Source organism: Mercurialis annua, linkage group LG3 (genome assembly GCF_937616625.2).
Source record: "Mercurialis annua linkage group LG3, ddMerAnnu1.2, whole genome shotgun sequence".
Taxonomy (NCBI): domain Eukaryota; kingdom Viridiplantae; phylum Streptophyta; class Magnoliopsida; order Malpighiales; family Euphorbiaceae; genus Mercurialis; species Mercurialis annua.
In genome coordinates this window covers 18380025-18451267 of record NC_065572.1, presented here as the reverse complement: position 1 = coordinate 18451267, position 71243 = coordinate 18380025, and the positions used below count along the sequence as shown (strand labels likewise).

At 39.3% G+C, this 71243-nt stretch overlaps 6 protein-coding genes across 6 annotated transcripts; 1 reads left to right on the top strand and 5 right to left on the bottom strand.

Annotated features, from left to right (window-relative positions):
* Positions 1 to 22379: 22379 nt before the first annotated feature.
* LOC130015253 (uncharacterized) lies at positions 22380 to 24191 on the bottom strand. The gene is made up of 4 exons (XM_056105024.1): positions 24153 to 24191; positions 23837 to 23953; positions 23669 to 23749; positions 22380 to 23015 (listed from the first exon to the last, which is right to left on the bottom strand). Exons 1-4 carry the CDS (start codon positions 24189 to 24191, stop codon positions 22380 to 22382), a joined length of 873 nt encoding a protein of 290 aa, XP_055960999.1.
* Positions 24192 to 26002: 1811 nt separating this feature from the next.
* On the bottom strand, positions 26003 to 27465 carry LOC126672412 (putative E3 ubiquitin-protein ligase SINA-like 9). The gene is made up of 5 exons (XM_056105023.1): positions 27408 to 27465; positions 27268 to 27329; positions 27015 to 27164; positions 26754 to 26912; positions 26003 to 26659 (listed from the first exon to the last, which is right to left on the bottom strand). Exons 1-5 carry the CDS (start codon positions 27463 to 27465, stop codon positions 26003 to 26005), a joined length of 1086 nt encoding a protein of 361 aa, XP_055960998.1.
* A 38-nt stretch (positions 27466 to 27503) lies between these two features.
* LOC126672411 (uncharacterized) lies at positions 27504 to 28000 on the bottom strand. Its single transcript, XM_050366360.1, has 2 exons — positions 27887 to 28000; positions 27504 to 27779 (listed from the first exon to the last, which is right to left on the bottom strand). Exons 1-2 carry the CDS (start codon positions 27998 to 28000, stop codon positions 27504 to 27506), a joined length of 390 nt encoding a protein of 129 aa, XP_050222317.1.
* A 525-nt stretch (positions 28001 to 28525) lies between these two features.
* On the bottom strand, positions 28526 to 29874 carry LOC126672409 (uncharacterized). Its single transcript, XM_050366359.1, has 2 exons — positions 28901 to 29874; positions 28526 to 28813 (listed from the first exon to the last, which is right to left on the bottom strand). Exons 1-2 carry the CDS (start codon positions 29861 to 29863, stop codon positions 28526 to 28528), a joined length of 1251 nt encoding a protein of 416 aa, XP_050222316.1. The 5' UTR covers positions 29864 to 29874.
* An 82-nt stretch (positions 29875 to 29956) lies between these two features.
* On the bottom strand, positions 29957 to 31196 carry LOC126672408 (uncharacterized). The gene is made up of 4 exons (XM_050366358.1): positions 31110 to 31196; positions 30176 to 31048; positions 30084 to 30092; positions 29957 to 30013 (listed from the first exon to the last, which is right to left on the bottom strand). Exons 1-4 carry the CDS (start codon positions 31194 to 31196, stop codon positions 29957 to 29959), a joined length of 1026 nt encoding a protein of 341 aa, XP_050222315.1.
* A 10598-nt stretch (positions 31197 to 41794) lies between these two features.
* On the top strand, positions 41795 to 44669 carry LOC126672407 (uncharacterized). The gene is made up of 4 exons (XM_050366357.1): positions 41795 to 42185; positions 42516 to 43685; positions 43770 to 43990; positions 44100 to 44669. The coding sequence occupies exons 1-4, from the start codon at positions 41795 to 41797 to the stop codon at positions 44667 to 44669; spliced, it is 2352 nt and encodes a 783-aa protein (XP_050222314.1).
* The last annotated feature ends 26574 nt before the right edge of the window (positions 44670 to 71243 follow it).

Sequence of the window (71243 nt, the reverse complement as noted above, 5' to 3'; positions counted from 1 at the left end):
GCATGGCTATTTATGTACTTCCCAGATATCGTTACACTTCCAGAACGATCTTCAGACATATGTTTTGGATACACCATCTTTCAAGGGGTCGCCACCTTACCTCATCTCAAAGATGTCATCGCCTACTTTTTGGACACACGCGAATCGCCTAACACTTGGTGCCCGATACTTAGCTGGCGATTCCCACCCAAATGGCTTACCTATGGTTGGGAAATAACTGACGACAATGACATTGATGAAGACATCTACTCCCAATGGTGGGGAAACTGGTGCAACGCCCTAACAAGCCGCAACCTGATGATCGGCAATAACTTCAAACACAGCGGGTCTGAAGCTTACTGTCCGAACTACCTGTCAAGGCAATTCGGCTATACCCAAGCGATTCCATGCCCGTTCTTAATAGACAGAAACGAACAAGGGCTTACTCGCTCGGCCTTACCAACTCCTAGATATGTTGGGTACCTCGGCCAACTGCATGAAGCCTACTTACCTTCTCCAGACGAATTACCAATTCCTGACGGGAACCCTTCTTCAACAAATGAGTTCGAGGAGTGGTTGGAGATAGTAATCGGGATCAACTTTGGATTATCGGCAGACGAAATACTTAAACTGAATATTTTTCAACTTCCTGAAACGAAGCGAAAACGTACTCACGCCGATGTTTTTCTTTTACAGGTGCCGCAGCAGAAGAAGAGGAAAGGTAATTACGATCATCACCTTGAAATCGTTAAATTTGAGCGCTTTTACAAATTCAAGTATGACCCCACAAATCGCCCTCTTTTAAGCTTAAAAATGGAAAACCATAGAAGAGAAGCATGGCGAAAATATGTCCTTAAATGGCGGAAAGTGTGGGAGAAAAAATATCCGCATCGCCCTTACCCAATTTTCCAAAAACATATTCGCCCATCTTTTCTTTATAAAGCACCCTTAGTACCAAATTCTGAAATTATGTTAGCGAATAAGTGGCCGAAGTCTCGTCCTAACAAGGTGACATTTACTGGTTATTTTGTGCCAGGTGATTGCAAAGACATCGCCGCCCTTGTTAAGGAATTGAAAGTGCCTGCTGGTAAATAACGAATCCTCTTATCTTTTTATAACTCTGCCAAATTCGTCTAACTTCTTTTCTTTTCAAAGGTAGAAGCCGAGATTGAAGGAGCGATTCCTTCTGAAGATGAGGAAGACGAACAACCTCTGAAGAGGAAAAGAACTGGGAAATCGCCAGCAGTACTGCAGACTGGTAGGAAACCGAAGCCACAACCAAAAAAGGCGAAATCGGTTGTTGTTCCGCCGATTATCATACCGGAGGCGATTCCCTTGAAACCACAAGGAAAAGAGCCCTCAAAGAAAAGCAGCAGCACAAGGATATCCATAAAGATGAGCGGGGGCTCGGTGGATCGCCCAACTGTGGTTGAATCGCCTGCTTCGGTGACTGCTGCTGCGACAGTTTCGGTTCCTGGCCCTTCGAGTCTGAAGCCAAACATCTCGCGCACCGAAGCTTTAAAGGTACATCCCTCATAATCTTCATTTATCGGTCATGACCCCAAAATCTAACTCGTACCTTTCTTGCAGACTAAACTCCTCGCCTTTGACTCCGATACGGAGAGTGACGAAGAGGGCTCCACCGAAAGTTCTTCCAACTCCGAGCCAGAAGCTGGTGACTCGGCAAATGACGTGGATCTCCATCTGAATACCATGGCAGCTATGAAAACCAAAGGGATCCAGGTGCTGGGCGATCCTGACGAAGCTGAATCCATGAAAACATCGCTGGAGGCCCTTCTTGCTGTGAAAGATGTGAACAAGGTCCCTGAATCAGCCAGGACGACAATCGCCAGGGTGGTGAAGGAGCTGCCGAACCTGACAAAGCTTTACAAAGAAGCCGCCCCTGCCAGAGCTTCATACGAGAAATCGCTGGAGACCAAGCGCAAGCTTGACGATGAGTTTGGCTCTCTGAGGTCGAATGCTAAGAAAACATCTGACAAACTCGCCCCTCACACCACAAAAATGGATGAACTAAGATCCAAAATTGAGGAACTGCAGGCGGAGCTTAAAGCCGAGGAAGAGATCGCCGCGCCCTTGGAGCAACAGCTGGATGAATTTATTTCCCAAGGGACGGATCTGAAGGATCGCCGGAACCAACTGAAGAAAACACTCGCCAGTGCTGAGAAGCGTTATTCTGAGGCGGTGAAGAATTTAGCCGACATCCGAAGCGTGATGGGCGATCTCTTTAGTCATTTTGGCTGATTTCTTTTTAGCGTCCTAACGTTTAAACATTTTGGATTTGTAATTTTTGTACAATGTTATTGATATTACATTTTGCTTGCACTTTTAAACATTTTGATTCTTTTTATTAAAATAAACATCACGTTAATCGGCTAATGTTCCGATTTAAACCCACAAAGGTGCCAGTGCTAATTGACAAAATAAAATCGGCTGGTGTTCCGAAGTTCATATATGTCTAATGCAAGTACAAATTACAAGGTAAGCCTAAATAATGTGAATCGGCTTTGCTTCCGATTATCAATTCCGTACCGTCAACCCATCGGTCAAGAGACCGATTTCGTGAAAATTACCTTTCTTACTTCTCGAAGATGCGTCTGTCAATTCCTTCCCAGCAGCTCGGGACGTACTTCTTCAAATACTGTGCGTTAATGGATCGGTCATGGACTCGACCATCTATGTCAGCGAGTATATATGCACCGTTACCCAATATTCGGACAACTTTGTATGGTCCTTCCCAGTTCGGAGACCATTTTCCTAGTCCTTCCTTTTTTGCTCCAATGGGCAAAATGACTTTCCAAACGAGCTGGTCTATTTGGAAACTCTTTCTTTTGACACGTTTGTTGTGAACTCGTTCTACTCTTCTCTTCTGAGCTTCTAAGTGGTCGAGTGCCAATAATCGCTCCTCATCTAAGTCCAAAGCTTCAAGAACCATTTTATCATGATAGTCGGCCTTCGTCAAGACGTGCTGCATCTTTCGCCTCGTAGACGCTACCGTCAACTCCATAGGTAGCATCGCATCGTGCCCATACACAAGTTTGAAAGGTGTAGTGCCCGTTGCCGATTTTTGGCTTGTGCGGTTTGCCCAAACAGCTTCAGTTAATAACTGATGCCATTGTTTTGGGTTGTCTTCTATCATCTTCTGAATGATGCCCTTAATCGCCTTGTTAGTCGCCTCGGCTTGGCCATTTGCTTGTGCGTAGTACGGGGTAGAACGTATCAACTTGAAGCCCATCTCCTTTGCATAATCGGTTATCTCACTTCCAGTGAACATAGTTCCCTGGTCCGTAGTAATAGTTTCTGGTAACCCATGCCTCAGGATAATGTATTCTCTGAAAAACTTTATGACCGATTCTTGACTTGGTGATTTCAAAGGTATGGCTTCAACCCATTTAGAGTAGTAATCGGTCGCGACAATCACAAACGTGTGTCCTTTTGACGATGACGGGTATATTTTGCCAATTAAATCAACAGCCCATCCTCGAAATGGCCAAGGCTTAACTATCGAGTGTAGCATCTCGGCAGGAACGTGCTGAACAGGACCGCACTTTTGGCATGCCTCACATCCTTGGGAGTATCGGATACAATCTTGCTCCATTTTAGGCCAATAAAACCCGTATTTATGGATCAGCCATCGCATTCTCGGACCAGCCTGATGTGCACCGGCGATTCCCTCGTGTACTTTGGCCATGACCAACATTGCCTCTTTCGGGCCGATGCATCTAAATAGCAAACCGTCGCTCCCTTTTTTGTACAATTCATCGGCTAGAACTATATAGTTGAAAGCCAGAGTTCGTAACCTTCTGTTGGACATATCTGGCGATTCAAACCATTTAGTTATCTCTTTCCTCCAATCTGTCGAAAAATTCAACTGGTACACGGAATGGATTGCCTTGTACACCGCATCGTCTCCTGTTACCAAGTTTGGCGTATCTCGCCGGATCGCCTCATACTCGTAACAAGGTTTGTAACCACTACCGTGTTGGGCGAGATCATTTGCCTCCATATTGTCGCTTCTCTCCGTGTATTCTAACCATGTATCCGAGAAACCGCCAATAAGATGCTTAGCCTTGTTGCAATATCGGATCAAAAGTTCCGACTCGCACTTGTATTCTCCGGAGACTTGTTTTATCACTAGCAGCGAATCACCCCAGACTTGGATCGATTTTGCCCACAGCTCCATCAAGATTTCTAAGCCTAAAATGAGAGCTTCATACTCGGCTTGGTTGTTGGTACACTTGAATGCCAAAGAACAAGACATTGTAAACCGTGCCCCCGAGGGCGAGATAATGACGATTCCTGCTCCGGCACCCTTTTCTGTTCTTGATCCGTCAAACCATAATTTCCAAGGATGTAGTTCCATGCAGCCGATTCCCTCTTTTATGTTGACTCCTGAGTGATCCGACAGAAAATCGGCAAGGACTTGTCCCTTAACTGCTTTCTGAGGCACATACACGAGCGTGAATTCTGACATTGCCACCGCCCACTTTCCCATCCGATTCCTAAGATACGGTCGGGATAGAATGTATTTTATGACGTCGGTTTGTGATAGGACATAAACCACCACTGGCAACATGTAATATCTCAACTTGCAGCAAGTGAAATATAAGCAAAGGCACAGTTTCTCGATGTCCGAGTATCGTGTTTCAGTATCGGTCAAGGCTCTACTGAGATAGTAGACCGATCTTTCCACGCCTTGGTCTTCCTGTGCAAGCATACATCCCAAAGATTGGGGAGCTGCCGATATATACAGTAACAAAGGCTGATTTGGCTTTGGCGGCATCATAATCGGCGGTTTTACTAAGTATGCTTTCAGCTCGTCAAACACTTGTTGTTGTTCAGGGGTCCATACAAACTTCTCATTATCATTCCCCTTCAACAATACGCTCCAACTGCGTAATCGGCCTGCTGTGTTTGAAATGAAGCGCCTTAGGAAGTTTATCTGTCCGATCAACCGCTGTAGCTGTTTCTTGGTTTTTGGTGGTTCAGCATTGATTATCGCTTTTGCTTTATTTTTGTCTACCTCTACCCCCCGCTGGTGAACCAAGAAACCCAAGAAATTCCCTGCTGATACACCAAAAGCGCATTTTAATGGATTCATCTTCAAACCGTTGCTTCGGATCCGCTCAAAGCCCTGTTTCAGATCGGCCAGGTGAGCCGCGTCGCTCGGCGATTTTACGACAACGTCATCGATATACACCTCCAGACATGCTAAACCTTCGAACATTTTGTTCATGGTCCGTTGGTAAGTTGCTCCGGCGTTCTTCAAACCAAAGGGCATCACAATCCATTCATAAGCACCAATCGGCCCTGGGCATCGAAAAGCGGTTTTTGAGATATCAGCTTCGTGAATCGGCACTTGATTATATCCAGAATGAGCGTCTAGAAAACTAAGGATGTTGTGTCCGGCAGCACCGTCAATCAGCATATCAGCTACCGGCATCGGATATTCGTCTTTGGGTGTCGCTAGGTTCAAATTCCGGAAGTCGACGCATACTCACAGCTTGCCGTTCTTTTTCATGACGGGCACTATGTTGGATAACCATTCTGTGTATTTAGCCTCCCGTATGAAGTGCGCCTCTTTAAGCCGATTGATCTCTTCTCTGATCAACTCCTCGACCTCTTTTGACATTCGTCTAGGAGGCTGCCTGAATGGTCGGAAGCCATCTTTCAGAGGCAACTTATGTTCGGCGATTGATTTGTCGAGACCCGGCATGTCTGCATACGACCAAGCGAAACAATCCTTATATTCCCGAAGGAGCGCAATCAGCTCGTCTCTAAACGTGGCGCCGAGGTTTGCGCTGATGAATATCGGTTTTGGTGACGATTCCGAGCCTAAATTAACTTCCAAGAGCGTATCTTGAACCTGGGCTGGATCGTCCCCCAATTTTCCGGTGGCTATTTTGAGATCTTCTATTCTCAAGGTACCAGTTGGGTCTTGATCTTGATCCTCGTATATGCATTCCGCGGATAACACTCCGAAACTGAGTGCTAAGTCAAGAACCTTTCTTCGCAACTCTGTATGTCGTCTATCCATCAGAATGTTGCAAGATCGTAGATCGGCCGTTGCCCCCGAGGGTAACATCTGCAGGCCGATCCGCGTTGATAAGGATCCTGGGACTTTTGATATCTCGATGACTTAGAGATTGGATGTTCCTTACTTGCTCGTCATACATCATGGCTTCTAGAACGTTGCTATCCTCGCCGAAAGGGCTCGGATCACCCTGCACTATCTCGGCCTCTCCAGCCTCTCGCCATAGTATTAGCATCTGATGCATGGTTGATGGGATGCACATATTGGAATGGATCCAGTCTCGGCCGAGTAGCACATTGTAATTACTCCTGGCATTAACAACGAAGAAACCTTCTTCGGTCTCTACTCGGCCCACCTTTATCTTAAGGGTGATGTACCCTTCGGCGGGGGTCTCGCCTCCGGCGAAGTCTGTCATATAAACGTCGGTGGTCTCCAGCTGGGTGCGTTCGATACCGAACTTCTTAAGCATCCGGGAAGGCAAGATGTTTACTCCCGCGCCGTTGTCGATTAGAACCCTTCCAATGGCGACGCCATTTACTTCGGCTTTGATGTACAACGGCCTTATGTGCCTTGTCATTCGTGTTGGTGGTTTGCTTAGAGACACAACTGCCGACGCATCCACACTATTCTCGTCCGGGATTATAACATCCCCGTCTAAAATCGACTTCTGCCCCGGCTTATTTCTAAATGAATCCGGAAGAGTAACTACTTGGACCTCTTTTCGGTTATCATTTTTAGGAATCCATGCTTTCAGCTGCCCGTCTTGGTGAACAACGACCAACTCTTTTTTCACGGGCACCCAGGCCTTCAACTGGCCGTCTGCGTGACTCAGGACTATGTCCCTGAAAGATCGCCTGTCCCTGGTGGGCGATTTTTCATCTCTTGCGTGCGTATGAGAAGGTAGGCCATTATCCTGATGTCGTTTCTTTTCCACCCAAACCTTCCTTAGCTTTCGCTTCGGTGTCTCAAAGGGCTCGGTTTCGGACCGACTATGTCTGCCCTGGTCTGCGTCCAAATCGTCTTCAGGTGCCCCCAGTCTTTCTTGAATCGGTCTTTTAGTCCCGGAAGGAGGTGCAGCATCGGTCAAACGATTTTTAACTGGGACTCGGCTCCCTGGTGCCGATTCTGGTCCTGCGGCGATCAGTCGCGACTCCTGTCGCATTCTCTGCATCCGTCTCTTTTGTGTCTTGGTCATACGAGGGGTCTCCTCCGTTGGCCTGAACACCCTTTTAAAAACCGACCTCCCCTTCTGTCCGGATGGCATGTGCTGTTGCCACTCCTTGGTGGGGGACTTTGGTTTAAAAGTTTTTGGATTTGCTCTGACCGATTTTCGTACGTACTTGGTCTCGGGGCGTTTCTGGCAGTGCTGGCAATGTTGGAAAATCGGCTCTGATGTAACTGGTTTGGTCACTTGACGTTGCCCTACTGCATCATTCACCGCTACCCTCTGTCGAGGTCTCTTAGCACTCCATTTCTCTAAAACTTTCCCGATACCCAATACTTGGTCTAAGTTGGGCCGAATCAAATTAATCGAGACGCATTTCGCAGCGGCCTCCCTTCTTGACGGGAATAACAATTTTCCTTCCGTTATTGCTTTCTGGACTAACACCACGCAATTATTGGTGTTGTGTCTCCATGAGTTATGGAATTTGCAGTAGTCCTTGCCCAGCAGTTCCTCGCTTGTTGGCAACACATGACCCTCAGATAGGGAGATTTGCCCGTCTTTTAGCAAAGCGTCAAATATATCGTCGGCTTTCGTCAAGTCGAACGAATATTCCTTTTGGATGACCGCCATCTTATTTTTCTTCACATATCCTGGCTTCCTTAACGCTGCGCATTCCGTTGGTTTCTTTCCGAGGAATTCGGCCATACATATCTCATCATCGGATGAATCGCCCTCACTATCGGAGATGACGGCCACGTCTAACTGATCGCGGTAATAGGTGCCTTTCGAAGAACCTCGCCTCTGTTCCTTCTCCTGGAGTAATCGTTCGTAACCCGTGACCCTGTTGGTGAGCTCGAACAAGTCCCTAAATCGATGACCTTCGAAATGTTCCCTCATCGCGAAATTCATCCCTTTTACGACCATCGGTACGCAATCCCCCTCAGATATGTGCGTCATGCACCTCGTCCTTAAATTCCGGAAGCGGCCGATGTATTTTTCGACGGATTCGCTGGGCAGCTGCGAAATCCTTGCGAGATCGGCCAAGGTAACATCTGGTGGTGCTCTGTAAAATTCTTCGTGGAATTTTATTTCCAGGTCTTTCCACGTATCGATCGAGTTGGGCGATAGGTGAGAGTACCATGTGAACGCCACCTTGGTGAGAGAGCTGGCAAATAACCGTAGTTTCCAAAAGTCGTGGGCCCCTGCTTCTCCACATTGGGCAGAAAATCGCGCGATGTGTTCCACCGTGGATTGGCTCTTCTCTTCTCCTGAAAATAAACTAAATTCTGGCACTTTGTACCCCCTAGGGAATGGGTACAGTTTGTCGATCCAATCCGGGTATGGCTTCATGTACGACGGCCGAGGCATTGGCCTGACGTCGACCCCTAATTTCTCCAGTTCATCTAGCAACTGCCCCCGATTGTATAAATTGTTTTCTCCCATGGGGGCGTTGTCGCTACCGTAGGGATTATCCTGTAGCGATTGCAAGTTTGGGTATTGTTGCCCTGGCAACTGGTCGTTGCCTTGGTATCGAGTCGTTCCGGTACCAGTACCATCGCCCCCTTGGAATCGCCCGGCTCCTGGAGATGGCTGATCGCCCATGTGAAATCGCCCAGCTCCTGACGAAGAAGGATCGGTCCTAACACCTGTGTCTCCTTCTGGGCGAGTTAACAATCGTACCGATCCATAAGCGAAACCGGTTTTACTTGGTGATTGCCCTGCATCGGCCGAACTACCGAGACCGCCATTTCTCTGCGTTGTCGAGGTATAATCGGCCCTTCGGTGATTCTGATCGGTCACTGATTGTCCCGAAAAGATCTTCCCCAGACTGTCCATTGAACTGGTCAAGTTGTTCAAATTCTTCACGATCGACTGCTGAACGACTGCCTGGTCGGCCAACATTCCTTTGAAAGCGTTGGACATCTGTTGCATCGCCCCGTCAAACATCTGCCGATTTTCCTGAGCTATTTCGTCTCTCATTATGGTAAAATCGGCCCTAGATAGCGACGGGCGAGTGGGTGGTATTTCTCGGGAAAATTCGTCGAACTCCTTCTCCACGTCATCGCCTTCCATGGATTTGTTGCTTACAGAAGTCACATCGGGTATAGTGTTCTGAACCCCTTTGCTCTGTGACTGCTTATCGCCCTTAGCCATGACGGTAATGATCTCTGGATCTGGTTGCTCTATCTCTCCGAATTTCCTTTGAAGTTTCGCTCGGCTTTGAGACCGAGTTTCCCTGTAATCGTCTGGAAAAACTCCGGTTTTTGTGCTGACCATAAACTGTCCCCAGTGGAGTCGCCAAAAGATGTTCGCTAGATTTTCACCTTGCTCAAACCTTTGAATTTATTAATGGGTAACTTTAGGTACTGATGCTTTAACCGGTATGATTCGAGATGAGGTAAACAGGATTTGAATGACGTAACCCTAATTCAAGTGACGTAACTCGAATTCAAGTAACGTTGTTCAAATTGTGAATGACGTCGCCGTCGTTCGATTAAACTAACAGTATTAATCTGGGAATCCTGAGATCCAAGCGAGATTAATGTCAATTCTACTCCTAAACTAAGATTCAATCCGGAGATTGGGATAAAAAGCCTGAGCTTTGGTTTTTGATTAATGATGTGTTGATCAAAATAATAATACAAAACTACTGACTATTTATAGGGGACAAACCCTAATAAAGAGACCTAATTCTGATGAGATTCTATCTCCTAATTAATAAAAAAAAACTAAATAATAAAAGGCTAAAATAAACATAGCTCCTGTTGGGCTGAAATCCCCTATGAGCCCATTCAGCTTTCCTTCCTTCCCAGATCTCTGGGCCGGTGCAAACAGTTATTGAGCGTTATTTTTAGGTACTTAATTTGCGGTGGGGTATTCTTAAATGCGCATCTCACTATCCAGCAAGAACTCATAATCAAATTATATTGCTTGTTGCTTGCTTCATAATTTCATTAGGATGGAGCATCAATTTGATCAATTTGAGGCTGAAATCAATGCGAGAAGTAATGATAATGTCATAGAAGATGATCCAACAATTGGAATTGAACCATCCGAGGCCTGGACAACAATGAGAATGGAGTTGGCTAATGAAATTTTTATTACATGGAAGGCTTCAAGGAATTAGGCTTGTGTAGTTTTCTATCTATTATTTAGTCAATTCTAGGAAAAACGCTACATCTGTTGCTCTTTTTTCTACTGGAAATGATATTAATGTTACTTTTGTCGGTCTTACATTTTAATTTCTTTAGTTATTTAATTAATTCTTATATGCATTGTCTTGGATATTTGTGTTTTGCATAGATGAAGGTTTTCAGTTTATGTGATATTATGTGATCAAACCAAATTGAATTGAAATCAATTTGGTTTGGTTTTTGCACCTCTATTTGCAGGTTACTGTTCATTCAAGAAATGAAACATAGGTAAGACTTGTCAACAGTTCTAGTGGAGTCAATATTTGAAATTTCTTTACTTGTTTGATTTTTCTCTTGAAGTTTCCCTAGCTTTTAGCATCAGTGTAACCTGTGTAGGTAATACCAACTAGTCTGAAATCAGAGTTGTAACAAGTTCTTGTCATATAAACACCTAAGTACATGCATTTCCCTTTTTCTTTTTCATCTTATTGTTATTGTGGTTGATTGATTAGTCTATACAGGCACTACGGAAAGAACAACATTTTCAATGTTCACGAAAGGGATGAAAAAGAGAAAGTGGAATATGACTGAAGATTGAGCATTAGTAGATTATATGGTTCAATTGTATCATAAAGGAACACACAACAATGGAAAATCTGGTTTTGAACCTGGCTACTTAAATGAGCTTGAGAAATCTTTGACACTCAAGCTACCAAGCGCTGGCTTAAAAGCTAAACCTCATATTGAATCTAGGATCAAGACATTGAATAATGATGGGATGACCGTGTAAGATATGATTTATGGTTCAAATACTAGTGGCTTTGGGTGGAATTCAGAACGAAATGTGGTCACAGCAGAAACTGAAGTATGGACGGCTTACTTAGAGGTATGCACATTTCAACTTTTCGTCAATCTCTTTGTAGTAGTTGTGTTTCTGCTGCTAGCCAATTTGTTCTTTTCATTTTTGTGAGTTTTTAAAGTAGTGATTTTAGGTAGATCTGAGATAATTAAAAGCTATTCTGCAATTTCACTTTACCAGATGTTTAATTTGTTTGTATTTAGTAATATATGAAAAATCCAGTAATTGATTATATTGAGCTAAATTTGTTAAATTAGGCCAATCTGCTACTCTTATATTACTTGAAGATTTTCCAATTACTTACTGGAAGTTAAATTGATACTCCAAATTACACATAATCATTAATTATGGTTTAGAGGCTTATATTTTTAAAAATTTACGTCTATCATTTTGTAATATAGGATAATAGGCGTTGAGTTTAGGCTGTGTGTATTTTGTTTGGTAATTTTGCACTTGATTTTAGGCTTGATAAATCAATAATACTCCAAATGGACTACTTTTAAATTCTAGTCTTTAGTAGCTAAGTCAGACTCTGAATTCAGACCACCTGTATGATCATGATTCATGTTTAATGCCTTTCCATTTTAAAGAGAATGGTAGAAAACAATTCAAAAATTTGACTGATTTTGTAGTAGATATATAATATAGGGATAATGTCATAAAAATTCACGAACTTTACATGTTTTCTCATTTTAATCATGCACTTTAAATTTTCTTATTTTCATGCACGAACTAACACTTTTTCTTAAATTCATGCACGGTGCTGACATGTCACGGCTCCATTGGTGTAATTCGCTGTGGTGGAGGCCATTTTACACCAATGAATGAATGCCACCTCAGCACCGTGTATGAATTTGGGAAAAAGTGATAGTTCGTGTATGAAAATGAGAAAATTTAAACATCATGATTGAAATGAGAAAACGTATAAAGTTCGTGATTTTTTTTGACATTAACCCTATAATATATATATAGCTACTGATTATTTTCTGATGATTTTTTTTGTTACAGAGTCATAAAAAAGCTGCACCTTTTATGACAAGGGTCTATGGTATTTTAAAGAGTTCTCAATGATTTGTGGAAAGGATCGTGCAACGGGAAAAGATGCTCAAGGAGTTGAAGACATACTTGAAGAGATTCAAGCTACAGGATAGACTGGTGGAGATGATAATGAAGTTGGAAGTGAGGCACATGGCACTAGTGAAGCTTCTGTTATAGCAACTAATGAAGGTAATGGTAGGAGTGACAATGCTTCATCAAAGAAACAAAAATTAAAAGGTAGTTCAACATAATCATTCACCGCTGAGCAAATCATGAATGCAAGCAGCTTGTTGAGTAAAGAAATGAAAGAAGTTGGAAAGGAGATTAGTAAAAGCCTAGGAGTTGAGTTAACTATTCAAGAAAAAGCCGAATAATTGTTTGGGCATTGAAGGGTTAACGCTAAGTGAAAAATTTGCTGCTTTAAGAAAAATTCTGAGGGATCCTACCCAACTGTTGGTGTTTTTCAGTATTCCAGTTGAGCACAAACTTCAATAGGTGAAAGAATTTTTTGCAGATGCTTCCTTTTAATTGAATTTCTTGCGGATCAACCCTTCTTATTGGAAATATGTAAGTCTCTCTTAGAATAATTATTTGGTTATTGCAGAAATTTTAAATGTTTGATTGCTATATAACCTGATTTTGTTTTGATAGGGGATATGTGCACTCCAACAGTGCAAGCGTAACAATGGAAGGTGTTCAATGCTTGCCATTATTTTAGTTAAGTGAACCAACACTTTGAGGGAACATTATATAGAGAAAGTTTTTTTTTGTTTGTGAATCAGTTTTGTGATTGTTCAGAAAAATATTGAATTGAAGTTATCGGTGGAGCATTCCCGACATTTTAATGTTTTGATTGCGAGGTTGCTTCATTTGTCAATATTTTTACCATATGGTTAGTGTTGCAAAACGAGAAATGTTAATTGCAATTGGTATGATTTTGTTTCAAAACTATCTAATATATTGGTGGTGAGATATTAGAAGTGGCTTGAATTTGATTTTTAAAATGTCTAATTATCTTACAAATAGTTTTAAGTTTAATCAGTTTATAAAAGATTAGGGGCTGTTTAGTTATTAAAAACAATTTACATTTTTAATTTTAATTTTTATTTTTATCTCCATTTTCTCTAATTTTTTATTTTAAAATCTAAAAATAAAAAAAGGTGAAGAGTACAAGTATCATGTTGAAATATAATAATGTTAATAGAATTGCAGGATATTATTTACAAATTAATGTCAAAAAGTTCATTATATTATTTAATCAAATAATTTTAGAAAAGAATAATTAACACTTATTAATTTTATTAAAATTGTTTTTAAAAAAAGTGAAAACATCTTTCTAACTAAATATTATGTTAATGATTATATTAGTTTTGGGATAATATCGTCATTTACAAATAGAAATATTTATTCCACATGTTATTTTTGATGAACCAAATCATGAAATAGGAATAAAGCTCTGACAACCAATAGGTGGGCTACTAATGCTCTCATTTCAAGGGGGATTGATAGGAAAGTAGCTTCGGCGAAATCCATGTTTAAATGTTTCTTCTTTAATAGTTATTTTATATCATGAATCAAATCAAGGAATTGAATGGCAATTCTATTATAAGGTATTCTATTCCATGAACCAAACATGGTTCGAAATCATTTGCAAGACATCCTCCTGATCAGATTCATATCATTTTAGGCATGTGCTGGTTATTTTTTTGTTATTATTTCAACCTTGTGGGTTTTTTTCAATTTGAACATTTTTGTAGATATACAAGAATAGGTAATATATAAATTAATGCCTTCACTTTTTGTATTCATATATTGAAGTTTTATGGTTGGAAATTAATGTTTGCTTGTTGTGCGTGCAAAACTAGTGTTTATCTTCAATAAAAGGAAAGAAGCTATTGAATTATTTGCCTGTATTCTCAGTCTTGAACTTCGGCATGTTTGGAGTTCATGTGGTAAAAGCGGTCTTGTGAAAGTGGTATAACAACAACCCATGCGGTTCAAATCGTTCTTAACTGTTCGCTTATAGCAACTTGTTGATCGATACTAGATGGAAACGGCCACCTATCTGTGTTATGGCTGTCTTTTATATCTGCATAGAGTATATGGCTCACTTATACCGAAAATTAAACTAAAAGATGGGATATGATTAAATTCATAAGGATTTACCATTTTTATGTTTATTAACTTATCAAAATACTCTAAATCATACAGCATCATGTCATGTGATAGAAGCAACAATAATTCAAAAAGATACTTTTAAGGATCAAATCAGATGTTTCATTATTAGATAAATTTTTATATTCATATTTGCTATTTATTTGAATTAAGTTTCAGATTTGATTGATGATTATGCTTTTCAAGTTCTTCGCCTATTATTGTGAAAACTTTACATTTGCATGATACTTGGATCCAAAACTATAATTTAATGTTATGAAATGTTTTTCAAACCTGAATTGAAGCTATTAATTAAATGTTAATTTTGAATAAAAAATTAAATGAGAGCTAATACTATAAATCTGCCCGAAACAGAAGCTAGTGCGCCATTGTGCCACCCTGAAATGGGTCGTACGCCATTTGGAATTGGCTATTAAGCCACAAACGTTGCCGACACCTCACGGTGGCTTGACAATACCAAATAGTGGCACTACGCCACCTTACCAAGATATTCCTAGAAAATTCATTTTTCGACATTTTGTAACCCTATATGATTTTCAAATTGTTTGTATGTCTTTACGTGTGTATTATAAATGCTCCAGAGATGTTTTGTGATGCCAGAAGCATCGGTGCTGGAGGTTCACTGGTTTTTATGGTAACCCTGTTCAGTCCTTAAGAGTTCACTCTTGGACTCTGTAAGGTTAAGTGACATGTTCGAGGGAGCCAGGGTGTGTGGTGGTACATTAACAAATTTCTAGATAAATTGGACAAGTAAGGGGGGGTGACTATTTAATCAAGAATTTTCAGACAACTTTAATAGTAAGCAAAGTGTTTGATGCTGGCAACGAGAAGGATGGCTATACGTGGTGGGGAAACATAGGAGTTGGAGTTATAAAGGAAAAACTGGACTGTTTTGTGATCAATCATGAATGGAAAATATTGTTTCCCGATTGGGCTTCTTATCACAAACCTATAGTGATTTGGGGAAGCCGGTTCGATAGTGGAAATCAGAGAATTAGAGGGCCTGGAACTAGGTTCCATTTTGAATAAAATTGGACCATAAGGCCAGATTTCAGGGAGATAGTCATGAATACTGCTTGGAAAGGTTCTAATAAGGTGAAGTATTTGGCTGATGTGGTTAGAAGATTAATAGATTGTGCTACTGAGTTCAACAAATGGGGTAAGATTAATATTGGCGATCTAAAGAAGAGGATTGCTAAGCACAAAGGGGACCTAATTGCCTTGTTGGAAGCAAAGAATCTAAATAACCCAGTGGACAAATTAGAAATATCAAAAAGAAGTTAGATGATCTAATGCTGCAGGAGGAAAGAAAGTGGAAACAACGATCGAGAGCTGACTGGTTGCTTGGGGTGACAATAACACGAGATACTTCCACCGGAAAGCGTCTCAAATGACGGCAAGAAATAAGATTTGTGAATTGGAAGATGAGAATGGTTGCTCGAAAAGTGAGCCTGGAGATATAGAGAGGATTATATAGAATTATTTTTCCGACTTGTTTAAATTTGTGGAACAAAGTATTGCAGCTATTAATGCTGTGACTAAATCTGTACATCCAAAAGTAAATGGAAAAATGAATAGAATGTTAGATGCGGAGTTCAAAGCAGAAGAGATATATCAGGCGCTAAAATAGATGGCCCCTTCAAAGGCCCTTTGAAATGATGGGTTTCCTGCCCTTTTATTTCCGCAGTACTGGGATGTGAGGGATAGGGATATTACTCAGTTTTGTCTTAACACCCTAAATGTAATATCCCTCACTGTTATGACGTAAAAATCTGATGTGTGACACACGTTTTGTTTACAATCTGATGAAATCGTGTCAAATTTGATACGAAGTTGGTCTAATTTATTTATCACGAAATAACAATTTAGTTGGAAAATTATTGTTCTTTAGAGCGGGTGTGAGCAGGATTAAGGAAACGTATGGAATTAATATATCAATATGCATCTCTAAATGGAGAGCTAAAAGTTTCAGAAAAAATCCAAAAGTTAAAACGTTGAAATACGGAATTTTTGACATAAAATTGAAGGCTATATAAGAGAACGGTTGCGGACATGTGGCGATGAATGAGTGGAGACACGATTCTAGCATACGCGGCGACACGTGGTGCGCGTGCACATCGACACGCGGCGACACGTGGTGCGCGTGCACATCGACACGCGGCGACACGTGGTGCGCGTGCACATCGACACGCGGCGACACGTGGTGCGCGTGCACATCGACACGCGGCGACACGTGGTGCGCGTGCACATCGACACGCGGCGACACGTGGTGCGCGTGCACATCGACACGCGGCGACACGTGGTGCGCGTGCACATCGACACGCGACTACACGTGGTGCGCGTGCACATCGACACGCGACTACACGTGGTGCGCATGCACAGCGGCACGTGGTGACACGTGACGCGCATCCGCAGCGACACTTGGAGACACTTTTCAAGCATGCGCAGTGACACGTGGCGATATATTAGTCTATATATATATATATATATAAAAATGTTAATAGTATGTTTTTCTTCTCTGATCGATATAGTCTCTGAAAAGCGGCTTTAAAAAGAACATTCTGATTATGAGTAACAAACCAGTTGACAATGTCGTGTCTACAAGATTTGTGCTTTGAAAATACTTGAAACATTGGGGAGACATAAATACGTTTGTGCCAATTATACTCAATAATCTCCACTATATGATAAATTATGGATCCAGTTTTCGTAAAAGTAAAACAGCCTAGGAGGTTTCATTTGTGCAGTATCACCATTTAATAGTAAAGCACAGTGATCTTGTCACGATCCAAATTCATGGATCGCAACCGGCGCTAGGGAATAGGAGTGGTTGCTCCGAAACCCGTAACAAGCCTAAAAACCTTTATAAATTTTTCGCAATTCAAGACCATACATCACGTATGATCTATTTTCAGAAAACATCGTTAAAACATTCTCTCGTTTAACGAAAACACATTTCTGAAAAACGGGTTCATAAAACCCCGATTGTATTTCATGAAACTAGAGCGCAAACATCAATCTCATATGACGTACTTGCTCTGTTTCCAATACAATCCTAAAATGCTAAAATCATGAAACCATTGTATCTTTCAAACAACTAGTCGCAGCATTTTAGAAAAATACGTAGCTTTTCAATCATATACATATACAGTAGTTCAAATCAGAGTATATCAAAATAAGTTTGAACTGCCATAAATAAAAAAACAGACTTTCCAATACCCAACTACTTGCAGCTCTAGAGGTATGGCTGACATTGACTTCCAGAATTATTGTGGAAGTCCGACCTCGTACGTGATAACCTGAAAGGTGAACATTTGAATATTTAAATCGCAAATATATAAAACATTTATATATGTAAAATATTACCAATTAGTCGATCCAGATGAAACCCTACAAGTCAGACTATTGTATGGGTCTCAACCTACACAATATAAGCCTTAGACCGTAAACTGAATCACTGCCGTCTAAGCTAGGTGTCTGGACCGTAACCGTGAAACTACCATTACAGTATTGCCTGTGACCGTAACCGTTACTTCCGTCTTAGACTGTTAAGTCAGGGTCGCTGGCACTTCTAACGCCCAATGACATTTAACTGACCTCTATGTCAGACACAGGCTCGTATCGAGAAACGCTACCGGTGATCACACAGTCCTATTGACAACCAATAGGAAGCTTGTTAATGGATCTTTCTTGGTTCAAGTATAATAGTGCAATTTGTATTTAAAACAGTTTAAATATAAAATTCAAAAGTAAAAACCACAAAGTAAACTGACAGAACTGTCGTCCCCATTTTCAAAAAAATGTAAGCTCCAAGCAGTCAAACACGTTGGTGTTTGGCTCACTAGATCGACTACTCATCGGATCTAATTAAAATTCAAATGTCAAAAGAATATCAGACATTGAATTTCTAACTCCAGTCCTATCGTATAAACGATAGACTCAAACAACTAATGTTCATTGACGACTCTATAAACAAACACATAAACTAATCTCAATGTTGAACTTCTCGTTCAATATATAATACCACTCTTGGTATAAACTAATAGTCCTTTTGAACATTAATCACTTTGATTAATGTAGGGCTTTATTAAAACCTAACATTGTTTTAATAAACCAAATATCTTTTACTTTACACTCTTTTGATTCGCTTAACATCCGTCAATCCGTATTACACTCTTAAGTTTAATTATCACGCGTGCGCTTTTTTAAGTTTTTATTTTCAAAACTATGCTTTTACCAACTTGTCATAGCATCTCCAATGGAGTGCTATTTTTTATGCTAAATTTAGCATGAAAAAGTGCTAAAATGCTATAAATAGCATGGCATTCTAATTTTTTCTCCAATGCACAAAATTAAAAATAACTATTATAATTATTTATTAAAATAATTATCTCTGAATTTTATTAGTTTCTAATTATTTTATAATTTTTTAAACAAAAATTAATGTAATTTTATTTGATATAATAATAAGCTTTTCAAAAGAAATAATTAAAAGAATCGATGAACTATATAAAAATATTTTATATAATTTTTTATGAGCAAAGGATCATTTTACCCCCCGAACTTGGCGCAAAGTATCAAAAACGTCCAAATTAGAAAAACGGATCACTTTTACCCTGAACTTGTCAAATTTGGTACAAAAACCCCCCTCCCCACTCTCATCTAAGAGAGTGAAGCACACTCTCTGGTTTTAGTGGTGATTTTTTTTCTCATAGGTGGTTTTTAATGGTAAAAGATTTAAAATAATCCTAATTCTTTTAACATTGTATAAATTAGTCCATAATAATTAGAAAAAATAATTTAATTTTAAAACTTTACATATCAAAATTATATTAATTAAAAACATAAGGAACCTTTTTGCACTTTTTATAAAAAAAAATTAATTTTTTTTAAAAATTCTGATGAGCAGCTGCCGGATTCCGGCAGCTGCTCATCATCAGAGATGAACTGAGTTCGTCTCTCGCAGAGACGAACTGAGTTCGTCTCTCGCAGAGACGAACTCAGTTCGTCTATGTTCGTCTCTCAGATGAGAGACGAACTCAGTGTTCGTCTCTCAGATGAGTTCGTCTATCATCTGTGAGAGACGGCTCAGATGCCGTTTCCCGTCCGATGGGTTCGGGCGGTGGTGTTTTGGGCGGTTATTGATGGGTTCCGGCGGTGGTTGATAGATTTTTGGTGGTGGTTGATGGAGGTGGAGGGCTAGTGGTGATGGAGGTAGAAGAAGATGGATTTTAGATTAATTAAGATTAAATATTTAATTAGATTAAGTTATTAGGGTTAATTAGAGTTAATTATTTGAAATTTAGAATCTCACTCTCCAATCAGGGCGCCACATCAGTATAGGGGTGTTTTTGAAACGGTTTTGCCATGTTCGGGGTAAAAGTGATCCAGTTTCGCTAATTTGGACGTTTTTGATACTTTGCGCCAAGTTCGGGGGGTAAAGTGATCCTTTGTTCTATCTTTTATAGGGAAAATTAGAAAAATATTGAAAACGAAGAAAATATTACCATAATACGTATCTCTAATTAATTGGTGTCAACACCTTTTTTCTTTCCTAAATTTTTTAAGCACTAAATTAGAAAAAAGTTTCTCACACAACACGTGTTTAACATATTAGCTGAGTAATCTTTTTCTCCTCCATCAAATTTTAAAATTCTCAGATCTAAATTTCTCTGTTCTTCATCTTCGCTGCAATTAAATCAATTTGGTGAGTGATCAATTCTGAAATCTAAATTATAAAAGCTAAAATTGATTTCAGCTTCGCTGATAATTGATTTCAGGGATGCTGAAATCGATTTCGGCTTCACTGAAATCTAAATTATAAATTATATGTTAATGTCGACTTCTGTTTTTTGGTATAATATGTGTATTCTATTCTGACTTGTATGTTACAATTACTCGGTATCGATTTCAGCTTCCGCTGGAATCGATTTGAGCCTCGACTTCTGTGCTTTGGTATTCTTTTTGTATAATCTGTGTATTCTGTCCAGACTTGTATGATACAATTACTCGGTATCGATTTAGCTTCGCTGCAATCGATATTGAGCCTCGACTTCTGTGTTTTGGTATTCTTTTTGTATAATTTGTGTATTATATCCTGAATTGTATGATACAATTACTCGGTATCAATTTCAGCTTCGCTGCAATCGATTTGAGCCTCGACTTCTGTGTTTTGGTATTCCTTTTGTATAATCTGTGTATTTTATCCTGAATTGTATGTTACAATTACTCGGTATCGATTTCAGCTTCCGCTGGTATCGATTTGAGCCTCGACTTCTGTGCTTTCGTATTCTTTTTGTATAATCTGTGTATTCTATCCTGACTTGTATGATACAATTACTCGGTATCGATTTCAGCTTCCGCTAGAATCGATTTGAGCCTCCACTTCTGTGCTTTGGTATTTTTTTTGTATAATCTGTATATTCTATCCTGACTTGTATGATACAATTACTCGGTATCGATTTCAGCTTTCGCTGGAATCGATTTGAGCCTCGACAACTGTGCTTTGGTATTCTTTTTGTATAATCTGTGTATTCTATCCTGACTTGTATGATACAATTACTCGGTATCAATTTCAGCTTCCGCTGGAATCGATTTGAGCCTCAATTTCTGTGCTTTGGTATTCTTTTTGTATAATCTGTGTATTCTATCCTGCCTTGTATGATACAATTACTTGATCCTCGACTTCTGTTTTTTGGTATTCCTTTTGTATAATCTGTGTATTCTATTCTAACTTGTATGATACAATTACTCGGTATCGATTTCAGCTTTGCTGCAATCGATATTGAGCCTCGACTTCTGTGCTTTGGTATGCCTTATGTATAATATTTGTATTATATCCTGACTTGTATGATACAATTACTCGGTATCAATTTCAGCTTTGCTGCAATCGATATTGAGCCTCGACTTCTGTGCTTTGGTATGCCTTATGTATAATATTTGTATTCTATCCTGACTTGTATGATACAATTACTCGGTATCAATTTCAGTACTTTGGTATGTTTTCTGTATATTTTCCATTGACCTCCTATGTAGTTTTATTATCAATAATTGTTTCATTAATTTTTATATTTTTATTGTATTATTCATGTATTATTCATGTTTACTTACTATCTGTAATTTGTTTTCATGATACAGAAATGGAATCATTACCACTTATCATCCATTATAATGGAAGATGCGATGAAAAGTATATTTTCACAGATTATAAAGTCAAGGGAGTTAGAATACAGCTAGATGCAAAGTTTGAAGAAATGATGGATATTGTCTTTAGTAAACTGAAAGTGTACAAGGAGGATACATCAATTGACATTAATTACCAGCTAAAAGAGGGTTACTTTCCTATAAAAATAGATGATGATGACAGTTTGTGCTTCTACATTGACATCAAGAAGAATGAAAAAGACATTACAAGATATCCACTTTGCATTACATTTGAAGAAATACAACTTCATGACAAAAGCGATGAATCTTCAAAAGTGGTTGCACAATCATACTTTATAAATAGTGGATCAGCCACAACAGTTTTTGATGATCAATCAACCGAAACAGAATCATCATGGAATATCTCAGATATATTCCAATACGCGCAAATGTTGAGCAATGAAATAGTGGAAGAAACAAGAATTAATGAAGAAACACAACTAGATAGCCATTCTTCTTCAAGTACAGTCATTACAAATCCAAGGCAAACAGACATATTTGTCGGGCAGACTTTTGTCAACAAAGAAACAATGAAGCTGTCATTGGGATTATATTCTGTCATCAACCATTTTCGATACAAAATTACAAAATCATGCAAAAGGGAATTCCTCATGATTTGTATAGATGCAAAATGCAAATGGGAAATAAGGGCAACTAGAAATGGTAAAACAGAAATGTTCATAATAAGAAAGATGAACAATGTTCATACATGCCCATCGGAAGTAAGAATGGGGGAGCAAAATCAAGCAAGTTCAGCTTTAATTGGGGAATTCATCAAGTCAAAGTATTTAGAGACTTGAACTTGTTCTTCAAGAACTCGATAGTACAGTGGAATAAGTCCTTACCCCAAGCAAAATCCTCAAACAACCCCGAATCAACTAAATAAATAGTTGAATCAACAACTAACCTCTCCGACTTGTTGTTATATAGGAACAACTCGATGAAATACAATATTGCTAGTTTCACTGCATCTTCATCAAATTCCCATCTTTTCAATAGAAAACACTCTTCAACACTTTTCTTTGAAATCTTGTTCAATCCAGTGAAGTATTTTGCTTTTAAAGAACTTTCAAAAGAAGCATATTTAGACCTATCTGACTCCCCAGTACTTTTTAGCCCAGTCACAATGATAAACTCTTCTAATCCAAATTTCAACAATTTGCCACAGATTCTAACCCACATTTCATACGGAGCTGGTTGCTTCACCTCCCTTAACAACAAGCCATGAATTAAATTGCATTGCAATTCATACCCTTTTATATTTAAAAAATTTTCAAAGCATGTTGAAGAAAAAAGGGTGAGTTGTTTCTCGCTAAGTTTTGATTTGATGTTCGAAATAACGCTGTTTCCAACATTATGATTGATCCTAGTAGTAAAATACTGCTCGACTTCAAAAAATGGATCATAGAGCTGTATTATACAAAAACGATAAATACAAGGTTAAAATTATGATAGTAATAAATAAATAAAAAAGAGTTCATTAAAAAGTAAAAATAAAGTCAGTACTAAAAAATATAATGAAAGTAGACAATAAGAGTACATAAAGCATACTACTAATAATGTCAGTTAATCTAAACATATTATTTATATGAAATACACAAAGAATAACATAAGTATACATAAAAAGTATATAATTAGTGAATGCATTTTGCATATATATTTTTATATATATAAATAAGTTATCAAATACAGTTAAGGAACACAATAAATATTACAACAACATAGGATTATAAGCATTTAAAACAATAAAAAGAAGGAAAATTAATCAGGTTATAAAAAATTACATAGTTTATTAGCAAAACATAATGTAAGTATACAATAAAAAGACAGAAAATATATACATAACAATTACAAATAATTTATATATTAAATCAATTGAAAGCAAACAACAAGAATATATAAAATATACAAAAAGTATGAATGTAAATCTATAAAAATATTACTAAAGAAAAAAAATAAATAACTAATGAAAGAAGAAAATAACATATAAAATGATTGTATTCATGACATAGCCAAATATCAGAAACAGTCAAAAATATAGAAAATTACAAAAATAAAAATACCTTAAGGCCTTGTTGCTTGTCAATGGTATCTACAACAACAGATTTGAGTGATTTTGTTGCAGTGTTAGCATGTAGTTTTTTCTACAAAAACATTTAAAAAATTCAAAAAAAAAAAATTAGTAAAAGACATCTACAAAATAAATCATACTAACTAAAAATTTAAGCAACGCATGATATCTTTGGAGCACTTGCTGATGCTTCTAAATTTGTTCTAATCTTCTTAGAAGAAGGAATTTCTTCTTGAAAATCAGAATCATCTGATTCCACTAATTTTCTCTTTATTGGCTAATAATCATGGACGGTCCTCGACCTTTGCACTAAGCTTCCCTAAACCCCCTCACCTTTCAAAAGCTTCACTAAACCCCCTGACCTTTATGGCGGCGCCATTCACGGCCCTTCTGAAAAAAAAAACACAGAATCACGGCGCCGCCAACGATTTAATCGTTTGCATGCGTTTTCCTCGCCACCTGTCGACCCACGTGACCTGTCCTCTGTCAGAAGCAACAGTTCCTCCCTCTGACATGTCGGTTGACTTTTCAAATTTTAAAATCAAATTTTTTTTAACCGACTGAGTTAATTTTCTCTCTCTATTTTTTCACCTTCTGACATACTCTTTCTTCTTCATTATATTTGTTTTTGAAATCAGTCTTTTTCTATTTCCCATCTCCTCTGACCTAGACGTTTGTCATCGTCGTTTGGTTGCTCTTCATTTTCTCTCATTCTGTAGTTCGCCTGCGTTGCATTTCGAGGAAGAACAAATCCGGGTATGAAAAAAAATGGTTGATTAATTTTTGTCGAGTTACTGTCATGTGGACACATTTTTGGTATTGATATCTTTATATGGTAAAACAGGCTAAGAAGATAATGGGAAAAGAAAAGATCTTATTCGGCAGTGATGAGACGAAAGGGAAGAAATGGCCAGATTCGAATTTTAATTTTAGTGTTTATGGTAATTTTGTTGGTTTTTGGGTATGTGTTTTTGGATACTTGAAATTGTGATTTTAGGTTTATTGTAAATTTTTAGGTTTATGGGTATATTTTTTTGGGGGAGTTATTCTCAAGTTGGTTGTAAAATTTGTTGATTTGTTTTGCATAATGTCTGTGAATGAATGTCTCTATATTGTTTGTTTGAACAGCCCGTACCGTGGAACTGGATTCTGAGATCCTGGAAATTGTTCTGCACTACGATGGAGAATTTGGAGAAGGTGGTTATTTGTGGGGCGAGGTGTGTGCAAGATGTTTTGACATTTCCCAACTGTCACTGAATAGGCTTGATTTGTGGGTCAAAAAAATTGGAGTGAAGGGGCTGGTTATGTATTATTGGAGGCAGCCAGAGTTGGACTATCATCGAGGGATAAAACCTCTTGAACATGATAGAGATGTTGAGGAGATGGCAAGGGCTGGACTAAAAGAAGGTGTGGTTGATGTCTACGTTAGATATTTAACCTCTGATGATGTGCATAATTTGGTGCCTGAGAGTGGACCCAAGTTAGAATTAAAAGAAATTGAAGAAGATGGTCCATTTGAGCCAGTTGAAGATGGTCCAGTGGAGGCAGTTGAAGATGCTGCGGGAGTTGAAGAAGGTCCAGGTGATGAAATATTGTTGCTAGAGTGGTACGGCACTGAAGATGAGGGCCAAGTAGAAGCCTTGGAAGTGGAGATTGCTGCTGCTGAAGGCCCATCTGATGTGGCTGAAGGTCTAGAAGAAGGGTGCAGCAAAAAACAGAAGAACAAATAAAAACGGAAGAACAAATAAATTTAGCGTTGTTTTGTATTTCCGGATATGTTGTTATTTTATTTTAAAACACTTATATGTTTTCTATATGTGCTATTTCATAATTTAGCATTGTTTATTATTTCCTGATATGTTGTTATTTTATTCAAAGACACTTATATGTTGGAAATTTTATAAATTTATTTTGAGAAAAATGAAATACATATGGTTCATGCATGACCACTGTCTTTCATTCTTATACTTTTGTTCACATAAGGTCCCTGACTTTTTAAAATGGATTGAGCAGTGGACCCTGATATTTGTTACTCTGGACAAAAAAATAATGTACATAAAACATATAGAACATACATTACTTACATTACTTACATAACATGTAAAATAAAATTTATAAAGACATATAAACAAGCATAAAAGTAAGATTAATAATTCACTTCATTAAATATTCAAACATTTCAGAACGTTTAGAAAAACAATTACATTAACATCCATCTTCACTAAAATTAACCCTGAACAAGAACAAAAACAAGAACAAAAATATCCATCTTCACCAAAATTAACCAAAAAATACATAAACAAGACTACATAAACAAGTCATCCTCTTAAGCAAGCTCCAGTGCGCGATAAACACAAAACTCCATCTTGATCATACCGTCAGCAAAAAATTCGTGGTCACTATCAAGAAGGAACCCTGAAAAAGAACGATAGTAATTGCCGGTGCCTTGAATGTTCTGGGTAGTACTGTGAAACTTGTGACTTGAGTTGGCATTCACTTCAATTTCATAGGGGCAGCATCCAGCTGCTAACGGTCCAAGACAACAGATTGTAAGAATATTCCCATAAGAACACATTGTGTTGTTCAGAACAAACACAATGTCTGTGTTTTCCTCTTGGAGAATAAAGAAATTATCATTCAGCCGGACAGAAACAGGGAATTTACGACCAAAAACAAACGGCTTCACAAAATTTTTATGTATCACTTTACAGTGAGCATAAATCATTTCAGAGGTTCCCTTGACATTGCAAACTTCAATGGGGCATGAGCACTCTATGAAAGAACATAACTTTTCGTGGTTGATCTTATCGGGGTACCTAACAGTTGCTGGGCATCCATAATTCTTGAACGAGCAACAAACTCTCAAAGAGTCAGCAACATCTTCAAGAATCCGGTTCCTCATTCTTCTGATAGGCAGGGTGCAAGAATGGCACTTTTGAGTCTTCTCCGAGCATGCGTTGCATGTTGCATGCCCATTTTCACACTAAATATAATTACAGAAAAAATACAATTACTAAACAATACAATTACAAAAATAAATAACAGTAAATGGTAAAGATAAATAAATGGGTACAAACCTGAATAATTGGAGTTGTAAAGGGTTCACAGCATATTGGGCAATCCATGAGTTCCATATTAAGTGAAGACACAACAATATTATCGGACATCTTCTGGTTATTTTGAGAATAAGAACAATTTGTGTACTCTGAAATGCTTGAATCAGTTGTTGTGGTTGCCTATTTAAATAAGTTACCATCATGACTCTTCAATTTCTTTAGATGCCCTTTGTGGATGTAATTAATTAGTGGTTGTAGTTAACGAAGAGGCTGCATTGGAACAATACAACTGATGGAACGGGTGTAATGAAAGGGTTTCTTGGAAAACCCATTTCTAATCTTTGCCATTAAGTTTTCATTTTTTTGGCGGTTTATTTCTCTGTGAAGTCTAATATAGCCCTTGAAATTTCGACCAATTATGAAAGACAACACCTGAACTTATATTTAATTATGAAAGACAGCACCTGCACTTATATTTTATAATCAACGACAGTACTGTAATTTAAATTTTTGAATCACACAAAGTTTTCCCAACAAGCAAATTAAATGAGTTTAAGATAATACAAAAAATTATTGGAACGCAGTTTACTAACAACACTGCACAAACACAAGCCATTGTCACTTAACAGAAAATGTATCAATTTTTCTTGAAACAAGCAACGGCTAAACTGCAACCGGCAACTGCAAAAGCCACAAAAAAACCAAGCTTCATGATCTTGTTTTTCCTCTCCATGTCTGAGCACTTGACTTCCATCAGCTTGACGTGTTCCTTCAGATGTTTATCTCCATAAGTTGCAGACCACTATCCTGGATCATAAGCACATTTTCTTCGTACATCTCAATGGACTCCTTCAATCCCTCGAAGGCCTCATTAAGTTGCTCCAGTTCGTCAGTTTTAGCTACCACCTGAGTATGGGCATGAACTAGTTCCAGTAGAGCTTTGTTGCGTTCTTCAGTCATGCCATTAAGCTCACTTTTCAAATTCCTGACCATCGTCATCTGATAGGCCATGTCGTTATCCACCCACGCAAAAAAATCGCATTGATTCTGTGTAGTGTAGGTCAAACGACAGTTAAATGGCAACAAAGGAAGATTAGGTTTCAAAAAAATACTTACATTTCTCTTCGAACAGCCGTAAAATCTAAAATACTTACATTTCTCTTCGAACAGCCGTAAAATCTCCGTCCTGGAATTCGTTTGGTAGAGGAAATCTGCATACGACATGGAATTCCACAGTCGCACACAACTTGTTTAGCTTGTCCTTCCATTGTCGTTGTGTCTTGGAAGTGGAGATCTATGGGAAGGCTGGTAAGAAAAAAAAGGAGACGAGGGTTTTCAGAAAAGGGTTGAGTGTTCAGTTGAATAATGTGTTGCATCTTCATTTATGCAGGGTTCAGATTTGCTTTTTGTTGTCAGGTGTGACAGATGTCCCTTTTTAAATTATCAACAAACCTTTAGTGTTTTAATTATGAAGGTTAAGTACCTTAAGTGATATTTGCTTAAAAGTTGAAGTACCGTGGCTGTTCCTGAAATAAAAGAATGAGGACCGTGGCTGATCTTTAAAACAAAGGATAAGTACCTTAGGTGATTATATAAAAGGTTAACCTTATGGTTGCTAAAAAACAAGAGAAAAACATAAACTGTTTAATACATCCATTAATCAATTGAAACACATCCATCCATTAAAATTCTAATCACAATGGGCAACCTACCTGCACACCCTAACAAAATACTGCCTATGTGCACCACAAAAATAATTAACAAAATAACTACCACTAAACCATGTTCCAGCACTACGTTTTTTTGGATCTCTTCCTCAGGATGTTCATGTATCTAGAGGGAACATCTTTAGCTCTCCGCTTCCCTTTTCCTTTTTCAGCTTGCGTTGGGATAGGTTGGGACGGAGCTCCATCTTCAACACTGCTCCGTTGGCTGTTGAAGGCATGCTCTTCTGCATCACCTGGGTGATTCTGGTCTGGTTGGCCTTGGTCAGCAACCGGAGGTTCCGCTGGAACCGCTTGATCCACAAATGGAAAGGTGTCACGTCTACTCGGTGACCTATGAACGACTTGACTTGTACCCTGCCATGGAAAGACACAAACCCAAAAAAAATTTAATGGAATAATAAACCAAAAAACTAAAAACAACAAAACCACACATTCACTAACATCCATCATCCAGCGGAGGGTGACTGGAGAGTCATGAAGCACAGGTTCTCGTTCAGCAGACTGACCACCAGGCTCTCTTTCAGCAGACTGACCACCAGGCACTCTTTCAGCTGACGGACCACCAACCTCATGAGTTGACTGACCCCCACTCCTCATTAGGCAACCCCTCTTATTGTGTCCAAATTGACCACATAAACTGCAAGTCATTCTCATATTTCCTTTCCTTGGCAACTTTTCCCTACCTGCAGCGGCTTCCTTGGTTTTTTCAACCCTTTGTTTCTCTAGTTCCTCCGCCTCTTTTTTCCTAGCCGTTGGTATTCTTCCCCTCTTCTTCTTATGTACTGGGGATGGTGGGAGTATGATATTGAATGGCTCAGGGTCTGTTTCCCACATGTCTGGCCCATTCATAGGGTTGATTACATAGCTGTATACCTTCTGATACGTAGCTACACTGTAGCAATCATCCACAAACTCTTCAGGCCGTTGATTATTTCCATATATGCATGGTGTAGCGTGCGAACATGGGATTCCACTAAGCTGCCACCTTTGACATGTGCATGTTCTGTTAGCCAAATCAACCACGAACTGGCCCCCTGGGCCCTCTACCTGCCACTGAGGGCTACCACCAGGATCTGCGGTGAACTTCCAACCATAATCAATGATTTTGGCCAACTTCTTTCTGATCTTTGGACACAGCTCACCCTCCATGTTTCCCCCAAACTTCCGCTTGTCATTAATCCTCTTCATAAGCTGCGTCCTTATCATTTCGAACATTGTCAACACTGGCTTCTCTCTTGCAGCAAGTATGTACTTGTTGAATGCTTCAGCCAGGTTGTTTAGGAGGATATCACATTTGACTTCCTCTTTGAACAGCGCTCTACACCAGTGTTTCCTGTCCCTCTCTTTGATCCATTGGTAGCCAGCGTCATGTTTGTCTTCCAGAGCTTTCATTGCTATATCCATGGCTGCTTTATATGTTGCTATTCCAATGTTCCAGATGAAGGGCTTCGTGTGTTGCGTGTGAAACGTGCTCCTGAAATTGGCCCACAAATGCCTCTAGAAAAATCGATGCTCTGAATATGGGAACAGCTCCTTCACAGCATTCAACAAACCCTGCACAAACGCACGAAATATAATCACCCATGCAATCAATAACACACCCTATAATTTGTACATTATTCACCAAAGGACCCTGATCTTAATGTAAAAAATCTAATACAACACATTAATCAAGATCACTAAAATCAACTAAGATTGTTCAACCATGTAATGTACCTTTTGTTTATCGGACATGAAAACTGTGGCATTCGTAAGGTGGAGATCAGCTAGAAGTAGCCCAATAAACCACATCCAGGTGTCTGTGTTCTCCGTTTTAACCCAGGCATATGCTAAGGGGTACATACAGTCGTTTGGATCAATCCCTGTTGCAGAAAGAAGTTGACCCCCGTATTTACCCTTCAACCAGCACCCATCCAGACAGACAATCTGTCTCATCCCATTCATGAAGGCATGCTTCAACCCATCAAAGCATACATACATTCCCTGGAACTTCCCCCTTGCTTCTTTAAACTCCACCGTGCTGCCTGGGTTTGTTCTCAAAACCTCCCTCTTGTAATCATACAACTTCTCATATTGCCGGTCTTCATCACCCTCCAATTTGTCCAATGATGCCCTTCTTGCTCTTCTTGCTTGCTGAATGCTTATTGATTGTTTTAGGTCTGTCTGAATCTTCTTCACAAACACTTCAGACTTATATTCAGGATCGTTTCTAACTTCTTCTAAGTACTTGTCGGCGAGGACTGCACTAGTCAGGTGGAAGTTTTTGCTCACTTTAGGACATGTATGGCGCAGATCAAGGGTCTTCACTCGGAATGTGTTGTCATTGGGATCTTTGAGGTGCAGCTTTGATGCAAACACGTAGAACTTACATTTGGTCTTTGAGTAGCACTTTGCCCTCACTCTTGTTATCTCATTTACAAGGAAGTGCAGTTGGTACCTGTGGTATATCCCCCACTCACGGCAGGCCTTCTTAAACTGCTCCCTGTCAGTGAACAACATCCCAATAGAGAAAGTTGGACCCTCATGGTCGTGGTCTTCATCAAACACATTAAAATCCTCCCCCCCTCTTCTTCTGAATCTGAAATAGATCTATTACCATCAGACTCTATGTACTCTGAATCAACACCACCAGACTCAAATTGGGCTTTACCTTTGGGTCTCCCACCAGCCCTGTTCTGCGAAGCACCAACATTCTCTTCAGTCTGTTCATCCTGTTCATTCTCTTCGTTCTCTTCATTCTATTCATTCTCTTCAGGCAACTGACCGTTTGACCTCAACTCGGTAGTCAAATCTTCATCACCATCCAAGATGTCATAATCAGGATCCACAATGTACTCATCTAGATCATCATCCCAATCTTCAACCCATTAATGTGAATGATGAAGCTCTTCTTCAGTGGGCATCGGTGGCTGGTCTTCACTTTGCCTTTGCGGCAGTTCCCTGTTCTGGTCCTCAAATAAACCCTCAAAAGGGGGCTAATGTTGGGTTTGGAAGAAATTGTCGAAGTCCACATCTTGAGTTTGTTGAGTAGGACCCTTATCATGCAGCCCCTCTCCCTCATCCATGTGCGGCCCATCGTCAGCCCCTAAATCCTGAGCTTCCTCATGTGGCCCCTGAATTGGAACTTCTTCCTCTTGTGGCCCATGCTGTTCACCAGCCCCAGCCCCAGCCTCAGCCCCATTCACTTGCCAATCTTCAGCAGCCCCAGCCCCAGTCCCAGCCATAGCCCCAGCCTCAGTCCCAGCCATAGCCCCAGCTTCAGCCCCAGCCTCAGTCCCAGCCATAGCCCCAGCCTCACCCCCATTCAGTTGGCAATCTTCAGCAGCCCCATCCCCCTTATCATGGCAATCTTCATCAGCCATCTGAACGCTTACCTCTTCATTTGCCCCCTCACCAGCAACCTCATCATTCCCAGTATCAGTTTGTCCCAAATAATCTGCCACTTCATTCCCCTGAGCCTCCGTATCTCCCTGGACCATAGAAGCCCCTTCACTTACATATGGAATCAACCATGACCCCCCACTTTCTGAAGGACCTTCACCAACAGCCTTGGTACCCAATGGTTTACTCCCACTAGCCTTGGTAGCCAATGGTTTACTCCTTACTTTTTTCACGGGAGTGGGATACACATAAGCTAAATCTTTGGGGTTTGGTATCTCCTCAATTACAACATGTGGGGGCGACGGGGGCGGAGGGACTAAAGACTCAATGTCTTTAATGGTCAGTTTCCTAACATAGACATCCACTTCTCCATCCCTCTTCCCAGCACTTGCCATTTCCATAACATCGTCTTCGTGATTTATCGGTCTAATCCAATCATGAAATTCCTTGTCTTTTTCTTTCCAATAATAATCAACTAAGCCCTTAACTTTTTCTCTTTTCACCCATCTATCTAATTTCATCATAGTCATACCAGACACAGAATAAATGCCGGTGAACACTTCCCCATCATGGTAACCCCATTCCCCCAATTCCCCATTAATGTGAAGGTTTATTTGAAAAAATTCTAAACCTGGTGACACTGCAAACAGACAAATATTTAAACACACCAACAACCATCAAGCAAAACAAAAAGAATAGTAAATGCCAACCAACAGAAACGTGAAAACAATAAACAACTCGTACAAAGATTAAACAAATCAAACCAACTAGTGGTCCTACAGCAGTAAACAAACATAAAGCAACTTGTAGTCCTATGTCCAAAAGCAATAAACAAATCAAAGCATAGAATAACAAACATTTACAGAAACCAAAGTACTATGTGGTCCTACATACCTTCCACTACTTCGTCACTATCGCTCTCATCCATTAAACCCCATCCAGCAGTTCCAGGTGGTCCCATTCGTTCTCTTTCCTTTGATTTTCCTTTTCCTTTCTTTCTCATTTTTGTAATTCTTTCACTATAAAAACCTGTGACACAGAGAGCGTAAATACACCACGTTAATCAAACCCTAAACCACATGAACCAGACAACAAGAGTAAAAATCAATCTTTCTCACTCTAAATTTATGTTTTGTTCCTTCGTTATTTTTTCTTCTTCACAATGCAAGAACACAGAAAGCACGGAAGATGAACAGGCAATCGAAGAAACAATGGCGGTGTGAAAATTAGAGTTTCAGAAGAAAAAAGGGAAGGGAAGGAAGCAGGTGTATGTCAGAAAGAAGATGAAAGAGAGAGAAAAGTTACCGAGCGGTTTCTTTTTTTTTTTATTTTAAAATTTGAAAAGTTAACCAACATGTCAGAGGGAGGAACTGTTGCTTCTGACAGAGGACAGGTCACGTGGGTCGACAGGTGGCGAGAAAAACGCATGCAAACGATTAAATCGTTGGCGGCGCCGCGATTCTGTATTTTTTTCCAGAAGGGCCGTGAATGGCGCCGCCATAAAGGTCAGGGGGTTTAGTGAAGCTTTTGAAAGGTGAGGGGGTTTAGGGAAGCTTAGTGCAAAGGTCGAGGACCGTCCATGATTATTAGCCGGTTTCGGAACAAGCACATTTGCCTTCGCCTTGCCTTTAGCAGTTGATTTCATCCTCATGTTTGGTTTAACAGGTGTAGTACTACGAGTTTGAACCATTTTATAAGGAAAAAACTGTATATAGCAATTAATTCTCAAAACACATTCAAAATTCAAAATGCCTAAAAATAAGGAAATGAGGGATAGAAAACACGATTGAAAATGACAACAGCGAGGGAAGTTAAGAAAAATGGAGATAAAAAGAAAGAGAAAATTTAGAAGATGAGAACTGAAAATGGGGAAAGAAATGAGTTAGGGCAAACAGGAGACAAGAAGAAGAAGGAATGAAATGAGGGGGAGCAGTTACTGAACAAAGTCAACAGAAAATCAAAGGGCTTTTTACACAAACAACCTACATTGACTAATTGTTTACTTTTATACATGTCATATTTTTCACTTACTAAACTACCATACACGGAGCTGATTCTAACTTTTATACGGATCTTATATATTCAACCCTAATAACACAATCATCATAATTTCATTTATTTTCTCTCTTCTCATCATTCAATTCTCTCTTCCTCCCAACTCATATTTCTCTCTCTTCCTCTCAGCTCATCTTCCTCTCTCTTCCTCTCCGCCGTCTTCCGCTTCGCCGTCCTCTATTCCTACGCTCCTCCGTCATCGTTCTCATCATCGTCTCCGTTGTCATCTTCGCCAACGCCATCATCTCCTCTGCTCGTCTTGTCATCTATTTGATTTCAAATTTACAATTTATTCATTCTTCTTCTTTTTCTTCTTTTTTATTTTCAGATCTACAATTGTTTTACTGTTTTTTCATCATTAAACATGTATATAGATTATATTTCAAGAATATAATGTTAATTTCATTTTATGTAATATACAATTATGGTTATATGGAATATTTTTTTGTTATTTCTGCATTTTGTTTTTGTGTTTGGTTGTATTTCTGTGTTTATTTATTCTGCAGCTCGATTTTTTGATGATGGTTGATTGTTGAATTATTATAATGTTACAGTGTTGTTGATTTGTTGTTGATTTTGTGTTGATAATCAGTTAGTATTTCCTTGATTTTAACATTGGAATTTTTTTTAAAATTGGCAAATTAGATAACTTTGTCAGCGAAATAAATTAAATAAAATAAAATTTAACTGATACTAGATAATTATATGTTTGCATTATTATGTTGACATGTTGTTGATTTCTTGTTGATATTTTGTTAATTGTCACAGTTTTTCAAAAAATTATGTTTTATTTTATTCCTTATATTGATTCGTTGTTGATTTATTATTGACATTATGTTGATAAGTATTTCAACTTTTTTTGATTTTCAATTTTAAGTGGACATGTTGTTGATATACTGTTGATAATATGTTGATTTTTCAATCATTGAAAGAAAAATAAATTATATGTTTGCATTATTATGTTGACATGTTGTTGATTTCTTGTTGATATTTTGTTAATTGTCACAGTTTTTCAAAAAATTATATTTTATTTTATTCCTTATGTTGATTCGTTGTTGATTTATTGTTGACATTATGTTGATAAGTATTTCAACTTTTTTTGATTTTCAATTTTATGTTGACATGTTGTTGATATACTGTTGATAATATTTTGATTTTTCAATCATTTAAAGAAAAATAAAATTAGTTTTAAATTATTGTATTGATGAGCTAGCAGCCGCACAGTTCCTTCAATATCACTTGTATAATTTTTTTCCGTTTTCCACCTCTCATACTTAACTAAATTTCGACAAAGCCGGTTATGATACAATTTTATTTCATCCAACAAAAGTTTATTTCACTGACAATATTATCTTATTTGTCAATGTTAAAATAAAAAAAATCAGTTGATATCAACATAATATCAACATAAAGTCAACATAAAATCAACAACACTGTAACATTACAATGATTCAGCAATCAATCATCATCAATAAATCGTTCTGCAGAATAAAAAAACGCAGAAATACAACAAAACACAAAAAATGCAGAAAACAACAGAATTTTATTACATAAAATCACAAAATTATTCTACATAACATGAAATAAATATTAGATTCTTTAAATATACTTTTTATACATGTTTAATGGTGGATAAACAGTAAAAGATAAACAAATTACAGATCTGAAAATGAAAAAAAAAGAACAACAAATTTCAGATCTAAAATCAAAAAGATAAAAGAAAGATGGCGCGGCGAGACAAAGACGAAACGGCGGAAATAGAACGGCGGAGGCGGAACAGCGGAAGCGGAACGGCAGAGGCGGAACGGCGGAAGCGAAAGAGCAGAAATCGTGGAAATTTTCTTTCACATCTCAAAAGAAATCATGGAGAAGAAGAAGAATGATTGAGAGAAATAAGAAAAATCGTATAAAAGAAAGAAATTTGAAGTACAAGTTATTAAAGTAAGAAAATGAGGTAGGTAAAGTAAAGATTTAACTTGTATTATATAAAAGTAAATGGGCTGCCAAAATCAGTATTTTATATAAAAAGCCCAAAATCAAATATGAAAAAAGCCTAGCCCAACACGTGATGGATGAAAATTGTTTAAGCCCATTACGTGTTGCAACAAGAGTGAAAGTTAGAGTTCAAATTATTAATTAAACACGTAATTATGGGATTATTTTTCCAAAACAAGTGCTGAACATAATTTTCTCTTTTTTTATTATATTAATATATGGTATACTATTAAAAAATCAAATCGAGACCGTAAAATTAAATTGAAGCACAAAATTTAAAATGAAGAAAGTAAAAAGATAAAAAAATGTTAAAATAATAAATGCAAAAAAAAAAAAAAACCGTGGTAAATTGTAATTTTTTAAGAAATGCTATTGGTTGTTGTAATTTAGCATATGCTATAGTCTGTGCTAAATTTAGCACGTGATATAATATATGCTAAATTTAGCATAAACTATAGCACCACATTGAAATTGTATTTTAAGACTTAATGCTAAATTATAGCATTAGCACTCTATTTTATATAAATACTTTTGATTGTTTGGGGGAATTGTTTGATCTGATATCTCTCATTATTTTATTTTTCTCTAGATTTATTTTGTCCAATTCAATTATGTTTTGTCAAACCAATATACTTGTCTTGTTTTATTATTCTATGCTAACTTTTTCGGTCAATAATGTTTAAACTTTTCAGTTTTTTTTATTATTATTTTTATATTTATTTTCTTGTATATATATTTCTTATCTTTTTCACTGTTAGTAATTTTTTAATTTTTTATTTGATCTTTATTTTTATTTTTATTTTATATAGAATTTTAATTTTAATTTTAATTTTTCATATTTTTCATATTTTATATGTTTTAACATAATAAATATTAAAATAAATTTATTCTTTATAAGTTTAATTAAATATATTATTATATGATTAATGTTAGTAATTAAATTTTATCATTATATAAATACTTTTTATAATTAAAATATCTAATAGTTTTTTATTTAATTTTTTTTATTTAGACATTTATATCTAATTTTAGACGTTAGTCTTTAATAATTGAACACTTGTTCTTTCATTCTGAATCCTACAATAAATATAGTGTAGCCGAATTACAGGAGATCCACTCTCGGGTGATACCGGACTCCCCACGAAGGTCTGAATATATGAAGGAGATACCAAATCCCTTGAGATTCGGTAATATGCCAACAAAGACCGAATCCCATAGGATCCGCCTAAAGCGCGTTAATCCGGTATTCGGGTAGATCGCCAAGTCTGGAAGTATTCTCCTATTCGGACACAAACACCGAATATGGAAGGATAAGCTCTACCTTAGAAAGATAAGACTATTTAGAAAGAAATTCCTAAATAGGACTCTTATCAGAATAAGACAGAACTCGACAAATCAGGGTGAATCCCTACAATGTAGCCAGATCCCTACAAAGTAGGATTCACTTACCTATTACGACTCTACAAGGTATATTCGGCTACTATAAAAGGAGCACGAGTTATGCCTAGAATGACAATTACATTCACATACTCTAAACGCTGCTCAAAGTTCTAAACTGACTTTAGCATCGGAGAGTTAATCGGACAACCACCATCCGGTTAGCTTCTACCTTGTTTTGCAGGTCTTACTCACCGGTTCAGAAGGTAGACTCCATCAATTGGCGCCGTCTGTGGAAAAAGCTTAACTAAACTTCAATTCGAAGGAGCTTTTCTGAACTCAAAAACAAATTTCATTGAAGAAGATGACTTCTGAAAGAGTGAACCTGAAGGACAAACAACCAATGGACCCAAAAGACACTTCGGAGATAATCAACGTGACGGAAGACGGGCTCCACAACTCCGGGGGAAAAAGCAACACCGGACGGCCCTCTTTTTCAACACCTCAATACCAAACTAATCCGATGAGGGGAAGCAACCCAATCGCTTTCAACCTGAACACTGAAGAACAACAAACGCCAGGCATGGCAGCACAAGATTTATACAACGAAATGCTGAAAAAGGTACTAGAATCTGTCCAAGCAAATCTGGACAGATTGGCTAGTGAAGCCAAAAGAACAAACGATAGGCACGAAGAAACCATGAAAATCCTGAGGAAAAATTTCAGCCCAACAGCTCCCAGAAGAAAAGGAAGAACAGAAAACGCAAACCCAAGCCGCCGAGAGACAAGAGAAGAAAACAACAGAAGCAAGGAACCCCGAACCGGAGGGAATGAAGAAAGAAACGAAACAAGAAACCAACGAGAGAATAGAACAAGTAATGAGGAAAGCCCAAACAATCAAAATAGAGACAAGTCCAATGAGGAATCACCAGAGACGCCCAGAAATGAGCATAACCAAGAGGACGCCCGAAGTGGGTTGAATTCAAAGAGAGACGAACGGAGGGAGAAGGAAAAAGAAGATGCCCCACCAAAAAGCAAGCGACAAGACAGAGATGCAGGGAAAGAACAACCAAAGAAAAAACATCAAGAAGGGGAGGGCGAATCCTCGGAAGCGCCCCAAAAAAGCAAAGCCACATACGTAGTGGAAGAAGACTTGGAGGAAAAGATCGCCAAAGCACTCAAAAAACTGAAATCAGAAGAGTTAGATATAGACGATCTCAGGTTTAAAGGATCCCCCCTTTCACCCGAGATCATGGAAGAAACTATCCCGTACAGCATGAAATTGCCAGTCCTGCCGACCTTCAACGGGGAAGGGGATCCCCGGGATCACACATCTAGATTCACAGCAACCATGGGGCTACTCAGCGTATCAGACGCCATTTTATGTAGGGTCTTTTCCACCACGCTCACAGGCAGAGCCCAGAGATGGTATAACAAATTGAAGCCAGGATCAATCAAGAGCTTTGCTTCGCTCTCAACAGAATTTCTCAACAGATACCTCACAAACATACCGGCAAAAACTACTACCAGCATCCTGAGATCCTGCATCCAAGAAGAGGGAGAAACCTTACGAAGCTACATTGAACGATTCAACAAGCAAGCTATGAAGATTGACAACCTAAACGTCGATATGGCGACTGAAGCGTTGCGAGAAGGAACACGATTCGGAAAACTGGTGGATAAGCTGCTAGTTAATAAACCCACGACTTTCTCGAACTTGATGGGAATAGCCCAGAAATACTTCGAGCTAGACGAAGGGCGAAGGGCGATTCGTGGAAAAGAAGCAAAAGGAAAAGAATCGAAAGAGAAGTCCAAAGAAAAGACGAAGTCGAAACCTGATGATAGGAGAGGAAGGCCAGAAGAAAATAGACGATTCGCCCCCCAGACAAGATATGAACCAAGATATGACCCCAGAGATGACAAGAATAACTTCACACCACTAAACACTAGCCGAACTAATGTCCTCATGTGGATCAAAGAAAACGTCAAAAACGTGGTATGGCCACCAAAGATGAAAGCAGAGATAAGAGACACCAGAAAATACTGCAAATTTTACGAAGATTGCGGACATAAAACGGATAGCTGCAGAGATTTAAAGGTCGAGATCGAAAGAGTGATCGACACAGGCGAGCTAAGGAAATTCGTGGCCCGAAAAGAGAAGAGCAGTGACAAAGGAGAAAAAATAAGCAGAGAGGACAAACTAAAGGAAAAAGAAGATGAACGCCCCTCCAAAGTACTAGGAACCATACATATGATCAATGGAGGTGGACACAGCAGCCCCATGATCAGGAAAAAGCAAAGAAAAGAAGTGATGAACATCAGAGAAACTCACATGCCGCCCGTAATCTTTGATGTGGAAGACTACGAACATGTCAAAGCACCCCACAACGATGCCTTGGTAGTAACTACTATCATTGAAAATTGGAACATGGAGCGAATCCTAATCGACGAAGGAAACGCATCGTACAAAATGCTTGGAGGAACCGCATCAAGGCTACGCCGAGTCCCGATTCCGCTATCAGGACTCGGTGGCCCCTCCATCAATCCACTAGGAGAAGTCACCTTGGAAGTAATAATCGGCCCAGAGAGAGGAATCAACAAGAAAGTCATGTCATTGTTTTACATAGTAGACATGGAATTAACATACAACGCCATCCTCGTAAGACCTTTCCTCCATGATTCGGCGGCGGTGACTAGCATAAGAGCATTGGCGATGAAAATACCAACCGAGAAAGGAGTAGTGACGCTGAGAGGAGACCAGGGAATCGCCAAGAAATGCTACGACGAGTCTGTAGTAGATCTTCAAGAGAACAAAACCGAGAAGAAGGAAGAATAGGGAAGAAAAGCGACCCATCGCTAGTAACGATTTTATGTCTTACCCGATGGCGTCCAAACTATCTTTAATGTTTTGTATGAAGTCCTTTATCAATAAAAGTTCAATTTCCCTACTATATGATTAGCCAGACGAATCAATAAAGAAACAAGATATGGGTGCCAAAGTGTGAGAAACGAGTAGATAATCCGGCCGACACGACCTATACGACAACGGTTCACAAGGGTGAAGTAGATTCCGACGAAAAACCGTCTTACAAAGACGTACTCGTATCGCACCAGGATGGCCAGTTGAAGGCGAGATTGCCTAAAGACCGCGAGGTCATTGTTTCGCATAAGAAGGGAGTGCTAAAAGCTTGGGTCCCGGTGGTAAGGGACGAATACGGAGTAAAGGTGGTCACACTCCCGAATTCTTACAGAAGCAAGCCTGGACAAAAGGCACCGTTAGAAGGCGATGTGATCATTCCGGAAGGAGATAGGGCCGACAACACGGCAGTGGTATCACTTAGTAAACCCCCAACGAGGATGACAAGGCACATTCGGCCACTTTACATCAAGGCCGATTTGAATGGAGTTTCAATCAACAGAGTCCTTATTGATAACGGAGCTGGGAATAACATCCTACCGGCGAAAATGATTAAGAAATTAGGCATAAATCGGGATCATCTTGACCCGACTGATGTCTACATGACTGATTTCGCAGGAGGCGAAACGCCGGCCGAGGGATACATTACCCTCCGAATAAGGGTGGGGCGAGTGGAAACCGAAGAAGGGTTTTTTATGGTCAATGCCCGAAGCAACTACAACATTTTACTCGGCCGAGATTGGATACACTCCAACATGTGTATACCGTCGACCATGCATTAGATGCTCTTCATATGGCGAGATGACGGTGAGGCCGAAATCGTGCAGGGTGATCCCAACCCCTTCGACGAAGACCATAACGTGCTCGAAGCACGTTTATATGACGAGGAAGTGCGCAACATACAATCCCTTAGTTCAAAAGGGGAAACAAGCGTTCCTCGCCTACTTGTTAACTCGGATCGGCCAGTATCAGTGACCCTTGGGGGCAAAGGCCGATCTACCATCCTCAAAAGTTCACAATGATAGCACGACATAAAGAATTGAGGGAGAAGATCAGGCAGTTGGCCTCGCTGTATGACATTACATCAGCTGAATGCATCTAAGAAGACCAAGAGCAAGACCCAACGGGATCGCTGCGAGTTGGGGATATACAATTGGCAACAGGGAAATTAGAAGATGATCCCGCCCAAGTACAAGACGACCTTATCGAAGTGAATTTGGGAACAGATGAATCGCCCAAGCCTATATATGTCAACGCAGGATTTGACGAGGGATTCAGAGGACAGCTGATTGCTTTACTCATTGAGTTTCGCGATTGTTTTGCCTGATCGTATAATGAGATGCCGGGCCTTGATCCTGATATCGCCGAGCATAAGGTTCCATTGAAAAGTGGGTTTCGGCCATTTCGGCAACCTCCCCGGCGAATGTCCAGGGAAGTGGATACCCTCATCCAGGACGAAATTAAGCGTCTAGAAGATGCTAATTTATTCGGGAAGCTCAGTACACCGAATGGCTCTCTAACATCGTACCAGTGATGAAGAAAAAAGGAAAGCTAAGAGTATGCGTAGATTTTGAAACCTCAACCTGGCCACACCTAAGGACGAATATCCGATGCCGGTGGCCGATATGCTAATAGACAGGGCAGCAGGGCACACGATACTCAGTTTCCTCGACGCACACTCTGGGTACAACCAAGTACCAATCAGCAAAGAGGACATCTCTAAAACAGCCTTCCGATGCCCCGGGCCGATTGGAGCGTACGAATGGGTCGTGATGCCTTTCGGCTTGAAAAACGCGGGGGCAACATATCAGAGAGCGATGAACAAAATGTTCAGAGGCCTCGACTGCCTTGAAGTTTACATCGACGACGTAGTGATCAAATCGAATACCAGTGAAGTCCATCTGGCCGACCTTCGGAAAGGTTTCGAACGTATACGATGTAATGGGTTGAAGATGAATCCTCTGAAATGCGCGTTCGGTGTTTCGGCTGGAAACTTCTTGGGTTTCTTGGTTCACCAGCGGGGATTAGAGATAGATAAGAACAAAGCCAAGGCGATCATCAATGCTGAACCACCCAAAACCAAGAAGAAGCTCCAGAGGCTCATCGGTCAAATTAATTTCCTTAGGCGATTCATAGCAAACACAGCAGGCCGACTTCGCAGCTGGAGTGTTTTGCTGCGAGGAAAAGAGACCGATGAGTGGATATGGACGGACGAGCAACAGAGGATGTTCGATGAATTAAAAGGTTACTTGGCAAGACCTCCGGTCATGACCCCCCCAAAGCCGAACAAACCATTGTTGCTGTATCTATCGGCTGCACACGAATCCCTAGGTTGTATGCTCGCCCAAGAGGACGATGGGGTCGAAAGAGCAGTCTACTATTTGAGCCGAGGACTGACGGACACAGAAATTCGCTATACCGACATAGAAAAAATGTGTCTATGCCTATACTTCACATGTTGCAAGCTGCGATATTATATGTTGCTGGTCGTAGTGTACGTATTATCCCAGACCGATATCATTAAGTATATCTTATCAAAACCATACTTAAGAAATCGGATTGGGAAATGGGCGATTGCTATGTCCGAATTTACATTGGTGTATGTTCCCCAAAGAGCAGTGAAAGGACAAGTGTTGGCAGATTTCTTGGCCGATCACCCTGGCATTACCCTCAGGGAAGAAACAGTCACGTTTTTTGACATCGCCATATGGGAGATGTGGTTCGACGGATCCAGAACAAGCCAGGGAGCAGGCGCCGGAGTACACATCATCACCCCCTTGGGGGCATCCTACCAGTTGTCATTCAGACTCCAGTTCGAATGTACCAACAATCAAGCAGAATATGAGGCCCTAATATTCGGTTTCGAGATTTTAGCCGAGCTGGGGGCAAAGGCGATCAGCGTAAAAGGGGATTCTTTACTAGTCATTAAACAAGTGACAGGAGAATTCAAATGCGAGTCCGAGCTACTGGTGAGATATTGCAACAAGGCGAAACACCTGATTGAAGACTTTCAAGATACGAGGATAGAATACACAGAGAGGGCCGATAACAGTGTCGCAAACGACCTAGCTCAGCACGGTAGTGGGTACAAGGTAAACCTCCAGTTCGATGTTGTAGAGAGGGAGACGCCGAATCTCCATACTGGGGGCATCACTGTCGACGAGAAACAATTCTCGGTCTACCAGCTGGATGTTACCAAAGATTGGAGGGTCGAGCTCCTGAAGTGGTTCGAAAAGCCAGACCCCACGAATAGAAGGTTGAGAACTTTAGCCCTAAATTACGTGGTGTTAGCCGGTGAATTATATAAGAAGGGCTTTGAAGGGCTACTCTTCAGGTGTATCGGCCCAAAAGAAGCGATGCTTGAAATGGCCGAAGTACATGAAGGGATAGCAGGCGCTCACCACGCGGGCCCTAGAATGAGGTGGCTGATTCATAAATACGGCTTTTATTGGCCGAAAATGGAACAGGATTGCATAAGATATGCCAAAGGTTGCGAAGCCTGTTAGAAATGCGGCCCGATACAGCATGTCCCGGCCGAAGAGCTTCACTCCATTATCAAGCCATGGCCATTTAGAGGATGGGCAGTCGACCTAATAGGGAAGATATACCCTGGCTCGTCAGACGGTCATACTTTTGTAATTGTCGCCACTTGCTATTTTACCAAATGGGTCGAAGCTAAGCCCTTGAAGTCGCCGATGCAAGAAGCTGTGATCAAGTTCTTCAAAGAGTACATTGTCCACCGACACGGGTTGCCCGTCTATAACCACAGATCAAGGGACGATGTTCACAGGAGGCGATATAGTTTGGTGGGCTTCTCAAATAAAGATAAAAATGTTACATTCGACGCCATACTATGCCCAAGCCAATGGACAGGCCGAAGCCATGAACAAAGCTATCAAGCTTATAGTTTAAAAGATGATTGAAGAGAACCCGAGACAATGGCATGTGCTTTTATCAGAAGCAGTTTGGGCGAATAAAACCAGTCAGAAGTCGGCCACCAGAACTTCGCCTTTCAGATTGGTGTATGGTTATGATGCGATGTTGCCAATGGAACTGACTATCACGTCTACTCGCCGCAGATACCAGAACGAATTATCAAAGGACGACTACTTCGATAAAATGGTGATAGACGCGTTAGACCTTGACGAAGACCGATTGACAGCGTTAGATCACCTTGAAGCTCAGAAAAGAAGAGTCGAAAGGGCTTACAACAAACGGGTAAAACGAAAGACATTTACGGTGGGCGATATAGTATGGAAGGTAGTCTTGCCTATCGGCCATAAAGATAATCGGCTCGGCAAATGGAGCCCGAATTGGGAAGGCCCCTTTATTGTGGTCAACAAGTTAACAGGTGGTGCTTACTTGTTGGCGAACGTTGATGGAGAAGAGCACGACAGGGCGATCAACGGTCAGTTCCTAAAAAAATACGTCCCTAGTTGTTGGGAGAATGTTGACCGACGGCTGTTTGGAGCCAACGAGGAATAGTTGTGATAATAGAGTTCCGCCGAGCTTCCCGGATGATAAATATTCACGGAATGCTCGGCAGTATCATGTAAACGCCGATACGATGGTAGTACCATTTACGTTTCGGCGGTTCACGTCAGTTGAGTTTTTTCAACGGGATCTCCGTTTTTCTCAACGTTTTGTAATAGTTTTTAATAAATAAAATCATTTTGTATCTTATCGGACCAACTACGGACCGATATTAACAATCAGACATTAACAGATGCAATTTGTAAATGAGGATAAAACTTTCAGCTCGCTGGCCGAATAACAAAAAAGTGTTATTTTACATTTAAAGGTCAGACAGATACGGCCACCAGGCCGATCAAAAAATACTAAAATTCAGAACATTAACAGGGCAAAATACAAAACATTGTTCTGGGCGAAAAAGCCTTAAAAAGGCTGAAAATGTCGCCAATTTCACTGCGAACGGTGCTGAACGATTTGCAGGCTTCTTCCACTTTGGGCTTCATTTTTGCAAGGCGTTCCTTCAGATGGTTTTGGCTCTTCTTGACATCAACACCCTCGAGTAAATCCTTGTCCATTGAAGTTTCTAGCTCGCTGATACCTTTTTCTTCTGCCTCGAGCTCAAGTTTCATGGCAGCGATTTTCTCACTAAGCTCTTTGGTGCGGTCCCGGCGAATGTTGAGAGAAGAAACCGCCGACTTCACAGTCACCTTTAGCTCTTCCAACCTTTCTCTCGCCTTTGCTTCCTGAAGTGTTAGCTCGTTGTGCTCGGATTGAATCGCAATTGATTCATCATAAATCTTCTGGAAGGCGGGAAGCGAGGCAGATAGTTTGGCCATGGCACCACGAGCCTTCTCGCTTAGAATTTCGGCGGGAGCATCAGCTAGGGCAGTAGATGATTTTTTCAGCCACTCAAAGTCTTTCTGCAATTTGAAAATGGAGGTACCTTGAGATTTCAGTTCAGCGACTACGTCCAGATGATCGCCCCAGTTTTCAAAAGGGCCGCTGGAAACTTCTATCAAAGATTCGCCCTCAGGTGTCGGCAAATCTTCGTCTTCGCTATCCGAATTCAGGAAAGCTGCTGCCTTTGCTGCAATGTCTTCATGATCCGAGGTCTCGACTGGTATCTGCCAAGTTTTTCCACAGTAAAATATTAGCTGCCAGACTACTATAAAGGCGATGCAAAACAAAACTGGGGTACCTTAGTTTTGACAGCAAGGCGCGTCGGAAGATTAGCCAGCGAAGAGCTCAAAGGCGATAATAGTGGAGGCAGTGGCGAAAAGGTCAGCATTTGAGAGACAGTAGGAGTCTTATCAGTTTTGTTCGAAGCGATGGAAGAGCCGAACGACCCTCATCACCAGTCTGTTCATCTGCGGTCTCAGTATCGCCCCGCGATGATGAATGCGCACTAGAGGGTTGCGCGGGGGGAACTTCGTTGGGGAATGGGTCGAACATCTGAGACCCAGATGTCTCTTTCTTCGCCTTGGGCTCTTTCCTAGCAGGGTGTTTTGCTCTTGCCTTCCTCGTTTCTGTGTTCTCCTCGCCATCGGTATCAAAGACGTCGCCCTTGTTCCACCTCGGGACGCCCACTGAAAGAGAACATAGTTAGAGCAACGGTTTTGAACAAGTTATCAAAATGACTCAATGAGATTACCTGGTATTCTATTATAACTGATTTTGACCAGTTCGGCTATCGCCTCGGCATCAGAAGGGCATCTGATGCCTGTATAAGTCACACCTTCACTGGTTATGTCAGGTTTACGTTTTTTCGCCCTTTTCTTAGGAAATTTAATTGGGTCGACAGTAGACATGTTGACTTTTGGTACTGGTGGGCTTTTATACTTGAACTTAGGGCGAATATGGGCGAGATAAAATTCATACGAGTACTTAGGCTCATAGTGTTCTCGCCAGACTTTTTTCATTTTTTCATCATATTTCAATCTAGCCTCTCGCCTATGTTTTTGCATTTTTAAGTTCATACCGGGGCGATCTAACGGGTCATACTTAAATTTATAGAAACGTTCAAACTTAGCTATTTCATAAAGGTGAAAGAGGTTACCTTTAAATTTGGATCGTTTTGGTGCCTGCAAAAGAAACAGATCGGCATGAGTAGGGTTCCGAGATAAAGGAGGTAAAGAAAAATTATGAAGACTGAGGATTTCTTTTGGCGAGAGGTCGAAATAGGACTCTGTGACCGAAGCCCACCAGCTTTCGTATTCAGGGGTATGGGTTGGAGACACAGAAGGGCGAGAAATTTCGGAGATAGGAGGAAGGTAAGCCCTGTTCAGGCGACAAATAAATTGAAGGTCAGGGTAATCTTCTAGAGAGGGTCTGTAGGTCCCGCGATTATTGACGGAGATCAATAAAGGACAGGGGATTCCTTGGCAAAAACCAAACTGACGGGCGACGTAATTAGGGCAATACGCCTCCAGACTACTATGATTGCATTCTAGACCGGCAATTAAGTTGCGAGATTTCAAAGAACTGCCCCAGTATTGGCTGCCACGTTTGAGTTGTGGATCGGCCCTCGCTGCCTCCGAGTCTTCACAGTCCCAGGCGAGGAATAACCAGGCAGGGGGATACTTAAGAGACAAGACCAGGCAAAATAACTCGGGGCCCTTATGGAGTTATTAAAAACTTCCAGAACATGAGGAAGGCGAGTTCCTGCGGCGATGAGCTGGTAACCACATAGTTCGGCCTTAATTTGAGGACCGACTTCGAAGAGCTCTGGGAAGTAAAGGGCGAGCCATAATTGTAAAACCCAGAGGGGACCGCTTGGGCATTGGAAAACCCTTTTATCACCATGCGGGGCGATCTCATTGAGGCTTCTATATAAATGAGCAAGTATAAATTCCCCCAGGTTACACTTGCGACCTTTGGCGAGAACAGTGGCGAGAGTGAAGCAATCAGTGGTGACCCTGAATGACGGAGTGCAGAGGACGTATTTAGCTATGAAAAACGCAAGGAAGGCGATATGCTCTCGAGTGTCCGGCTTGTAATGCTCTTCGCCCATAAAGAGGTTGACGAAAGGGCCATAACTCCATTGGGCTTTTGTCAGTTTGAAAACTGGAACTTCGGCGTCCAAATTGGGCGAAATACGCTCGCCGATAATAGGGATATTCAACATGGTCGCCATATCAAGAAGCGTTATGGTCATCATGCCGAACTTGAATCAGAAGCAGTGGACGGCGGTCGACCAGAATAGGGAGGCACCCATGATGTAATGTTTTGCAATTGGTCTACTCGCTTTGCACAGGCCGATCATGTCGTAAATTCCCACATCTTTACATAGTTGGCCGAAGTGTGGTTTTAGTCTGTTTACCCATTCTTGATACCCTTTGTGACCAATCGGCCAGTTCCTGAACATTGTGTTGACCCAGATGGAAGACTGATGGGGGAGCGAAAAGCGTGGTGGGACTTCTTCGTGGAACGGAGTGGCTATCTCACACAGGTGGCTGGGCGAAATAAGTATTGGTCCGACACATTCCTTGTCATCGTTGGTTTTGACTATTAACTGAAAATTCGTGTTCGGAGCAGCAGCATGGATCTTGTTTATCTTGTCGGTCACTTGAGCGGCGATAACATCATTTGGAGCAGCCATTGAGAACTGTAAAACAAGGGTACCTCAGTTAGGCGAATATTTAAATGGGGCGATTCAAAAGGTAGGAAAGACGAAGGCGAGCACTTACCAGGAGGAGATTTGTAGAGCACTTGAAATTGCTGAAGAGAGAGAAAGCTCGATAAATGCAGAGAGGGTAGGTGAGTGAGGAAATGAGATGGTATTTTTCTTAAAAGATAAAATTAGAGGAAGCCGAAAGGTCGTGGGGCCAAGACGTGACATCGTGGAGAACAGCTGGCAATGACGTGGCATGAAGGTGGTACCGAGAAGTCAATAGATGCGCACCCCTTTAAAATCTGCTTGCAGTTATTTGGGCTTCAGTGTTGGGCCGGGTAATATTAGAAGAAGGATTGAGAAAAGAACAAGCCCGAAAATAAATATTTCAATCTTGTTGGGGGCATTGTTTGCACCGGCCCAGAAGGGTTGCTGGACCAGGAGTTCCATGTGGGCTTACAAGGGCGTCAGGCCCAAAAGAAAGCCTTTTTTATTATTATTGCCTTTTCTATTTATTAGGAATTTGTAGCTCATTAGGAGTGATTTTCTCTTAGAGTCTTAGTCCTAGTCGAATTAGGAGTCTTGATTATGAGGAGCTATAAATAGCTCAGAGCTTCATTATTCATCTATCAACAAATCAATCAATCAAAAACCAAGCCCAGTGCTTTTTATCTCGCAATCTCCGAATTTTTTTAATTTAGGAGTAGTTTTCAGTATTAATCTCGCATGAGTTCGTAGCTCCCAGATTATTACTTTTAAATCACGTGGTAAAGTGTTTTTAACCAAACAAGCCCTGTGAATATCTACATAGGTTCGTTAAAGTATCAAACCTCAAACCGATCCCGATTATAAATTCAAAGATTCGAGTCCGGAATATTTCCAGGCGAACAATACTATATGGTTGAAAGATCATAAAGCTATCATTTATTGCTAAAGTAGCAATGTAAAAAAGTCGATTTTTCATACTAGACATAAAAGCATAAAATATGTGTTTGAAAGATTGTGTGTAAGATACATCACAGATTTAACATATGAGAGTTAGACATTTAAATTTTTGAAGTTTGAATTTTTTTTTATAAATATGGTGTAGGATATTCAATTATTTTTCATCCTGTACAGTTATGTGAAGCTTGTTTTACTTGAAAAATATCCAAGTTAGAACTCTACAAAACAATCCATCTTAAAAGCTATTAAGCCACTTCAGCTTATCCATGTAGATGTTTATGGTCCGATCAACTCTACATCACATGGAAAAAGCTCTTAATGTGTTATTCATTGATGACTTTACTAGAAATATTTAGATTTATCTTTTAAAGAATAAATTAATTATTTTGCTATCTCAGAAATTTAAAGCTTTTATTAGATTAAAAATGCTTTTGAAATTAAATCTTTAAGAACTAATAGAGGATGAAAATTTACTTCTAATGATCTTAGTTTCAATGAGTTGCATGAGATCCGAAGATTCATATCAATCCAGAATCACCCCCTACAAAATGAAGTTGTTGAAAGGAATAACAAAACGATTATGAAAATGGCGAGATTAATGTTGACTAGTAAAAATATGTTTGAGAAGTTTTAGGCTCAAGCAAGTGCATGTGTTGTGTATCTTTCAATCTTTATCCAACCAAGAGTTTGATACATGTGATTTCCCATACAGCTTGGAATAAATAAAACAAAAGTCTGTTTCATCTATAAGTTCTTGAATTCTTGCTTATGTGAACAATCCAAAGTATGTAAGATCCAAAATGGATGACAAAAGTGAAAAGATTATTTTTATTAGCTATTAAATTCAAAAGGCTACATATTGTTCAATATGAACGATAAAAATACCGCGACTAGTAGAAATAGTAAATTCAATGAGAAAAAAATCATGGGATTGGAGTTCACAAAATAAAAAAAAACATATAAAATCTTATTTTGAAAATAAATATTCATAATGTTGAAGTCGTATTACCATCTTCACAAACTTCATCATCTCATACATCAAAATCATGTATATCAAATTCAATTGACGGGCAAAAGACATATTAAAGTGTTATAGCCATTTTTAAAGAAAGTGGGTAGTTAGATGATATGAACTTGTTATATAGTCTTGTTGATTTTGTACCTTTAAAATTTGAAGAAGCTAGCAAGGATTGAGTGGCGGATTTCAAAAATGAATAAAGAAGATTAATCTGTCCAGAAGAATTATACTTGAAAACTAGTTTTGCTTTCAACTACTCCTCAACTAATTAGAGTCAAATGAGTGTATAAAGTGAAGAGGAATGCTATAAGTCAAGTAGAGAGATATAAGGCTAGACTTTTGGCAAAAGAATATAAGCATTGACAATGTATGGAGTATAAAGAGGTGTTTGCTTATGTTGCTTGCATGGAGACTATCAAATTATTGAATTCACTTGCTCGTCACAATCATTAAAAGATCTACCAGTTCGATCTCAAATCAGCATTTCTAAATGCAGATTTTGAAGAGGTAATTTACATTAAACAACCTAAAGGATAATATTATTGAAGGGTATGAAGACAAAGAGTTAAGACTTAACAAAGTTTTCTATGTGCTCAAACAAGCATCTAGATCTTGAAAAAGCCATATTGATTAATATTTTAAGGGACTGACTTTTGCAGATACATATATGAGTATGCTTTTTATGGGAGAGAAAGATAAGATTTATTATTGATTTTATGTACACAATTTTATTTTTTCTGGTACTAGTCCTAATATGTTCGATGACTTCAAAATAGTTATAGAAGGAGAATTTAAGATGAATGATATGTTCTCATGTCCTATTATCTGAGAAGATGGTGTTTCCATCTCACGAAAGCTATACAAAAGAAAAACACAATAAGTTCAACATGTCGGATTTCATGGTTGTCAACACCCCAATAAAGATTGGAGTAAAAAATTTAAATGTAAAAAAAATACAGGGATAATAGATTCAACTATTAGTAGTATGTGTTATATGGATATTTGTTCATGTATACTTGTATAAACTAGTCTCTTTGGAAAAAAAAATATATATTTTATTTGATAAAATTATAAGTGTTCGTTTTTTTACATATTTTCCTTGATAATGTTGTGGAGAAATATATTCATAAGTGTTAAGAATCTTAGTGAGATATTCGTTTACCCAAGTGGTCAGTATTAGTTTATGATCAATTGATATATGAATAAGACATCATATATCCTAGATTTCAATCTCTACTAAATCTTTATATTAGTTTGAAATACTAATAGGTAGAGGTATTGCGTCTTATGCTACTTGATGGAGATCATAATAAACATATGGACACTAATGGAATGGATAGGTTAAATACTGATGTTAGATGACATATATGGTTTTCCAACTTAGTCAATATATTGTAATCTAGTTTATAATTGTAGATATAAGTCATTTGACTTACGGTGACATGATTATCTTGTATATAGGTGATTAGGGTTTGATACTCCTTATCCGTAGATCTTTTATGAGAATAGATTGCATGATGTGGTGGCTCTATTTAGTTGTATATGAAGACAAGTATTAGCCGAAAGCATGTTGATTACTCCGGTTGAACGGATATAATATTTTATGCCATTTTGAGGTGTTCTTGATAAATGAATTCCTGGTTAGAATAATATGACTTGTATAGAGGATGTTGTAATATTTTAAAAAGGTTTTTTGTGTAAGTCTATTTGACAAAGAACTAAAAATAAAGGATGAGGTCGTATGATTTAGATGTTTAAGGTTCAATTATTTGTGACACTAATCGAGATTCTACAAATTTAAGTATACACTATTCATAAAAATTGGTTTGTTAGAATATATTGTCATTCATTTGTACTTGTATAGTCGTGATATGTAATGCTATAAGCTACTCGCAATTTATGAGAGTAATAATTTATGGAGATTAAATTATTAAATATTGTTTCTTAGATTCTCACTTTTATTTATATGTGACCTAGTCACACACAATAGGGTTTAAACCCGATTGTTTATAAAAATTGAATTTGGATGAAATCCTAACATATTTTTAAATTCCATATAAGTTGAAAACAAAGTTCATTGAGTACTAATATATATGAAATATGAACTGGAGGAACCTATATAAGCTCTAGCCAAATTAGTGATTAATAGCTTATTTAAAAGATTAGTGGAGTCTCGCATGATTAAGTTCTAATTATATACTAGGTCAAAACGCACACGTTGCTCGGATAAAATTAATTTATATTAGTTTTCTTAAAAGAAATTGTTTAATTTGGACCCAAAACCCTAGGTAATTGTAATGAAGGAAAATTAAAATAGATAATAAATAATATAAGATCTCTTTATATGAATTAATATTGTTGAAAGAAATTACACTTTTTTTAAACGAATATTTGTTCAAAATATTATAAAAATTATTAAATTTTAATCTATTATATTGCATAAAAGACATAACTCGGCTTCTCTTTAAATATTTGATTTTATCTGAATAAAAAAATTAAAATTTAATTATATTTAACTAAGTATATTTAAACTAATAGTTTTTTTATGAGATTAGTCAATATACTTAAAAAGTTTAGGCTTAAGGTCTGAAAAACTACCGACCTTTCAATTTTTTTTCAATTGCACCCTCACCTTGTAATTTCTTCAATAGCACCCTATTTCTTCAATAGCAAGTCTAAAAAAGTAAAATAATTTTTCGCAAATAACATACGTCATGCATGACATACACACACGTGTCATGCTAGGAACATGCCAGGCCATACATTTTCCTCTGGGAAAAAATAACGGTAATATCGCAGCAAGCCTCATACATACATAGGTTCAACACATCAGAGTGATTTTTACAGAAACTGTTTGATACAAACTAAAACACAAACACCTATTTACTGCAGCTCTAGAAGTAAAGTACTGTATCTTTACATACGTTCAACGTTCAAAATATCAGACTTCTGGTAGAAGGATAGAAGTCCGTTACTTCAAAAATGTAATACCCTGTACTTTTAGAGGTGCCAAGTGAGGTGCCACGCGGCATAAGTGTGAGAATTTAATTAGGGATATCGGAATTAAGTTCGAGAAATGAGAAAATACACCAAAGTGAGTCTATTAAAATTATCGTAAAATAATTTAAATGAAATTATTATTTGATAAATTGAAATTTAATGGGACTAAAGAAATAAATAAATTAAAAATAAAATAAATGGTAAGTCCCGAAATAATAAATTTTACGATAAAGTTCGTAAAATAAAAATTAAGAGCCTAAGATTAACTTTTATAGAAATTGGACGAAAGAATTTTAATTAAACAGAATTTGACTATCGGAAAAGAAAAACGATATCAATAAATTATTTGGACCCATATAAATAAATAGTGCGACAAAATCTATTATTTATCGATGAATAATAATCATTAAGGTTTCTTTAATTACAAAGAGAAATAAAGAATTGAGGGATTAAGATATAAGAGGTGCAAAACTCAAGCACTTATATAGACTTTTTCCCCACATATTCATTAAGAAAAGGACACATAATCACCTCTACCTCTTCAGTTCTATAGCAATCCAAAATCAGATATTAAAAAGCCAAAACCCCAACTTTCTTCTTCATTTCCACCGTAGGCATCATCAACATCATCTTCCTCTTGAGCTCTCACCACGGCGGCATCAATAACTCCATGATCCGACTACCAAATTCGATGATTCAAGCTCGGTTACGGAGCTAACGCACAAAGGAACAAGGTAACGTCTTTAATTCTGAATTATATGGTGTTTTTGATGGTGGTTATTGAGATTAAAGTCTAGAAAATTTCCGTTTGTGTTTTAATGTTAAAAGCTGAGTTTGAGGGCTAAGATTTTTTGTGATTTTGAGTAATTTCTGATGAGGATTTATTGCTGATCTTGAGTATATGTTATATTGTGATGAACAGAGTAAAGAAACGAGGAGCTCGAGGCCGTGTTCTGCTCCAACGAGCAGAGCAGTTTCTGCTCTAGAATTATTTTGCTCTTACAAACAGAATACATCTGCTCTAATGAGCAGATGTGAATTCTGCTCATAAGAGCAGATCAATCTGCTCTCAAGAGCAGAAGACCTGCTCTTGAGCGAGGCCAGCCCTGCTCTATAGCAGAGCGGGGTTTTGGCCAAATAGGGACTGCAGAACAGCCATAGACGGACCTACTTGAGGACCAGAGGTGGCCACTGCCCCCTCAAAGAAAATGTTTTGGACATATTACATGCTCTATAAACTACATAAATTGGCTATTTCTTGGACCAGTTAGCTTAATAGCTATCATCCTTTTACATTGGATAATTTATTCTTATTTTTTGTACAGACATTTACAAATTTCTTAAACCAATTTTACTCTATGAATTCATCTATAATTTTTTCTTTTGAGTTGTTGGATTTTAGGAGTGTATTTAATTCAAACGAATCTAGTTAAATAATGTTTTTAAGATTTATAACCAAACTAAACTAATTATCAAGAATATTTAATAATCCAAATTAAATTGTACTAAATCAATAGATTCATTTAATTTTTAATTCATAAAATTAAAATTTTTTATTTTGAGATCGAACTGAATATAATAATTTAGGGTTATTTACAAAACTACTCTAAAAAATCACTTAATTTGAAATATATGTTTTAAGTCAAAATAAAATAATTTTTATCTAAAACTTAAAAAAAATCACATTTTACGTATTTATTTTTTACTATAAAATATATATTTTGATACATATACATTTGATACTTTAAAAATACATTAATAATACATTAACAATACATCTCTGATACGGTAGGTATAAAAACAAAAGATGTTTTAGGTATGTTTATTACAAAAAGATTTTTTTAGAAATACATATCTTTTAAATTTTTAGTCCATTTTTCGAATATTTTTATATTTTTATATTTTTTGCAATAGTTTAATTACTTGGCCCCTCCAAAATTATACGTCTAGGTCCGCCACTGAGAACAGCCCAAGGGGCTCTTTTCCGACCATGTTTCGACGATTTTGAGCGATGATTTCCGAAAAGGTTTGAGTAGTATGTTGTAATGAGTATAAGGAGAGTAAAACGAGACAATCGGATTAGGATTTGAACAAGTATATAGGGCTGAATCGATTGTAATACAAGGTGAGTTGGAAGTATGAAATTCTGTAAATAAATAGAGCAAGTTGTGAAGGCTACTTCACATATGAGAATGGACCTCGAATTATAATTGTTTTAATCCGGAAATGAGTGGAATGAATAAATAGTAGTGCATAGATGAATTTTAAGTAAAATAATCAAAATATTTCTAAGAAAGATTAAAAGTTATTGACGTTTGAAATTGAGTCAAAAATAACAAGTTAAAGAAAATAATTCAAACGAGTTAAGGATCCAACATTAGGAATTTATTGTGAGCAAATTATAAGTCGGAACGAGTTGAAACCTTCACGAAAGTTGTTCACTGGAGTACGGAGAATAAGAATGTCAAATTTGTTTTGGATTTAAACCAATATACGTGCTCTATTTCGAGGCTTGAAACAGCAACAGTAGTAAGCTGCTTTGACAGCTTTAATTTCCAGATTTGAGGTACCAACTTCACGACCGATTTCCGACACCTTCGGGTGCTAGTTTCAATCCGAGGTCTAAACAAAAGTTGTAGAATTCATTCCAAACTTTAGGAATGTCAATTTTATTTAGAATTTGGACTGTTTTAAGTCACATTTTTAATAGCTCAAAGATTGTCCAAAAACATGAAATAAATAGGAAAATTTAAGAAGCTAGCTTTGAGGAAAATTTTGAAAACTTTAAAGACGTCGAATGAAGTTCGAGTCTAAATGAATGTCGTAGACGATGTTACAGAATATGGAAATGTCCAATTTATTTTGAGTACGGGTTATTTTAAATAAGCGGGTTTGATAGCCGAAGTTGGCTACAAACCCAATTGTTTTTGGATGAGTAATTTTAGTCAGATTTCTATTAATTAGTGCGATTATCAGATTTTCGTAGACTCGGCGAGACGACCACCAGCGGGACTCAGAACATGATGAATGCGATACCCCTTTACGAATTCTCAAAGTTTATGGTTATCAAGTGGTGAGTTTACAATTTACTTTTGTATGTTATTAATAAAAGCTATTTATTTTAATTATTTTTATTATAAATGCATCGCATAAAGTATTTTTATTCATAATGATTATTATTTCTTATCGAATGTTTATTTCTTATAAAATAAAACTAGTATAGTGATCCGAGGAAACGAGCTACCTATTGGGCGTCAATAGGCTATGTGATCACCTGTGTCCGGTCAGTCATAGAATTAGAATTAATTGATGTTGACATTTAAAAATGTTTGATGTGAGCTCATTATATGATGACTATGTTTGGGAATGAGGAGGATTATCTTTGGTAGATAGGAAGTTAATTCGGTGGAACTATCTCGGGATCCGTATCTAGTGAGCAACTCGGTTGAACTATCTCGGGACTCACACCTTGAGATTAAGCAGTGGCATGAGTAACTCGGTTGAACTATCTCGTGACTATGCCACGTGGTAGCGGTAACTCGGTCGAACTATATCGGGACCGTACCACTCGGATTAAAATAATTTGATATAATATTAATGGATACAATATGAGTAGGATACAGATAGGAAATAGTATGAGTTTAAGATGAATGTTTCAATCGGATCTAATACTTGATATATATTATGTTCTATATATATTTTTGTTTTTAAATGCGATGTTATTTTATATAACACCATTAGTAACGTGTAAACTCACTCAGCATTGTCTGATCCCCCAGCAGTGTTTTATTTCAGGTGATAGTATTTGAAGAGATGGACTTCCATTCTTGTTCCGGAAGTCTGCAATATATAAAGTATGTATTGAAGTACGCTTCAATTCGTAGCGCTGTAGTAGTCAGTAGATGTCAGTCTATAATTGATTGTTTGTATCAAACGAGGTCTAGTTGTAAACTCTGATTTTATAAAACATATATACACGATTTATAAAACTATGTTTTTACCCGTTTGATATTTTCACAAATTGTCTACGAATGAAATTGGTATGAAATTGGATGATTCGGAACAAGGCAATGTTGAGTTATGTTATCGCAGAGTAAGACCTTAGTTCCTATCGATTATGCATCGATTTTCAAAGAACGTTTTCGACGCATATGAAATATTGTTTTACGATGTTTTCCCGAAAACTTTTGTGCATAATTTTGTGTTTGATTTGCGAAAACAATTTACTTGTTTTTAGGCTTGCTTTGGGTTCCGGAGCAATCACTCCCGTTCCCTAGCGCCGGTCTCGGCCCTCGATTTTGGGTCGTGACAAAAAAAATCCTTTTCACTTGAGAGGAAAAATGTGAGGGGTTAGTATACGGTAATATACTGAGTGAGTTCATATATTTACTAATAAGTATTTACATAAAAAATAGAACAATGCAATAGCGTTTCAATCACGTGTAGCCAAGTAAAAGATCTGATTCAAACCTTAATTCTCGAACATGCTAATCATAATCGCATTAATCACATAATCCAATGGCCCGGTCCCGGGATAATTCCACCGAGTTCAACCGCTGCCAATTTCTTAATCCCAAGTTACGGGTCCCGAGATAGTTCGACCGAGTTCAAACCACTAGATACGGGTCCCGAGGTAGTTCAACCGAGTTCAACCTTGTATCTAATATTCACATATCCAACTTTCATAATCTCGAAACTGGTGATCACGCAGTCCTATTACCGCCCAATAGGAAGGCACGTTCCATCAGATCAATAATGGTTCTAAACTAAAATGTATGTGTTTCATGTAAAAGCATTGCAATGAAAACCTTTGATCCAAATATAAAGCTATACAAATAATTTGCTTGTGTAAATACTTTAAAAGTAAATGTATATAAACTCACAGAAAACGCTATCCAGAAATACTACGGTGCTCAGAAACGTCAAGCTTCCCGAGCTCCTGGTCCAGCTGCTGCTTTCCTCGCTGGATCTAAAACGATTTTAAATCGAGAGACTCACATCAGAATCCTATTATAAGATGGACTCTAGACTCAAGACTCACACCCCGAGGCCAAATCCGACGTGCTTCCGATAATTTATCGCACAACCAACACTCTATTAACGCTCAGAAACGTTTATAACATAAAATCCAAACTCAAAACGCTACGAATCGTTCCTAAATCGATAAAACAATAAAACTGCTTGAAAACCTAAACTTAAACTCGATATAACATCAAAATTATCCAAATAAACGGTAAAACGTCACGCTTACCGTTATTTGCCACTGTAAAAAGATCGATTCGAGCTATAGAACGTCAAAAACGGACGAGAAGCGGAGATCGAGTGAAAAAACGTAATTGATCGATGAAGAAAGGAAGAAGAATGAAGTTTGGGGTTCTGGATTCTTCATTCCTTTGAATGAAGATTCTTATATGTACATTGATAATTTGCACTTTGATTCTTGAAACTTTCAAAAGTTGCAATTTAGTCCAAACCTTATCCGCGTCCAAATTGTAAACGGTCTCCAATCGATTCGAAACTTAAATTACAAATACTATAAAGTATTTCGTGGACATTGGCGAAATAATTATTATCACGGGATTTATTATTTATTTTATATTAATTTTCTAATATTTTCCTCTAATCCCGCTAATTTGCTAAATAAAAATTATTCTAAATTCCCAATATCATTAAATTAAATCCATCTTAATTTAATCTATCAGAATTCACATCACGTGGCACGATTTAATTATTTTAAAATATTTGGGGTATTACATTCACCCCCCCTTCAAATAAATTCGTCCTCGTATTTAATCTTTAGCCACGTACCTTGAGTGAATAGGTACGGATACTTCTGCCTCATATCCTCTTCTGTTTCCCACGTGCATTCTTCTACGGACTGACTCCTTCAAAGAACTTTCACCATAGGAATCTTCTTTGTCCGTAATTATCGTATTTGCGTGTCAACAATCTGCACAGGTTGCTCCTCGTAGGTTAGTTCTTCACTTATGTCCACCACTTGCTGTTGAATCACTCGAGAAGGATCGAATAAATAATTACGAAGCATGGAAATATGGAACACAAGATGAACTTGCGACATTTATGGTGGCAAGTTTAGCTTGTAGGCAACAGAGCCCATGCGTTCTATAATCTGATATGGTCCGACGTATCTCGGAGCCAACTTGCCCTTCTTTCCGAAATGAATTATTCCTTCATCGGCGATACTTTAAGAAAAACAAAATCTCCGATTTGAAATTCCACATCTTTTATCTTGGGGTCCGCGTAGCTCTTCTGTCGACTGAAAGCTGTATTCAGACGTTGCGTTTTTAACGGTACTTTTTCAGAAGTAATCTGGATTATTTCCCCTCCCGTCAACTTTCTCTCTCCGACTTCATCCCAACAGATAGGGGATATACACTTGCGACCGTATAATGCTTCGTATGGAGCAATCTCGATGCTCGAGTGTTAACTGTTGTTGTAGGCAAACTCGACTAAAGGTAGATACGTATCCCAACTACCTCCGAAATCTAATATGCAAAGTCGAAGCATGTCTTCTAACGTTTGAATCGTTCGCTCAGACTGGGCATCCGTCTGAGGATGAAAAGCAGTGCTAAAGTTTAATCGCGTTCCCAACACTTCTTGTAAGCTTTTCCAGACGTGAGAGGTAAATACGGAACCTCCGTCTGAGACGATTGACATTGGAACTCCGTGTAGGCTTACTATCTTATCGATGTACTCTTGAGCTAACTTTGCTGCAGAATACGTTCTCTTGATAGGAATGAAGTGTGTTGACTTCATCAAACGATCTACGATTACCCAGATAGAATCAAAACCTTTCTGCGTTTTGGGCAATCCAACTACGAAATCCATCGTGATTTGTTCCCATTTCCACTCAAGAATGGGTAATGGTTGAAGAAATCCGTAGGGTCGTTGATGTTCTAATTTGACTTGCTGACAAGTCGGACATTTTTCCACAAACTCCGCGATGTCTTTCTTCATTCCACTCCACCAGTATGTTGTCTTAATGTTATGATACATCTTCGTGGAACCAGGATAAATGCTTTAAATCGTTCCATGAGTCTTTTCCATGATTTGTTGTCTCAGGTTGTCCATGTCTGGTATGCACGATCGATCGCCATATCTCAATATTCCGTTGACGATACTGAAATCTTGACACTTTTCTTGCTGAACTTCCTCAATCAAATGCTTTAGTTGAGGGTTGTTTGCCTGCAACTCTTTTATTCGATCTATCAAAGTCGATCGTATGGTTAGCTGAGCCATTAGGTTTCCAAGAGTTGAAACCTCGAATCTAGCTCCCTGGCTGAACAACGTATAAATGTTTTTGACTAAGGCCTCCGCCATGTCATTGTAATATGCATGATATTTCCTGCCGACTTTATGCTTAACGCATCCGCCACTACGTTGACCTTGCCCGGATGGTATTGTATCGTGCAGTCGTAGTCTTTCAATAACTCCATCTATCTTCGCTGTCTGAGATTCAATTCTCGTTGATCGAAAATGTACTTTAAGCTCTTGTGATCTGTAAATATCTCGCACATTGTGCCGTATAAATAGTTTCTCCAGATCTTCGGCGCAAAAATCACCGCTGCTAGTTGTAGATCATGAGTCAGATAGTTCATTTCGTGTTTCTTCAATTTCGGAGATGCATAAGCAATAACTCGACCATGTTGCATAAGAAGGCATCCTAATCCAACTCTTGATGTATCACAGTAAACTATGAATCCTTCAGTTCCTTATGTTAATGCTAGGACTGGTGTACTTGTCAGACACTCTTTCAATTTCAGAAAATTGAGTTCACACTGGTCCGTCCAGTTGAATTTAGCGTTCTTCTGAGTTAACTTCATCAAAGGTACAACGATCTTCGAAAAATCCTGTACGAATCGTCTGTAGTATCCCGCTAAACTGAGGAAACTTTGAACTTCAGTAACCGAGTCAGGTCGTTTCCATTCCATCACAGCTTTGGTCTTTTTGGGTCAACTTTAATACCACTTTGAGATACCACATGACCCAAGAAAGTTACTTCCGTCAACCAAAACTCACACTTAGAGAATTTGGCATAAAGCTAATGCTCTCTCAGTGTCTGTAGTACTATCCGCAGATGTTGTGCATGCTCTTCTTCCGTACGTGGATAGATCAAAATATCGTCGGTAAACACAATCACGATTTGATAAAATAATGGCTTGAATATTCTGTTCATCAAGTCCATGAATGATGCTGGCGGATTGGTCAATCCAAATGACATAACGAGAAACTTGTAATGTCCGTATCGAGTTCGAAAGGCAGTCTTCTGAATGTCATCATCGCGAATCTTCAGCTGATGATAGCCCGACCTTAAGCCAATTTTGGAGAAGTACTACGCTCCTTGTAACTGGTCGAACAAATCGTCAATTCTAGGTAATAGATACTTATTCTTGATCGTCACCTTATTAAGCTGTCAATAGTCTATACAGAGTCGAAGCGATCCATCCTTCTTTTTCACGAATAGCACCGGTGCACCCCATGGGAATACACTCGGTCTGATAAAGCCACGATCAAACAACTCTTCTAGTTGATCTCTTAGTTATTTTAACTCAGCTGGTGCCATACGATAAGGAGGTATCAGTATCGGCTTCGTACCAGGAGCCAACTCAATACAAAATTCTATCTCACGGTCTTGGGGTAATCCAGGTAATTCCTTTGGAAAAACGTCTGGATATTCGGATACCACTGGTACGTCGCTTAAGTTTACGCTTTTCTTTTCCACGTCTCATACTATGGCTAGAAATCCTTGGCATCGCTTCTTTAACATTCGACAAGCTTTAATAGCTGAAATAATACTCGTGGGAGATTTTGTCTTATCACCCTGTATTGAAACTGCTTCTATTCCAGGCGTGTTGAACGTTACCGTCTTCTTCCGACAATCCACATTGGCATAGTGCTGAGCTAGCCAATCCATTCCTAGTATAGCATCAAAAGCTAATACCTCGAGTAATATCAAATCCGCAAACAAATCTCGTCCTTGAACTCTCACACACAAGATGGATAAACGATACTAACTTCTACATTTTCAGCAACTGGCGTGGCTACTGACAAAGGATTCTTAAGGTATACTGGTTGCACTCCTAACTTACTAGCGAAGCTAGGCGAAACAAATGAATGCGTAGCGCCCGGATCAAACAAAATAAATGCTTCTTGAGAAGCGATAGGAAATGTACCTTGCACAACCGCATTGGAAGCCTGAGCCTCCGTAGGATTCAATGCAAAAAACCTGGCCTTACTCCCACCAGCCTGTGAAGTCTGACCAGTACCGCGACCTACACAATTCCTTCCTCCTCGATTTGCATAACCACGGCCTCTCTGGCCAGTAAAGGTACTTCCTGTCTGATCATATTCTGACGCTGCCTGATACGCAGTTCTATATTAATGATAAGCTTTTTGCATTACTGTAGTCATGGAACCTTGAGGCATCTGCTGTGAGCAAAGTGACCTTGTTGGCCACAGTTGAAACACGCTCTAGAAATGCTACGACACACTCCTTAGTGTCTCTTGTTGCAATTCAGACAAATAGGAGTTCCGCGTCCCATACCGCTCGTAAATCTGGCAGAAAACCCTGTGCTGGACACACTAACTCGAGATCCATGTCTAGCTCTCTTGCGTTCTCGCTGACGTTGTGTCGGCCGTGAGTAACTCCCAACTTATGACTGGGTTGGTGCGCTCTGCATACTGCAAAAAGTGTCACTTTTCATAGGCACAACATTAGAAGGATCACGATTTCTTCCAAAACGGATCAGAGAAACATCCATTTGCCTGGCGCTGTCGATCAATTGCACCAGAGTTCTTCCGAAATCAGACGTCAAACTCACGAACTCGGGTCCTAAGCCTTCTACAAATCTCAAATTCATCCTCACTGGGTCTGCAGTCAGATCGGGTGCAAACCTACTCGCTCTAGAAAATTCAATCACATATTCTTACACGGATCGATTGCCTCTACTCAAAGTTAGCCATTGACCGCGATAGCTCTCTATGACTGCAAACTGTAGAAAATACTCCTTATAGCGATTCAAAAATTCAGCCCAAGTCATAGTATCCATCGTTGGCTGAATAGGACGCTGAAACCAATCCTTTGCAGGTCCTCGCATTGACATTTCCACCATAATGATGGACTGCCTCTCATTAACTTGCAAACGTCGAGCATTACATTCTACTTCTTCCAAGAAGTCCAGATCATCTTTAGGGCCGTCAAACTTAGTTGGCTTAAGGCGCATATAAGCCAAAACGATATCTCGATGAGTATAAGCAACATTACGTAGCTGTTGCTGCTGAAGTGGCTCACGATGCATAGCCTGCACCTCATCCTGATTGGCTTGCATTGCCGCAACTCCCGTAAGAAACTGATTTAGGTCGAAACCTAGAACGTTAGGTTGTTGAGCTTGCGCTTGAACTTGTACCAGGGGTGCCTAAACATGGGCCTCTTGGTCTTTACCTCCTCCATGAACAGAAGACTCATCTTGAGCTTCTGGAAGTACATCATGTGCCCCCTCAACAACATTTCGTGCTACAGAAGCAGCTCATTCCTCTTCTTGTCATTGGTCAGACATCATGACTGATAACTTGTGAAAAGGCGGCCTCCTCTGATCCGGTGGTGACTTCGCGATCGTACCTAAAAGGTACAATATAACCGTTAGAAGGGTGCCGGAAGAAAATTCCGGCAAATCACTCTGACGGTCTAGTCAGTCGATATTTTAGTAAGAGAAAGACTAAGAAGTGAAAGGGAGTTAAGAGTTGAGAGAAAAAGAGAATTAACCTTTTTACCTACTTTTTCTTAGTCTTTTATACTATGTTTTTGTTTCTCTTTGTCTGGGCCGACAAGTCTGATTTCATTCTCTTTGTCTGTGAAGATATTATCTGGAATGTCAGGGTACGTTCTAACAGATTTGTCGTTGTAATCACTGAGAGGTGAACTCGGACGAAACCGAGATGATGTTTCAATGTAAGTTGCTCGGTGTAACTGAGATGGTGATTGCTATGTGTTTTATACGGTTGAACTGAGATGACTATGTGGTGTGTCTTACTCGGTTGAGCCGAGACGGTGCTGTTTATGTGTCTTGTTCGGCTGACCGAGGTGATTTTATGGTGTGTCTTACTCAGTTTGTGTTCTATTTTGAGATTGGTCATATGTGTTGTTATCACAAGTCCCCCCTAGTTTGTTCGGATATTTATGTCAGAGTGTGGTTTTATTTGGTATTTTTCGTTTGCTCGATTTTGATCTTGGTCGGTTTTTGATCGTGCTTGGTCATCTCTTGGGTGTCTTTTGGATTGCTTTCTTATCTGATACGCTTTGTATGACACGTGTCTTTCATTTAATTCTGCCTTTTTACATCTGTTATCCACTAGCACATTTATTGAGGCGTCGTTTTAATTGCCCCGCTTCGGTTTCAATAAAAACTCTCATTTTTTCCTTTGCTTAGTTTTGTGTTTCTTATTTTGCTCTCGTTTTTTCTCTTTCTTTCGCTTTGTTTGGGTCTACTTTCGAAGATTTTATCACTAAGTTCATCTTTTTCCTTTGTTTGATCTTTGTTTGTTGCTTTTCTTCATCTTTTTTCTGTTTGTTCTTTGTGTTCTTGAGTGTTTATCATTTGGGTTTAGTATAGTTGGGTTATTTGATTTAGTAAAGTTTGTTTTTTCATCTCGGTTGAATAATGTCGTTTGAGGAGGATTCCCAGAATATTTTTCTAGACGTATATGATGATGGTGAGGGTGAGTCGGATGAATGTACTTCAGGGGGTAATAAATCTGAGGCCGACTCTCCTGACTCGGCCAAGGAAGAGTCTGCTGACATTCCTCGGATGAATAAGGTTGAAGAGATTGGTTGCTCGGAGGCAACCTCCTCTGTCAAACCGAGGCGAGTGAGACCTAAGAGTAGTAAGACTGCTGAGTCTCGCAAAGTTAGGATGGAAACTACCTTTGCCGAGCTTAACCAGGGATATTTAGATTACCTTGTTTCACAGATAAACTTACGTGAGGGGTACCGGTTTCAACTGTCTCCCCCTGGTCTGACAATAAATACTCCGGTTGACCCGGATTTCATAGTAATAAGCGCTGAACACCTGCATTCTGGTGTCCGTATTCCTTTTTCAGGCCGACTTAGTGGCCTTTTTGAAGTTTTATAACATGCCCCTTAGTCAATTTCACCTATATGGCGTTAGGCATTTCCTTTGTCTTCGTCGGTTGTGTAGGCGGCGTAAGATTCCTTTCTCGGTAGAGTTTTTTGCTAGCGTTTATGGCCTTATTTTTGGTGGTGCTCATGACTTTTCTACTTTTAAGATTCTAAAGTCCGAGCCTAGGCATGTTATAGAGAAAGTGTGTACCTCGTTTAATAGGTTTAGGGAGGATTGCTTTCGTATTTATCATCCTACTGCCTTTGCCGATTTGCCTCGTCGGTGGTTGTGTACACCTCCGGTGACCCTTTTGAGACGAGATGCGGTTGGAAATGAGAATCATAAACTTCTCCAGGACGTTCTGAGGACGACTGGTCCTATAAACACCTATACTCTTATTCTGAAACTGCCCCTTGTTACGTTTGACCTGAAGCGGGAAGGTTGTTCTCGGCTTTTATTTTTTCTTTATTTTTTCTTTTGTGTTATCTTGTGCTGTTGTATTGTTTCTTATGGGTTTTGTCTCGGTTTTACAGTGTTCAATATGAGTGTTTTCAATGTTGCTAGATGCAAAGGTGGCTGCCAAGAACCCACCATCTTCCGAGGCTGTTGTTGGGGGAAAAGCTGCCGGCAAACAGCCTGTTTCGGAAAAACAAACTGTAACCCTTGTTAAGCCTTTGTCGACTGTGCCCCCTCCTCTGAAGCCTGTTAAGAGGAAGAGCATGGATAAGGGTAAAGAGCATTGCTCGTTATCCAAGGTGAAGGATGTTGTTATTCTTCCTAGTGGATCTGACGTGGTAGTGGGGTTGTATGCTTCTACTGCTGTTGCGTCCGGGATGGACAAGGTATTGTCTCCTCCTAAGAAGAGAGCCAAGGGGGGGGTGATGTGGGAGCTAATCCGGTTGATCCCGATGATTTGAAGCTAACTCCCCGGTTTCTTGCTCGTTATATGAAGTCCAAGTCTATGGAAGATACTGTTGATTCTTTGAGGACTTCGGTATTTTTGTGGAAAATGGTGTCTCTTCCTCGGGATCGGGAAGCTCTTTTTGCCACTCCGCAGAAGGATTTTCTTGATACGGGTGTATCTCTGTCTTTCCAGGTATGTGTTTATTTTGTCTTTATCCTTGTGTTTTTGTGTTTATTCGACTAATTTTTTTTATGTCGTTTTCTATGTAATTAATCATCTGCTGGGAGCTCGGTCATTCCAAGAGGATTTGGCTGCTCAAGCTTCGAATGATAGAGAGAAGCTGACCACTGCCCTTGCAGATTTAGAGAAGGAGCAGCTCTAGAGGGCTAATGTGGAGTCGGTTCTAGCGAGCAACACGGAGAAATTCAATGTTAAGATTGAAAAGCTGAATGAGGAAATATCTGTCTTGGTCAGGGAAAGGGACGAGCTTTCTCTTGCCAAGAGTAATTTTGACAAGGAGAAAGAGGAGTTTCGAGTTCAGCTGACCGAGACATTTGATAAGGAGAGAACTGATTTTCAGAACACCATTGAAGGTCATCATCAGAGTTATATGCGACTTCATGATATTCTTGATGATATTAAGAAAGTGGTGGAGACTCAGCAAGATGACTTGATGGTGGAGTTTGCTCATCTTACCGATGTCATGGAAGATGATCTTATGGAGCATGTTAGGCCGCTTCTCCGAGCTGATGTTGATCCGGTCTGTTTGTATCTCGACATGGATGGTATGTACCGGAAGATTCAAGATGAGCGAAAACTTGCCAAGGAGAAGGTGAAGGAGTTAGATGCTGAAGAGCAACGTGCTGAGGATTTTGTGGCCGAGTTGCGGTGAGAGCTTGAAGATGATGTCGTTCCCTCTAAGGATGGAGTTTCGACTCAAGGAGCTGATGTTGCTGCTTCCTTGTCTCCTACTTTCTTATTGGAGGTTCGGTATTATGAGGAGGCCGGTTTGAGTGAAAATGATGGTACTTCTTCTGGGGCTGGTTTGTCAGTTCCCGAGCATGTTAGTAATGCTATAATAGACTAGATTTCTAGTTTATTTTGTAAAGAATTTTTGGCGAAGTAATATATCGGTTATCTTATCCCTGTCGTGTGCCGTAATTATTTTTGAACTGTGTTCGGTTATGATGGTTTAGTGTTTGTTTTGGTTTATTTTGAACTATGGCCTAGTTTGGTAAATAAAGCTTTTTGTCTCTTTCTAGTTTATGGTCTACCTCAGTTAAACCGATTGCTTTGGCTTGTGTTAAGCTATGGCTTAACTCGGTTTTAAGCGATTGTTTTGACTTTTGTTAAGCTATGGCTTAACTCGGTTTTAAGCGATTGCTTTGACTTGTGTTAAGCTATGGCTTAACTCGGTTTTAAGCGATTTCTTTGACTTATGTTAAGCTATGGCTTAACTCGGTTTTAAGCGATTGCTTTGACTTGTGTTAAGCTATGGCTTAACTCGGTTTGAAGCGATTGCTTTGACTTATATTAAGCTATGGCTTAACTCGGTTTTCAGCGATTGCTTTGACTTGTGTTAAGCTATGGCTTAACTCGGTTTTAAGCGATTGCTTTGACTTATCTTAAGCTATGGCTGACGCTTTTTGCTTCTTTTCTCTTTTCTTTTATTGATAGGGGAAAAACTTGCATTCTTGCCTACAACTGACTTTGACCGGAATGCAAGTGAAAAAACCCCTGACTGACTCGATTAACCTGAATGTTGTCTACTGATAGAATCTTTTAAGAACTCTGGCATTCCAGGTTTTTGGTAGGTCTCGACCTGACAGATATGTTAAGTAATAGGCCCCTCCTTTTCCTACTTTCTTTACTTGGTAGGGTCCTTCTCAGTTTGCTCCGAGTTTTGATACTCCTGCATTACCTCTTGCTATATCAGCTCTTCGTAGTACTAGGTCTCCTACCTCAAATGTTAGGGGTTTAACCCTTTTGTTATGATATGTTGCCATCCTCTGCTTGTATGCTTCGATGTCCAATAAGGCTTGTTTTCTTCTCTCTTCTAGCACGTCAAGGCAAAGTCTGGTGTTTTCTTTGTTTTGTTGCTCATCGAAGTATTGAACTTTGATTGTAGGCATACCTATCTCTACGGACACCATTGCTTCACACCCATAGGTTAGGCTATATGGGGTTCTTCCTGTTCCGGCTTTTGGTGTGGTTCTGTATGACCATAGAACACTGTGTAACTCGTCGGCCCATCGTCCTTTTGCTTCGTCCAGGCGTTTCTTCAACCCGTTGATGATGGTTCTGTTGGTCACCTCGGTCATTCCGTTGGTCTGAGGATGGGTGACCGATGTGAACCTTAGATCGATTCCTTTCTCGGTGCAAAAGTCTCTAAAAGTTTTGTTGTCGAATTATTTACCATTGTCGGTTATGATAATTTTTGGAATTCTGAACCGACAAATGATTTCTCTTCGGACAAAACTTCACACTCGTGCTTCGGTTATGGTGGAGACAGCTTTGGCTTCCACCCATTTGGAGAAATGATCGACAGCTACTATCAAGAACTTCCTCTACCCACTTGCTGTTGGGAAAGGGCCGACGATGTCTATGCCCCACGTGCTGAATGGCCAAGGACTTATTATCGGGCTTTGTTCCGTTGTGGGTTGATGATGTACGTTTTAGTGATACTGACACTTATCGCATTTTTATACCAAACTTGCTGCGTCTTGTGCCAGTGTCGGCCAGTAGTAACCTTGTAGTATTGCTTTTCGATAGAGTGCTAGGTGGGAGATGTGGCTTCCACACATTCCTTCATGTATATTGACTACGACATATTTCCCTTCCTCGACCGTGAGGCATCTGGACCATGGATGTGAGAATGACTTTCTGTATAAGGTACCATCCCGGTATGAGAAGTGTGGTGCTTGGTGTTTCACCTTCCTTGCCTCTTTTTTATCCTTGGGCAGGCTTCCGTTTTCCATGTATGATATGATGTGTTCCATCCATAGGTCTAGTGGGTTGATGAGAAATGTTGCCTCGGGATTTTGGATGCTACTGAAGTTTTGGATTGAGCATGGTATGCCTGTCACTGTTTCTTTGGCTGCTCTGGATTTGGCCAATGTGTCTGCTTCTGTGTTCTCTTCTCAGGGTATTTGCTCTAATTCCCATTTCCCTCCTTCTTCTGTAACTCTTGCGAGTAGCTCTTTAACTCGGTCTACATATTTTTTCATTTCCGGATCTTTGACCTCAAATAATCCGAGTACTTGGTTGACTACCAGTTGAGAATCACTCTGAATTTTGATGTATTCGGTCTTGACTACTGTCACCATTCTCAATCCTCCTATTAGGGCTTCGTATTCTGCAGAATTGTTGGTTGCCAAAAAATTCAAGTGAATTGAGTTTTGCATTTTTATCTTATGTGGACCTCTTAATACCATGCCTGCCCCTACTCCAGCCATGTTTGATGCTCCATCTACTTGTAATATCCAGCTGACCAGGCCCTTGTCCACCTCGGTGGGTTGATCGTGCGTTGTTGTTTCGGCCACAAAGTCTGCTAAGATTTGAGCTTTCATTGATGTCCTTGGTTCGTATTTGATGTCGTATGACCCTACAATGACTTACCAGTTGATTAGTCGTCCCGAGGTTTCTGGTCTTCCAAGCGCTTTTCTTAGAGGTTGGTTTGTTCGGACTATCACTGTATGAGCTTGAAAATACCTTTTATGCTTTTCCACCGTTAAGACCAGTGCAAATGCAAATTTTTCGATCTTGCTATATCTGAGCTCGGGCCCTTTCAGCACTTTGCTCGTCTAGTATACCGGTTTTCGCTCGGTTGCTTCTTCTTTTACTTGTACAGATGCAATTGTTTCATTAGTGACACTCAGGTATATGTATAGCACTTCTCCTGTTTCGGGTCTTCCGAGCAGTGGTGGTGAGCTTAGGAATTTCTTGAGCTCTTCAAAAGACTGTTCGCACTCTTCGGTCCGCTCAAATTTTTTCACATTTCTCAATGTTTTGAAGAATGGGAGACATCTCTTGGCCGAGTTAGTCACAAATCGACCGAGGGCCGTGACTTTTCCATTGAGCTTTTGAACTTCTTTGGCTGATTTTGGCGCTTTCATGTCGATGATTGCTTTTGTTTTTTCCGGGTTTACTTCAATGCCTTTTTGAGAGATGAGGTAACCGAGGAATTTCCCTGCCGGGACCTCGAAGGCATATTTGTCTGGGTTTAGTTTGACCTTGTATTTCTTTAGCTTGGTGAAAACTTCTTCTAGGTCTTTCGCGTGATCTTCCACTTTTTTTGGATTTGACGATGATGTCATCAACATAGACCTCCATGTTTTGGCCGATCTGGTCCTTGAATACGAAATTCATCAGCCGCTGATAAGTTTCCCCGGTATTTTTTAATCCGAAAGGCATTTGTTTGTAGCAGTATGTGCCGCTATCGGTTACAAAGCTTGTTTTCTCTTCGTCTTCTTTGTGCATTGGAATCTGGTGGTATCCTTGGACAGCGTCTATGAACGAGTAGACTTCGTAAGCGCTCGTTGAGTCGACCAAATGGTCAATGTTTGGAAAAGGGTAGCTATCCTTGGGGCATGCTCGGTTCAGGTCTGTGAAGTCTATGCATAGTCTCCATTTTCCATTCGGCTTTTTTATGAGCACGACGTTTGATAGCCACTCCGGATAATACACTCTTCTGATGAAACCTGCTGCCAATAGTTTGTCTACTTCAGCTCTGATGGCGATCTGTCTGTCCACTGCGAAGGCTCTTTTCTTCCGTTTGACTGGTTTATGCTTTGTGTCAACATTCAGCTTATGTGAGATTATTGCCGGATCAACCCCTTCTATCTCGCCCGGGGTGTTGACAAATTCTACCTCATTTTTAATTAACATGTCGGTTATCTCATATTTTATTGATTCAGGCAGTGCGGCGCCTATTTGGATCGATCTTAGTGTTATTCCTGTCAAATTAACCCTT

What these genes read in the sequence shown, in the direction of transcription:
- LOC126672412 (XM_056105023.1), bottom strand. Translation starts at nt 27,465, where the DNA reads ATGGAGAGGAAAAACAAGATCATGAAGCTTGGTTTTTTTGTGGCTTTT. An exon ending in TAAACTCATTTAATTTGCTT is followed by an intron (nt 27,165 to 27,267) that starts GTTGGGAAAACT and finishes ATATAAGTTCAG; the next exon opens with GTGTTGTCTTTCATAATTGG. An exon ending in TTACAACTCCAATTATTCAG is followed by an intron (nt 26,660 to 26,753) that starts GTTTGTACCCAT and finishes AATTATATTTAG; the next exon opens with TGTGAAAATGGGCATGCAAC.
- LOC130015253 (XM_056105024.1), bottom strand. Translation starts at nt 24,191, where the DNA reads ATGTCAGAGGGAGGAACTGTTGCTTCTGACAGAGGACAG. An exon ending in TTGCTTCTGACAGAGGACAG is followed by an intron (nt 23,954 to 24,152) that starts GTCACGTGGGTC and finishes CATGATTATTAG; the next exon opens with CCAATAAAGAGAAAATTAGT. An exon ending in GTGCTCCAAAGATATCATGC is followed by an intron (nt 23,750 to 23,836) that starts GTTGCTTAAATT and finishes ATGTTTTTGTAG; the next exon opens with AAAAAACTACATGCTAACAC.
- LOC126672407 (XM_050366357.1), top strand. Translation starts at nt 41,795, where the DNA reads ATGCCGGTGGCCGATATGCTAATAGACAGGGCAGCAGGGCACACGATA. An exon ending in TTCGGCTGGAAACTTCTTGG is followed by an intron (nt 42,186 to 42,515) that starts GTTTCTTGGTTC and finishes ACGAATCCCTAG; the next exon opens with GTTGTATGCTCGCCCAAGAG. An exon ending in TGCCAAAGGTTGCGAAGCCT is followed by an intron (nt 43,686 to 43,769) that starts GTTAGAAATGCG and finishes GAGGATGGGCAG; the next exon opens with TCGACCTAATAGGGAAGATA.
- LOC126672409 (XM_050366359.1), bottom strand. Translation starts at nt 29,863, where the DNA reads ATGGATATAGCAATGAAAGCTCTGGAAGACAAACATGACGCTGGCTAC. An exon ending in CCCTCCGCTGGATGATGGAT is followed by an intron (nt 28,814 to 28,900) that starts GTTAGTGAATGT and finishes TTTCCATGGCAG; the next exon opens with GGTACAAGTCAAGTCGTTCA.
- LOC126672408 (XM_050366358.1), bottom strand. Translation starts at nt 31,196, where the DNA reads ATGAAGAGAACGAAGAGAATGAACAGGATGAACAGACTGAAGAGAATG. An exon ending in GGCTGGTGGGAGACCCAAAG is followed by an intron (nt 31,049 to 31,109) that starts GTAAAGCCCAAT and finishes TGATGGTAATAG; the next exon opens with ATCTATTTCAGATTCAGAAG.
- LOC126672411 (XM_050366360.1), bottom strand. Translation starts at nt 28,000, where the DNA reads ATGGAAGGACAAGCTAAACAAGTTGTGTGCGACTGTGGAATTCCATGT. An exon ending in ACGGCTGTTCGAAGAGAAAT is followed by an intron (nt 27,780 to 27,886) that starts GTAAGTATTTTA and finishes TACACTACACAG; the next exon opens with AATCAATGCGATTTTTTTGC.